This window comes from Nicotiana tomentosiformis, chromosome 12, assembly GCF_000390325.3.
Source record: "Nicotiana tomentosiformis chromosome 12, ASM39032v3, whole genome shotgun sequence".
In the NCBI taxonomy this organism is placed as follows: domain Eukaryota; kingdom Viridiplantae; phylum Streptophyta; class Magnoliopsida; order Solanales; family Solanaceae; genus Nicotiana; species Nicotiana tomentosiformis.
In genome coordinates, this window is record NC_090823.1 from 33275683 (window position 1) to 33340115 (window position 64433).

The 64433-nt window shown below is 37.5% G+C and overlaps 2 protein-coding genes across 2 annotated transcripts; both read left to right on the forward strand.

Moving 5' to 3' along the window:
* Nucleotides 1-22531: 22531 nt before the first annotated feature.
* Nucleotides 22532-29220, forward strand: LOC104087797 (2-alkenal reductase (NADP(+)-dependent)-like). The gene is made up of 5 exons (XM_009592356.4): nucleotides 22532-22875; nucleotides 24222-24402; nucleotides 24552-24718; nucleotides 26237-26319; nucleotides 28587-29220. The coding sequence occupies exons 1-5, from the start codon at nucleotides 22633-22635 to the stop codon at nucleotides 28963-28965; spliced, it is 1053 nt and encodes a 350-aa protein (XP_009590651.1). The 5' UTR covers nucleotides 22532-22632; the 3' UTR covers nucleotides 28966-29220.
* A 5483-nt stretch (nucleotides 29221-34703) lies between these two features.
* Nucleotides 34704-35267, forward strand: LOC138902446 (uncharacterized). Its single transcript, XM_070190315.1, has 2 exons — nucleotides 34704-34814; nucleotides 34986-35267. Exons 1-2 carry the CDS (start codon nucleotides 34704-34706, stop codon nucleotides 35265-35267), a joined length of 393 nt encoding a protein of 130 aa, XP_070046416.1.
* The last annotated feature ends 29166 nt before the right edge of the window (nucleotides 35268-64433 follow it).

A 64433-nucleotide genomic window follows, 5' to 3' on the forward strand; every position in this document is an offset into this window, starting at 1 on the left:
CTTCCATCGTCTTGGATGACTATCAGACGGATTAGCCTGCTTAATCATTTTATTCTGGCAATCAAGCTCAAGCATGTTATCTATCTTGTACACTTTTGTGACAGTAAACTTTTTAAGTCACTCTCGCATATTGTACCTATTAAGTTTGAGTCGGAAGATATATTCCGAATAAAGTTGAGAGGGTAACTTATCGCGTCACCCTGCTGCTTATTCATCAATTTAGAAGCAGGTGAAGTCTATAATCTTTGTGCCTCTAAATTGAACAAATCTAACGACGATGAAGCTACCTTGTCTGTAACAATCAAATGGACCTTATACCTGGATGTAAAATAATTTATAAATATAAATAAAAAAATTCAACTATATAGATGGCATATTATAGTACAAAATTAATTTATTACCTAACAATTGGATATTTACATTCTCGAGTGTAACCTTCGCAAAAGTAGATATTATTGCCTCGATTGATCTTTTTATTACAAATATTGCATGAGACATAACTCCACCTAAAATATGAATCCAAACCTATAACTAATGCACATGCGTAATATGCTTTACTTGAAATTTGATAATGATATTTAAATTAATTACGTTTACCACAACTTGGACTGTAATTAAAACAGATGAAATAGATCAATGTATGGCACACCTTTGTTGTAACAATCCAATAGGTCGTTTTGAGTTCTTGCTTTCCGTTTCGTAATTTGAGGCCTTGATTAACTTCATTTGATATTTTATGACTTGTGTGCATGGTTATTTTTATTTTCGAAAAGTTTAGATGTAGAGAAATTCTAATTCTAGAGCCTTAATGTTTTTGGAGTTGACTATGGTCAATATTCTTGGTAAAAGACCTCGGATCGATATTTTGACGATTTCGGTAGGTTCATATGATAAATTTAAACTTGTAAGCATATTTGGCTAGGGTCCCGAGTGACTCGAGGCTGTTTTGGCGCTTATAGTCGAAAGTTAAAAAAATTGAGTTAATGAACATTAGAATCCTTTTTATGATTCATTCTTGATTTTGGATGTTTTAAAATTTTGAGCTTACGAGCGAATTCATGTAAGGTTTATATACTTGAATGGATATTTGGAATGGGACCCGAGGGGCTCGGGTAAGTTTTTGATTGGTTTCGGACTGATTTGATGAGTTAGTAATTGCTGGTGCTGCCGTCATCGCAATTGTAATGACCAGATCACAAATGCGAGGTTCGCATTTGCAAATGCTAACTCGCATTTGTGAGGTTTGGGGAGGGATGATTGCGAAGCTGAGATTACAATTGTGGTACTCGCAATTGTGAAGTACCTCTCGCAATTACGACTTTAGTGGCTAAGAGACTCCTTCGCATTTGTGACCACTGCTTTGCATATACAAGCTGCACAATTGCAAACAATATTTTTCAATTCTGATATCTGTAACTCGGTAAAAAAGAGAAGGTTTCGAGATTTGCTCATTTTATTTTATTTTTGAGACCTAGAATTTGTTAGGAGGCGATGTTTGAGAGGATTTTCTTTTCAACTTTAAAGGTTAGTGATTTAATTTTGCTTTAGTTAATTTCTATTATTCCTCATAGATTTTTACCCTTAAATGTAGGATTTTAAAGAGTACAAATAAGATATTTGGGGAGTGATTTAATATATAATTTTTTTAAGATTTAGATCTCGACTTGAGGTCGGGTCTCGAAACAAATCACATATTTGGACTCAGGGACGAATGGGTAATCAAGATCCGGTCTTGATTTCAGATTTCGACCAAGTGTGCCCGAATAAACTGTTTTGTTGATTTTTTCAAATATGTTAAAGATCGAACCCTTTTAGTATTAGGAGGGCTTCTTAAGCTTGTTTTGACTTATTTGCATATTATTTGACTAGATTCAGCTTGTTTGGAGGCTTTTTCTTAAGGAAAAGCAATACTGGAGAGGTGATTTATTCTAGAAAGAGGTAAGTATCTTGGTTAACCTTGATTTGGGGGAAATTGGTTGCACTTAGGTCTATTTGCTAAGTGCTACATGTGTTGGGGATGACATATATGCATGGTGACGAGTGTATATGCATTTGTTATGGTTTAAGCATGAGGGTAGAATTAACCTTAATGTCACGACCCAAAACTCAACATGTCGTGATGGCACCTATCATAGAACTAGGCAAGCCGACATTCATAGTAAAACTAGGCATTTTCTATTAAAAAATATGGTGAAGCAAGTTTAACAGTAATAACTCTCATAAATAGACGATATGGACAACTGCGACTCGAATACAAACTTTCCCAAAATTTGGGCGTCACTGAGTACATGAGTATCTATACAATAACATAGCCTGAAACACCGTCTATAAAGGTAGAAAAGCATGAGCAAAACTAAGAGATAGAAGAGGAGGGTCAAGGTCTACGGATGCCAAAGCAACTACCTTGATGATCTCCGAACGAGCAAAAACTCCAAGATCAGCAACCACCGTGCCCGGAAATACCTGAATCTGCACACTAAGTGCAGGGTGTAGCGTGAGTACAACCAACTCAATAAGTAACAAGTCTAATTTTTAGGTTGAAATTACTGACGAGCTCAACCAACATAGTACAAATACAGAGTTTAACACAGAAAATGTAGACATGCCTCCAGGTTTAACAATTAAGTTCAACACAGATAAAATATGCCAAGAGCGACTGATATGAAGAATATGACATCTCTCTCTATATATATATGCCAATATGAAAACCGTATGTGATGCAACACAATGAAAACCTCACGTACTCACACTCTCAGAGCACTCTATCTGAATGTCTCAATTCTCGCTCGTCACACTCAGTCATTCAGCACTGTACGGTGTCTGCTACGTCATGTAGCCCGATCCGCGTATAGCTATAACGCCTATTGCGGCATGTAACCCGATCCACATATAGCCATAAGGCTTGTTGCGGCATGCAATCTGATCCACATATAGTCATAAGGCTTGTTGCGGCGTGCAACTCGATCCACATATAGCCATAAGGCTTGTTGCGGCGTGCAACCCGATCCACAAACCTCACTCATAGCTCAACTCTCAGGCCCCAACTTAGTCATTAATCTCTCCAGTCTCTCGGGCTCACAAATCTCATGCCAATTAGTCCAAACAATGATATATAACACAACAATAATAGTAACAGAGACTGAGATATGATATGCAAATAATGTATGTGACTGAGTACAAAATTGCCATCTAAGCAAATAATTCAATAGAAGAAATGACCACATTGGTTCTCAATAAGATAAACATATAGCCTAACATGATATCTAACATGAATCGGTAGCTCAATTACTCTAACACATAGATATCACATGAATGGTTGCAAGGTATGCTGACTACAAAGTACTACAGAATCAACCGCACCACAATTTCTATGGTGCACGCCCACACGCCCATCACCTAGCATGTGCATCACCTCAATAACAATCACACAACATGTAATTTAGGGATTTGTACTCTCAGAACCAAGTTTAGAAGTGTTACTTACCTCGAATAGTGCAAATCTCTACTCCAATAAGCCATTGCCTCGTGAAACGGCCTCTAAACGCCTCAAATCTAGCCACAAACAATTCGATACAATCAAGACGAGCTATAAGAATCAATTCCATATGAAAATGCTAAGTTCTTAATCTAAAGTCAAAAAGTCAACTCAAAACAGTGTTTTAAAAGGCGTGGGCGTAAGACGTAAGGCGAGGCGTTTTACATATGCCTCAGCAGGGCGTAAGCCCCATAGGTATTTAATTTTTAATATTTTATAAAATAATATAATGACAGTAAATATTTATAAACAGGTAAAATTGCATAAAAATTGAAGAAAACTATATAAATGAGTGCTCCATCCTCACAAAAAACTAATCAAAACAATCTATTATACGTTACTTACAAGCACAAGTAATTTGAGTCTAAAAGAATAAAGTTTTCTATATAGAGGAACAAAAAAGATGATTAACCTGTAATTCTCTTTGTATTTGTAAAAAAAATTAAATATTCGTTGCTTTTGGGATATATTAGTAGACTAGCAGACACGATAAAAAATTGAGAAAACCATGAATTAGGGCTTAAATCAATAAAAACGGTCTTCACTTTCAAATTTAATACTTTTGAGTTCCTTTTTAAACCTTTTGAGTAATTACCAAACTCACTTTTGAGAATTTGAGTATTATATGAAGGACTAATTCAACAAATTTTATTTTAATTTGAAAAAGTCTCCGGAGCTTACTCCTTACTAAACAAATGCGCCTCGAACGCCCGGGCGTACACCCCGAACGCCCGGGCGTACTCCCAGGCGTACGCCCCAAATTGCGAGGCGTACGCCTCTTGAGATTTTCACCCCACACCATCTCCCCTGGACGTTTTTGGTATGCCTCACCCCAGAAACGCCTTTTAAAACATAGCTCAAAACTTCAACCCTGGGTCCACGTCTCAGAACCCAACAAAAGTTACAAAATACGAACATCCATTCATCCACGAGTCCAATCATACCAAATTTACCAAATTCTGATGCCAAATCGCCAATCAAATTCCCAAATTTAACTCTCCAATCCCTAGCCCAAACCTCCCAAAATTCTACCTTAAAAACATATAAACTAGCTGGGAAATTCAATGGGTAATCAATGTTATTGAATAAAAATGACCAAAAGTGGCTTACCTCAAGAAATCACTCGAAACCCCTCTCAAAAATCACCTTGATCATAGCTTGCAAAGTCCAAAATGATTAAAAATCTTGGAACCCTTGACTTTATATTCTGCCTAGTGCTTTCATACATGCGAGCCAAAACTCCACATCTACGGAATCCCTTCTGCGGAAATTCACTTAACTCCAGAAGGTTCGCACCTATGCTCCAAGATCCGCACCTGCGGAAGCGCTTCTGCGACCAGCCGTCTGCTTTTTCGAAGAACGCTTCACTTCCTCATTCTCCGCATTTGCGGAAGACCCCTCGCACCTGAGATACAGCCCAGTCGAGCCCCAACTTCGATTATGCGCCACATCATCCGCACCTGCGGCTAATCCCATTGCAGGTGCGATCACACCAGAAGGCCAAAATTTCAATAATGCTTCAAGTCCAACTTTTGATCCGTTACCATCTGGAATCCACCTGAGGTCCCCCAGACCTCAACCAAACATATCAACAAGTCCTAATACACGATACAAACTTAGTCGAGGCCTTAAAGCACATCAAACAACATCAAAACACGAATCACACCCTAATTCAAGCCTAATAAAAACTAATGAATTCCAACTTCTACAATCGATGTTGAAACCTATTAAATCAACTCCGATTGACCTTAAATTTTGCACACAAGTCATAAATAACACAAACGGACCTATTCTAACTTCTGAAAAAACAATTCGAGCCCGGTAACCACAGATTCAACTCTCGGACAAACCTTTCAACTCTTAAAACTTGTATTTTTTCAACTTTCGCCATTTCAAGCAAAAATTACCTACGGACCTCCATATCACTATCTGAACATACTATTAAGTCTCAAATTTCCATACAGAGCTATCAAAACTATGAAAACTCCATTACGGAGCCGTTTACACTTAAGTCAACACCCGGTCAACTCTTTCAACTTAGGCTTCCAACCTTGGAACTGAGCGTCCCAACTCATTCCGAAATATTCCCGGAACCAAATCAACTACCCCGGCAAGTCACATAATACCAATTGAGTAAATAATAAGTAGTAAATGGGGGAACGGGGCTACAACACTCAAAGCGGCCAGCCGGATTTGTTGATACCCAATTTTGCCCTAATATTGTTACATATATCATATATACTTTCAAAATATTATTTCTGCATCATCACCAATTTATAAGAGTCATATAAGTACTTTATATAATTATTCATAATTTTTAAGGCTTTAAATTTGATTTTCTTACATTTACATTATTTAAATATTTATTAATTACTTCTTCAAATTATTTTATGATGACTTAATCATCCAAATTTATTGTTTACACCTAGCTGCTGCTACTTCATCCCAATATCAACCTAGAGATGGAATCTGCCTATGATATATTTACCTTATTAATCTTCTCTCATCATTGTTCCCCCATTTATGGTGTTAATTAGGTACTTGCCTAAGTATGGCAAGTATCACTTCCGAGATCGGACTAGAATGACTCGAATCATTGATATTGGGCATTATTTCGTCTAATTACACTTAACGAAGAGCAATTTCCACTCTTGGATTGATTTTCAGACGATTGAACCCTAATTAGGGTTTGAGACTCTCCATCTCCTTTACTGATTTTGATTTGAATGTGATATTTTCTTTCCTTATTTGTGCTTAATTGATTGTATTTCGTGATTGTTCTTTCAATGTTTACCACTATATAAACCCCGCTTCCCCCGCTTCCCCTCAAGGTCTTAACGATTAATGCAAAAACAACTAACACTTGACTATTATTATCACTATCACTCTCTCACTTAGTCACTCACTTGATTCAAAATTATTTGGTTCTTGGTCGGCTGAAAGCCAAAGCCACCGAAGTTTGTTTTATCAGCCTTCCCAGTGCGAGCATTGCTTGGGGCTCATCTGAAGCCCTTGTGAACTTTGACGCACTGGGTTCTGGGCTCTGGTGCTCTTTTCTCCTATCTATGATTGGAGTGTTGCTGAAATTATTCCTCTTGTTTACTTGTTCATTAATTTGTAACTGGTAAGTACCTATAACCCTTGAAATTTCATTCTCTTTTCGTTTGAGTTCTGGCTCTGTATATCTATGTCCCTGAGACTTTTGTGAATCAACATGCCATTATCTTCTCTAAAAGTTATTCTTGAGGCTCTATACCTTTCTGGTAATCGAACTTGCCTATTGTTTTTGCCTTGATTCTGTTTTCTTAAGCTTGTTTGCCCTAATTTGTGTTTGAATGCTTATTGGTGTTGCTTATTCTAAGTTTAGCTCTTTTCATTGTTCAGTATTCTTGTGATAAGCTAATTCATGCCCAGAACGTGTTCTAATTCTTGTTGAGTCATTAATGGGCAACTTAATACTTTCCAAGAGTTAATTTATGATCATGCTATTAGCCCAAACATGCTTTCCCTGCTACTTGTAAACTCTAGTGCATGTTCTCTGTTTTGTTTAATCTGGTGTTCTTTAAAACTGCCTAAGAATTCTAGGATGAAATTCAATATCTAGCCTCTTCTCCTATATGTGGTTAAGCCTTAGTGCAGACCTGTCCTGTTAACCTAGATTTGACATATTCTTGCCTATTATGAGTTCTGGTGCTATTTAAACCTTTGTGTATGATTGATAGTTCTCATGCCCAGTTGAGTAAATTGTTATAGACCATGTTCATCAGCCTGTTTGTTATGATCATACTTGCACTAGACCCTCATACTAGAAATTTCCACATGAAAACCGGTATTTTAGTTGCTTCTGTCTGTGATTCTGCAAGATTCTTCTGTTAAAACTTGATTTAAGTTGATCTTAGATCATATTATATTCTGAAACTCTACTTGGGATTGTTTGTTACGTTGTGATGTTCCACCCTGTCTTTTGAACTTATAACGTCTTATGTATATAACTCTTTGTGATCCCGTCTATCTGCTCTGGTTTAAACTACTGTTAGTTGTACTCTTAAGAGCTAAGTGTGTGGACTTCAAGTTGTTTGATGAATTTTATGTACAATTTGTTACTCATATAGTTAAGTTTGGCATTGTTGGGTAAGTTAGTTCCCCCTTCAGACCTGGTATGGGTCTGTGTCTAAGTTCGAGTCATGCATCTAATACACTCTAATGTCCTAGGGTGTACCTAGACCTGAGTTTGCTATTTTATGTGAAGAATGATATTACTGAAGACCTCAAAGTTGTTGGGTTATTCTTTCGTAGGCCTGCTATGCTTATTGGGCATGTACTCATTTTAGTTTATAATATTTGAGCATGTATTATTTATTTTGGGCCTGTAATGATTGTAAACAAACAATTGGGGAGTTAGTGAAATTGGGGAAATATGTATACTCTGTTCTTGCATAAAAGGGGTAGAAAACATGCCTATAGGGTCTAAATATCTTATTTGATATCTCGTTGACAAGCCCTATTTCTATACACTGATAGAAATCATGCCCATAGGAGCCCAAGCACTTCACTTGATCAATAAGATCTTTCCTGTGCACTATTAGAAAATATGTCTATAAGAATCTAAGTGCTTCACTTGTTTACATGTCAATCTGGATGCGCTATTAGATAGCATGCTTATAGGAATCAAATGTCAACAATTATTTTCTCAACTTGTGTGATTGCAGTATGATTATAAGATAGCATGCCTATAGGGTCATATATTCATCCAGATACCATGACTATATGGTTAATTAATTAATCACCTGCTTCTGTTATTTTAATTACACAACCTCACTTACACGACATGCCTATAGGGGATAAAGTGTTATCAGATCAATTTCAATTGTCAACTACTAGAAATCCTGCCTATAGAATGTTGTCACCTGCCTAAAAAGCATATCTATCAAATCAACACTGGTAATTCGGAGTTCTGGGATCGTTTCACTACCCCATTGTGTAAACAATTAGAGATCATGCCTATAAGACTTGCAATGCTTTTGGTCTACCTATGCGTTAGTCTAAAGCTGCAGTATTACATGTATAATACTGGAAACAGAATCACCTAGAAATCATGCCTATAGGACTTAACGACTTTAATACGTCTTAATTATAAAAACTGTCTATTGCTGAATCTGCCACGTGTATTTGATGTTTATGTATGGAGGTTAACTTGAGCCTTTCATTGTCTTTATGTCATGTTCTATATTTTTGAATGCGCGCTAGTTTTGTCATTTTTGAGCATCCTAAGTAGAGTCTAGAACTGCCTAATAGTAGGTCCAAAGCCTTCTGGACCATAGGCATGTGACGGGTAGTGCACGCATATGACACGACCTAGAATTGAATTAGAAAGCTTTTAGGCAAACGACTTTAACATAGTAATCGGATAGCAGGAGATGATAGTCTGTGCCCGGTGAATAATATGAGCAACCCCTACCTCAAGGGAGTTGTGAAGTATTATTTATGTTGCACGGGGTGATCCTTTAGGCTAAAAAACTTAAGACTCCCCCTTTTATATGATTGTTGTTCACACTTAGTTATTAAATATAGACTAATCAAGTTGTATTGTATAACCTCTAAAGACTTGTATTGATTATCTATGTAGTCTAATTATTGTTCGGTTTTGTTTGCACTTGCTCATCATAGAACCTTTAAATTCCATGTCTTCCTTCACTTATATGATCGCTTAGGACAATTATAATCAGCATAAGTGTAAATTTCGGTCGGGACCCATAGTTTTGGACCTTGAAGAGTGCCTAACATCGTTTTTGTAAGGTAATTTGAGCCCTTACCCGATCTTTGGTGACGCAGACTAGTCAAATTAGAGTTATTTGCAAATAGGTTTCCTAACATACCTTAAAACCGTTAGGTGGCGACTCTTCCCTTTTAGCACCCATTTAAAAGAATTGTACATGTCGAAACCTGCTTTCGCAAGAAAATTGGGCACGACAGCATGGCGACTCTACTAGGGATTTATACTTAGGCTATTACCATAACGAAGTTAAATTATGTGAATTAATGAATATATTTGATGACATGTACATACCTTCAGTTATCTTCCTTTATTTGCTTATTTTCTATGACATGTACATCCCTTCTCTTATCTTCCTTTACTTGCTTAATTTGCTATGACATGTACATCCCCTCCCTTATTTCCCTTTATTTGCCACAACATGTTCGTCCTCTTCGCGTTTCCTTCATCTTGTCTAAGACTGCTATATCATGACTCTCACATCCCTATTTCCCTGTATGCTTCATTACGCTCTTGTACATTTTCATGAGTTAAACTGACTTCTCTCTTTTGCCTTTCTTTTCCTTCTCCTTTTCATCTTTACCATATTACTTACTGTTTTATGAAATTTTATCATGCAAATACTTCACCACGTGTTACTATTTTTGCATAAAGCATGCTCCACATCATACTCCACTCGTGCTTATTATCAATATAACGACACTTGATGAGTGTCCGCGCTTTCCTAAAAACACCTTTTTAAACCAGAAATGCTTATTTGCGGTAGACTAGTCGATCAGCGGTGCGGTCGATGGTCCCGTGTCTTTCCCTCTCAAGTTTTCCACTTGAGAGTACTACTCTAGATCTTTCTAGAAACCATATTCTAATTTTAAATGTACATGCATCATAGTAAACATAGTACAGATAGAGACGTCATTGACGTATCAACCCGCTTACATGAACCTTGTCTAAAGTCCGACGATATTTCCATAATCCCAAAGGATGCCATCATATTATGTGCATGACTTGGAGAAAACGTGCCAACATGTAGATCATTATTGCATAAATAGTCGAATCTGGAGGGGGGAAAAGGGCTAACCTTTATTTGTTTGCAAAAAATGAAGCACGAAATCCCTAGGTTTAGTATGTTCCATAATATCCCACCTCTGCTAATTGACTGGTGGAATGATCTTGCACCCTATGCCAGAAATCATGTGAGGAGAATATTGGGTAACCTGATGTCTTTGCTGAATATTCAACCAAACAGAAAACTGATCGAGGATGCTACCATGTTCTAGGATGAGAAGAGAGCTGTTTTTCGATTTGGAAATATAGAAATGTCTCCTCTCCTGGAAGAAATAGGGGGTTTCACCAAGTTACCATGGGCTAGTCTAGGATTATTGGTGCCAGAAAATCGCATTCCACGCAGTTTTATGAAAATGTTTGATATTGAGAAGAATGCTGAGCTGGTCTATCCGAAGAAATCATACATCCCCTTTAAATTTCTCTATGAGCGTTATGGGCATAGCAAATCATATCGCCTTCATCATGAGGGGCTAGCCATTACCTCTTTGGGATGAGTTTACCATCGGGTTTATGTTTTCGTAGTCTATTTCCTGGGTCTGTTGATCTTTCCGATGCAAGGGGGAAGAATTCATACTCACTTAGCCATGGTCACCAAGACCTTAGTGGAGGGTATCTAGGGGAAAAAGTACATTATCATCCCGATGATATTATCTGAGATGTACGGTGCTCTAGATCGGTTCAAGCATGGGTCCAGACACTTTGAGGGTTGTAATCTCCCGCTACAAGTTTGGCTGCTGGAACACTTTCAGAGAGGGGAGTATCGCCAGGAGCTTCTGCGCAAGCCACTGAATGACTACATAGCCAGTCATCATCCAAAGAATATGACGTTCATTCAAGACAGGTTTGCAAAGCCTGTAAATGTTGTAGGCTGGGTGCGTTTCTTCATCAATCTGACAGATGATCAAGTTCATTGGATGTTTGAATGGGTTCCTAGTAGTGAGTTCATTATCAAATCCAAAGGAACTACTCACTTAGTACTGATCAAGCTGCGAGGCATCTACCCTTACGCTCCTATAAGGGTAATGAGGCAAGCTGGAAGGAAACAAGTCATACCTCGGGTTTCCAACATGGTTCAGTATAAGGCAGATTTCAAAGGGGGTGTCATCCCATTCAAGTTCAAAGCGCAACACATGTAGAACCAAAAGATCATCATGGAAGGAGAGACTATTGAGCCAAACATGTATCATGTCGTTCATATGTACTACTATCTCTCATGGTTGGAAGACGACATAGCTGGGGACGTCAAACCGGGAGTCAATTTGAAAGTTAGGATCATAGATGAGGTGGCTGAAGCACAAGTGAAGTATAAGAGGCTATGAAAAAGGGTGTTCAAATTAGAAGCTAAGCATCTGGAATGGCATAAAGTGAACATGGAGGCGATAAGAGAATGAAAAGAGATTTCCACTAGGTCGACAGAGAGGTTAGAATATCTAGAGCAAGGATTGATAGAACTATAAGGGAAGATGAGAAAGAGGCTTTAGGATTGTCAAGGCATGGAGATGATAAGGGAGGGAAGCTGGCCAAGGCATATTTGCTACTGGACATGCGTGACCTGGGGAACATGATTGATGAGGTCAATAGAACCAAGCATGGAGAAGGTCCTTCAGGGACCAAGTAGATTAGGAAATAATGCCATTTACTGCTTTCTAGATTAGATTTCGATGTAATAAGGCTTAATGCCATTAGTGACTTTATTATTATTGTCGATTTAGTGAAAAATTGTTTTGGCTGATTTTCGCACTAATGAATGTGATATGGGCGAGGGAATGAATGTGATAACCCTATCCCGGATCATAGGGGCGAGGGAATGAATGTGATAGAAATTTATGAGGAATGGGATTAGGAGGGATCTATTGGAATTATTCGAGGGGGGATACTCCCAAAACATCTCCTGTCACCCTTTCGCGGATTGTGGTACAAACCCAGACACTATTTGAGGTCTAGGTAGCTACACCTTTCACTGTGATGGTAGCTCCTACACTGTCTTATAAGTCTCATGTCGTCCCATGGGATTATGTCACAGAGGTAAGAAGGAAGGGAAAAGCTAAGATCGAAGAAACAGGTGCTACGCAAGGTATGGCTAGAACTGGCAGAGTTTATACACCTGAGAATCTGGGAGGAACAAGCAAAGAAGCTGCATCTAAGATACCTGTCATTGAGATGAGCATTGATGATCTTTGACGTAAGGTACAAGCGAGATAATACTCTGTTGTTGATCACCTGAACAAGACTCCCGCCTAAATATCCATTTTGTCACTGTTGCAAAATTCAGACGCGCACAAGAATGCCTTGATGAAAGTGTTAAGTGAAGCTTATGTGCCCGCCGGTATCACTAGTGGAGAGATGGATAACATGGTCATAAAAGTGCTGGAGAGTCACAAAATTACTTTCCATGAATATGAATTACCGCCATAAGGGTTGAGCCACAACAAGGCATTGCACATCACTATGCATTTTGAAGATAAGTTCATTGCTAGAGTCCTAATAGATGGAGATTCGATCTTGAACATATGCCTGTTGACCACCCTGAAAAGATTAGGTAAAGGCCTGCATGAGATACGGATGGGAAGCATGAATGTGAAAGCATTAGATGGATCTCAGAGAGCCACTATCGGAGAAATCAACCTTGATCAACAGATGGGCCCAACCTGGTTTGATGTCGAATTTCAAGTGCTAGACTTTTCCGCCACCTATAACCTGTTGTTGGGATGACCATGGATACACACAGCTGGGTAGTCGCTTCTACTCTACACCAGGTTGTGAAGTTCAAGTGGAATCATCAAGAGGTTATCATTCACGGAGATGGAAGCAATTATATTTACACCAACTATACCGTGCCAGTCATCGAAAACATGAGGAAATTGGGAGGAGAAACATACTACCGCATTGAGAGAGTAAACACAATCGAGAAAGATCGATGGGGGAGCAATACGATAGAGAGAATATTGATGTGGTTGGGATATGAACCGAGCAATGGTCTTGGCCGAAAGTTTCAGGGGATCACAGAACCAATACGACCACAGTATCATGGAACGACCTTTGGGCTCGGATATGAACATACCGTGCAAGAGTACCAGGACTGGAACCGCCTTGGCGCACCGATTACTATCCGTTGGAATAACCCATACCCCCGATGCACCAAACATTCCGCCAGACTAATATGATTTAGGGATCTGAGGAAGACGAGATGCTGGTTGGCATAAGGAAGCTATTTTTGGACAAGGAAGATATGGACTGCAGTGCAATTATAGATAAGGAGGAGGAAGACCATACTATTCAGACAGTGGGAGAAGGAGTTGTTCTCAAGAACTGGACCACTGTACCGTCCCGGGCTCGCAGAGTAACTGGGTAGCCTAGCAGAATCCGCATGACTTATTTTTAAATTGTTTTTGAGCATTTAAGACATTTTTAGTGTTTTGTTTTGAAATAATTACTCGAGCCATCGAGTCGTACTTGTTGAAAATTTTAAGTTTTATTATTGCATTATTACTTTTCGTATTTATTATTATCTTTCTACATTATTTTCAGCATAATTATTACATATCCTGATAAACTTATGACTGCGACATGTAATGAGACAACGCAACATAAGTACAGTGATTCGGAAGATTTGGAAGATGATACAATACCTAAGGAAATTCTCCAAGAAGTAGAGAATTTTGAGAACAACCCAATGTTCAACTTGGAGGAAACTGAGGCAGTTAACTTAGGGGATTCTGAAACAGTCAAAGAAACTCGCATAAGAATTCATCTATCACCATCAGAGAAGGAAGAGTATATCAGGTTTCTAAAGGAATATGAGAATACTTTTGCATGGTCCTATGACGGCATGACTGGTTAAGCACATCCATAGTAGCTCACAAGATACCTACGAATCCATGTGTCCGCTGGTAAAGAAGAAGCTTAGAAAATTCAAGCCAAATATGAGTCTGAAGACAAAAGAGGAGGTTACCAAGCAGATCAAAGCCCAGGTCCTTCGAGTTGTCGAATACCCGACCTGGTTAGCCAATATTGTGCCGGTTCCGAAGAAAGATGGGAAAGTTGGAGTGTGTGTTGACTATCGAGACCTGAACAGAGCAAGTCCTAAGGATGATTTCACGTTACCCAACGTACACATATTGATCAACAATTGCGCCAAGCATGAACTCCAAACTTTTGTGGATTGCTTCGCGTAGATTTGGATGGATGATGAGGACATCGAAAAGATAGCCTTTATCACGCCATATATTGTTACAAAATGATGTCATTTGGTTTGAAGAATGCTGGGGCCACCTGCACGAGGGCCATGATGGCTTTTTTCCACGACATGATACACAAGTAAATAAAGGTATACGTGGATGTTATTATCATCAAATCTAAAAAAAGTTCAGATCACATAGCAGACCTGAAGAAGGTTTTCGATCGACTTCGAAAATACAATTTGAAGTTGAACCCTCCAAAAATGCGCCTTTGGAGTCCCTGTTGGGAAGCTACTGTGGTATTGAGCTAGAACCGTCAAAAAGAAAAGCTATTCACGATTTTCCACCATCAAAGAGTAAGAAAGATGTGATGGTTTTCTAGGACACCTCAACTATATCAGCCGTTTTATAGCAAAATCAACAGTGATATATGAGCCGATTTTCAAGATGCTGAGGAAATATGTTGCGACAAACTGGACCGAAGAATGTCAAAAGGCTTTTGATAAAATCAAGGGATACTTGTCTAAACTGCCCGTGTTGGCCTCGCCAGAACCAGGAAGACTTCTACTGCTATATTTGCCCATGTTGGATGGAGCCTTCGGCTACGTTCTTAGGCAACATGATGAAACCAGAAGGAACGAGCAGGCGATATATTATCTGGGCAAGAAGTTCAAACCTTATGAGTCCCGGTATTCTTTACTGGAACGCACCTACTGTACTTTGACATGGATAGCCCAGAAGTTGAGACATTACTTCTGTGCATACACTACATATCTCATATCAAGGATGGATCCGCTGAAATACTTCTTTCAGAAACCCATACATACATGAAAGTTAGCAAAGTGATCGATATTGCAAAGTGAGTTCGAAATCATTTATGTGACTCAAAAGGCAGTCAAGGGGCAAGCATTGGCCAATCCCTAGTCTCCTTCTGATAAGGGCATACTTGGTTTTGAATTTAAACTGAGGGTAAATTTATTCTATTTCCTATAATTGAGGCGCAAATCTGAACCTATCCACTAATGATAAGAATATGTTTGAGACCAAATTCAAAACAAGATTAAATTTGCTCTATTTATCATAGTTCAATGGTATTTTTGGCCCTCTTCTGTTACCGGAAACATATATCTATCCTCACAGAGATATTGCATATACACTATTGTTATAGTTATTACTCCTATATAATAATTTTATTCATATTTTTTCTTGAGAGGTTATATTCTTTTAGCATGCGAATACGATCCATGTTTTAAACGATAAAGGTTTTTTACCCACTGATGCAAGATAGACTCAAATAATAATAAATAAATAAATAAAAAAGATACACTCAATCACCCTAGATAATCATAAGGCAAAAGTCCAAGCTAATGCTACAACGAGGGTCCCGTTATGATTTAGCACACGTCATTCACCCAAGGGTGTTTACCTCGTGCGCGAGCAATTCTCTTTTTATATATTTTGGATAGATTTCATTTCAGCTTATGTACTAATAGTTCATATATGTTCAATGATTTAGGATTCGTGACTTAGCACACCTTTCATACAAATTTTTAATCTAGCTTTGAATTTCTTATTCATTTTTTTACGTGTTAATTTAACATACAACACTAGACTTCATCTGTTATACCAGTAAAGTCATAAAATTAGTTTGTCTCGCTAGAATTACTAAACTATAATTTGTTTTTCAAAAAAATACAATTCACTGGAAAGTCAAATTTCTGGCCCTGAAAAATGACACGACAACAATTTTAACAGCGTATAGATGTCAAGTCAGAAAATTTAAAAAATAATTGTAAAGGTATCAAATCATTACTGTTTTCTTTAATGATAAAAAAGAATCAATACAAAGAAGTTAAAATAAGGAAGGTAAACAAAATATCGTAAACTAAAAGAAAAACTACTGTTACAAATTCCAAATTAAAGTTAAACTTGAGAGAGGTAATATTATACTTATATCTATTTATTTACATTGGAGGTAATTTTTCTATATAATCTATAACTAGAGTAATGACTGAAGAGCCAACTCCTTATGCAAAAACTCGGGACAAATGAACAACGAAGTGTTTGGACTAACTTTTGGTTATGGGTTCATTTGAATCGAGAGCTTGAAATATAAGTATATATATAAAAATCTATTAAAATTTAAATAAATATTAAATCTGAACTTATAATTTTAACATTACAATAGTACAATGAATATCACTACCTAGAGTTTGCAGGACAGACATAAATCTGCTGTTTTGCTGTCTCATAACTTTAAGCAATAGCATAATCTTCAAATTGAGGTGTATGATATGACGTGTGTGGGGACCCTAAAGGCAGCAGACATTCTTAAATGCAAACTAAGTAAGGATATACAAAAAGTTTTAGTCCTCACTCGTATTCATTTACAGATCTAGAATTTGAAGTTTGTAATTTGTATAACATATTCAAGTTAATATATAGTAATTAAAATTGGTTCATAGATGAATATTTATATATATATTTAGTAAATTTTATAATATGTATATAGAGTTTTGACAAAAACTAGAGCTAGTCACGTGAATCCACAAGTTACAAGCTAAGATAAGCCTCTAAATACACCCTCAAATTTAGTTTTCTAATGTATAGTACTAAGTTACAAGCTATAAGATAAGCCTCTAAATACACCCTCAAACTTAATTTTCTAATGTATAGTACTAAGTTACAAGCTATCTAAGTTATAGGCTAACATAAGCCTCTAAATACACCCTCAAACTAACTTAGTTTTCTAATGTATAGTACTTTGTTAAGAGTACGCATCATCTTGGATTACATCCTCTTTGTTATAAGAAAAATCAAATTATGGTGGATGTCTACTCTTCCTCCATGATCTTCTCAAATGCTTAATGACATATTCAATGACATATTTCTATGCTTAATGACATATTCAATGATATATTTTTCTTCACTTTTCATGCCTATATAAAGGCCTTGTAATAGATAGGAAAATACACACAATTGAAGAAGAAAATCTCTTTTTTTCTCACTATCTCCATTTCTTGTTCATGTTTTACTAAATTGCTTTTATTTCATTACAACATGTCTTGTTCATATTTTACTAAGTTGCTTTTATTTTATAACACGTTATCAGCACGAATTGCTTATTTCATGATCTTCTACGTCAAGACTATATAAATTATAAGCAGGCAATGAGATCAAGTACAATGAAAAATGTCTTGGATGATAATACAAAGATAAGTTTTACATCCATCTAAACTCATTCATACTTTCATATCTTTGCATTAACTTTATGTGCAGTGTTTAGTAAAAATATTTTTTTTCAATTGTATCTAGTGAAATAAAGAAGTGGAAAGGTATGTCTTTATTTGCCACATCTCTTATAAGATAAAGATAATATTCCAACGTATATATATGTTCTGACCTTTTACATTCTATGATAGATAATTATTAAGGTAATTTAGTAATAATATTTTTACCATAACATGATGTATTTCATTGAAAGCAAAATTGGCATATATCCTAACTAGCATTTTTGTTGCAGAGGAACTGTTTCAAGATTGAAATAGTTATATGTCTTCTTGAAAGTTAATTTACTTATGCCTATAATTATGAAGTAATAATATTTAAAGGCTCAAGTGCGAGTCCTAGTGAATTTTGGCCTATTATGCCAAAGATTGAGGGTAAGACGATGGGTTCAAGTCCCAACGCACTATGTTGATGAAAAGACGTTGGATTCAAGTTCCAATGCATTATGGCCTAGCATGCCTTTATATGGGTAAGACACTGGGTTTGAGTCCTAATGCATCATATTGATAATAATAATAATAACTAAAGAAAAAATAATATAATTTTCATGAAAAAGCATCAAGCTTGTTCCACTTGATTTGCTCCATTCTTGAAGTGAATGTGATAGCAGTGCATGATAAGTCTAAATAAAGACAAGTGGTTGACCAATGAATATGGGCGTGCGAAAGGCCAAAATAATAATAGTTATCACTATGGTAATTATAAAAAGGGAGAAATTCTTTGAAGAGAATGTGACTTGTGATAAACATTGAGATTGCATACTCATTCCTGAAAGTGAATGTAAAAATATATATATATGATAAAGATTATGCATAATAATGTACTTGTGCATAGTTGGATAAATACTACAACTCACCTCTAAGGGAGGTTTGAGACAAAGAAAGATAATGAATATTATTGTATAGTTACATGAATATATCATTGGTCGCATGCATATGATACGCCAAAATATATTTTGTCATGCCTTATGAAAGTTATTAAAAGCAAAATTAAAGCAAGAAATTATTTTGCTTATGATGATTTTGAACATTACAATTATTATGATATGATTCTCTTTGTGAAGGAGACATTCATTATATGGATGGTGTGATAAAAGATCTTGTAGTACAAAAATAATTAAGAGCTCTGAAAGAACTAATTTGTTACTACCCAGATGAATGAAATTGTTCATAACATTAATATTGTAGTAAGTCTCAAAAGAAATATTTTGATTTACAAGTATATTAGCCAAAGTGGTTGGCATATTGAGACTATAAATGAAAAGAAGATTGAATATCTTTATATTACTATAATCATACCGGGTAAATATGAAAGGTTATCTGACTTTTCTTTTATTTGTACTACACAAGTATAAGAATCATGATGTAATCACAAGCCACAAGTAAACTAGAGGTTTACTGAAATAAATATTAGTTGGCATGACCGGTTGACCATCTCAGTTCAATTATGATGCGAAAAAATTAATTGAGAATTACATTGGCATATATTGAAGAAATATAAGATTCTTCAAGAATTCTCTTGTGCTGCTTATTCTCATGATATACCAGTTAAGGTTAGGGATTGAATCCCTTGATTTCTGGAACGAATAAAAGGTGATAAATATATGGGCCCAGTCACCTTCCATGTAGATCGTTTACTATTATATGATTTTAATAGATGCATCTATTTTATGGTCACATGTGCATTTGTTATCAACGTGTAGTTTGGCTTTTGCAAGATTGATTGCTCAAATTATTAGAGCACAGTTCCAAAATATAAATTATGATGATTTATCTTGATAATACTGGTTTAAATCCAAGTTGGTTTAGTAGAAATTGTATGCCTCCAATTATATCTAAACCATTGGTTATGAGAACAAAATTGCCACAATAAAATTTGGTATTTGATGTATTATTTAATATACAACAGCACTTGTAAGCATCTAGCCAAGTTATGATAAATTCTCCCTATCACAATCGGTTCAGGGTCAGGAACCAAATAATTTTCATCTAGAAATATGAATGTGCTTCCACCACAGTGCACAAAAATGGATCCCCAAATAAGGCTAGGGATATGTGTTGGTGATCCAACAATAGGGGAAGAAAATGGACAGCTGAAAAAGTAATGCATGTAATAAATTATTATGAGTACATCGAGATCCTTGTACGAGAAAATGTGAACTTGAAGTTCAAGTGATAATTCATTTGCAAAATATTGCCGGGCGTATTTGCTGACCCAAAACTAAATGTCATATTCAGCTGCTAATGCTCCAAATAAAATAAAGTCCATAATGAATAGAGTCCATGGCATGCATAAAGTATAATAGACTAATCGGTTCTAAAGATAAAACTCCTTGAAGAAGGAGAGGAGCAAATGTTCAAGATGGTCATAATAAGGAGGCAAGTACTCTAGAAGAGCACCACGACATAGCACTTCATAAGACCTCATGGGAGAGGCTCAGGTACCTGAAAATAATAAGATAAAGAGATCTCAATAAGTTATGTCTTTATTGAATAATAGTAGAACCGATATAAAATGATCGTCGACGATATTGTTAATATAATGTAGCGCTCAATATTATTAATATTGCCGAGGATCTTGAGCTCAAATCTGTCATGAAATTTGGACAGATAAATGATTGGCCAAATGAAAAATACGCAATGAAAATTGATTTCACATGAAAAATATGAAGTTGGAGGGATAGTCCCAACACCTGAAAGTATAAAGCCAGTTGAGGTATAAATGTGTTCTTGTGCGAAAAAAAAAAAGTCAAGTCGATAGACATAAAGATGACTTTTTGCAAATATCCTGGCATTGATTATATAGAGACATGTTCTCTTGTGGTGGATGTCGCCATTTCAGGTTTTAATCTGGCAATACAAGAAAAACGTGATATGCGTATAATGGAAATCATTGAAGGATTTAAATTGTTCTGAAGCATATTAAGGTTTCCAAGTAATTTATTAAATAAAGCTTCAAAAATTCTTATACGGATTGAAACAATTAGGGCACATGTGGTATAATCGCCTGAGTGAGTACCTGTTGAAAGAAGGGTACAAGAATGATTCAATTTGTCCTTGTGTCTTTATAAAAAGATCTGGATCTAAATTTGTTATAATCACCGTGTATGTTGATGATTTAAATATCATTGGAACCCCTAGGGAGCTTCCTAAAGCAGTAGAGCTTCCTAAAGTAGTAGACTATCTAAAGAAAGAATTTGTAATGAAAGATCTTGGAAATACAAAATTTTGTCTTGGTCTACAAATTGAGTATATGAAAGATGGAATTTTTGTCCATCAATCAACATACACTAAAATGATTTTAAAGTGATTTTATATGGATAAATCACATCCATTCCGACCTCATGAAAATAATAAAGAGCTTCTTGGTCCCGACATACCATATCTTAATGCAATTGGTGCACTAATGTATCTTTCTAACATTACAAGGTCTGACATAACTTTTTCAGTTAATGTCTTAATAAGATATAGCTCTGCTCCTACGAGGAGACATTGGAATGGAATCAAACATATATTGCGGTATCTAAAAGGGACTACCGGTATGGGATTATTTTATGAAAATGATTGCAGTCCCGATCTTGTTGGTTATGCTGATGCTGGGTATTTATATGACCCACAAAAGGTTCGATCTCAAACATGCTATGTATTTACATATGGAGGCACTGCCATATCTTGGAGATCGACTAAGCAATCAATCGTGACTACTTCATCTAATCATGCTGAGATAATTGCTATTCATGAAGCAAGTCGAGAATGTGTATGGTTGAGGTCTATAATACACCTTATTCGAGACAAATGTGGTTTGAAGTGTGACAAACTACCCACAATTTTGTATGAAGGCAATGTAGCATGCATATCCCAGTTGAATGGAGGATTCATAAAAGGGGATAGGACAAAGCACATTTCACCAAAGTTATTTTTTACACATCATCTTCAAAAAAATGGTGATATCAATGTGCAACAGATCCGTTCTAGTGATAATATGGCTGATTTGTTCACCAAATTTCTACCGACGTCAACCTTCAAGAAACTAGTGTACAAGATTGGGATGCGAAGGCTCAAGGATGTGAATTGATGCTCTCATCAGGGGGAGTTAATACGCGTTATACTCTTTTTTCTTACAAGGTTTTGTCCCACTGGGTTTTCCTTGCAAGGGTTTTAACGAGGCAACCAAAAGGTGTATTTCTAAATATGTGTACTCTTTTTCCCTCATTAGGATTTTTTTTCCATAGGGTTTTTTTTTCTAATAAGGTTTTAACGAGGTACATTATCTATGGACATCCAAGGGGGAGTGTTATAAGAAAAATTAAATTATGGTGGATGTCTACTCTTCCTCCATGATCTTCTCAAATGCTTAATGACATATTCAATGACATATTTTTATGCTTAATAACATATTCAATGACATATTTTTCTTCACTTTTCATGCCTATATAAAGGTCTTGTAATAGATAGGAAAATACACACAATTGAAGAAGAAAATCTCTTTTTTCTCTCTATCTCCATTTCTTGTTCATGTTTTACTAAATTGCTTTTATTTCATTACAACATGTCTTGTTCATATTTTACTAAGTTGTTTTTATTTTATAACACTCTTCTATTTTTCCATTTTATAGTGAGGAAATTGTTTAATCAGATTTGTTCGACAAAGTCGGGCCCAAGAATCAATTTAACTTTGGCCTATTACAATTGCTCTTTATAACTTTGCCGTGTAATGCATATAAATAGCCATAGCCATAGCCATAATCATAAACAGAGAAAATATTGTAAGTTTTAGTGGTAATTTAACTGGAAATGGCAGCCGAGAGAGTTGTAGAGGTTAAGAACAAGCAGGTGTTGTTTAAAGATTACGTGAGAGGTTTCCCTAAAGAATCAGATATGTGTATAACTACAGAGAAAACAATAAGTTTAAAAGTCCCAGAAGGAACAAAGGGAGTTGTTGTTAAGAATCTCTACTTATCTTGTGATCCTTACATGCGTAACCTCATGAACAAATCTGAGATTGATGGCTTCTTCAGTTCTTACTCCCCTGGTTCTGTATGTATTCACATTTCCTTCTATTTTTATGTGCTTTTTTAATCTTAATTCTTTAGTAGGAGTATTACTTATGTATTTGAGAGGACACGAAGTGTAAAGAGAAAGAAAAGACTTCTAAAATATGTGATCTTAAACATATCATGTCATGAGATTTAATTACTATAAAAGTATGCATGAATACCATTAAGCGAAAATAGAAAATTTAAAATTAAATTATTTTCAAATATATAAATATATTATTCATTTTGGAATAAACTAATAAGAAATTAGTGGTACATAAAATGGAATAGAGGGAGTAAATAAAAGACCTCCGAGGAGTTCGATGTACTCATGTTTTATTATTAATCTTTAGCTTATCCTTTGAAGTGTGTGACCGTATCATATAGTAAAAATTGTATGGGCTAGTCAGTTTTCGGATTGGTAATTCAAAAATAGTCAACGTTTGCAACGTCATTGAAAAATAGCCACTATTTTGCTGAAACACGGACCGGTCCAGTATAATATACTGGAGATTAGTGCACCTGTGTATGAACTTTCAGCATATTATGCTGGAGCCCCAACACGCGAAAAGTTGAAGCATAATATACTGGAGATTGGAGCATCTGTGTATGAACTTCCAGCATATTATGCTGGACCGGTATATTATACTGGAACTCCGATATATTATGATGGAGTTAATATTTTCCGGATTTTGAACAGTATTTTCGTTAAGATTTATCTTTACATGAAAATGACTAAATTTCGATTATTTTTTAAACTGTGACTATTTTTCACTTACCACTTGTAAATTTAGTTATTTTTTAATTTCTCCATGTCATATAAGCTTTTCGATGGGATATATAATGAGAGCAAATAAAAGTTCTTGGGATCATTGAGCATTATCAATCAAGAACCATAAAATTATTTTCACGTGAAAAATCAGACCCACACACGAGGGGACATGTGAAACATTATAGTAGTAATATAATCAAAATCGTCTTCTCTTTAACAACTGAAGTTTTATCCAACAGTCACCCTTAGTCTATTTAAAAAGGATTTACCATACATGCAAATTTTTGTATGATTGTTGATTTTGCCATCAACATTTATTGGCGGATGTTGATGATAGTGGCGCTTAGATATATACACAAATTAAAGGAAAAACAGTAAATATTTAACGTGCATGTGCATAGAAGGGCAATCCGGTATACGAAGCATTATGTGTCTAATGCAAGCATCAGTGGCTCATTCCATAACTCGAACCCGTGGAATTTCTTTAGCAAATTTCTTTTATTGAAAAGTTTGCAGTGTGTTTGTTTGTTCTGTTATTTTAAAAAAAATTGTGAACAAGTTTTTTCTGGAAACAGCCAATTACAGGATTTGGAGTAGCTAAAGTGATTGACTCAAGGGATCCAAACTTAAAGAATGGTGACTTAGTATGGGGAACAACTGGCTGGGAAGAATACACTTTCATAAAAGAACCTGCTAGTGCTCTTTTCAAAATTGAACATACTGATGTACCTCTTTCCTACTATACAGGAATCCTTGGTAAAGTTGCAACTTTTTCTATTGAAGGAATAATTTTTATATTAATAGTTTGTGAAATTCTCTCTTCATCTGCCAGAATTGCTTAGTTGAGAATCCAAGATTTTGAAATAATGAATTGTGAAAGTTTGATTTTTGTGTACCTTAATTAGGGATGAGTGGTATAACGGCTTATGCTGGATTTCATGAAGTTGCTAAAGCAAAGAAAGGAGAGAAAGTATTTGTATCGGCGGCATCGGGTGCAGTTGGGCAGCTTGTTGGTCAATTTGCTAAATTGATGGGTTGCTATGTTGTTGGATGTGCTGGGAGTACTCACAAAGTAAGTCATTGTTGATTATTTTATCTAGCTTTTATTTTATAGCACCAAATTCATAAAATTGATTTTTGCAACGAACAATAAGTCAACTCTATATGCTTGGCGGTGTAAATATTTTTCACACTATCAATGCATAAAATTTAGATATCGCACTTAATACTCAGACATATTTCACCGTCATATTGTGGTGGTATTTTGTGTGAATTGGGAAATGCGCTTTTAATTTTTTTTAGAAAAATATGGTGCAACGTGGATATTATATAAGAGAATTCATTACTCATATGGTCACTCAATTATCCGCAATTATCTAGTAAAGTCCTTTTAATAGAGAAAAGTCACATAATCATGCTTATAGCACTTAGTTGGTCGCTCAACTAGATTTCTCAAACTTTTTGATGGCCAAATACTTATTTTATCCTTTAAATTGTCAAACTTTTATCATTATTTATTTTTTAAATATCATGATATGTTTTTCTCTTTTTAATCTATATTATGAACTTACATATAGAACAAATAAATCTTATTTATAAAGTACAACAACAACAACAACAACAACAACAACAACCCAGTGAAACCCCACAAGTGGAGTTTGAATGATCTTCTATATATTATAGGCATAGTTAATTGACTTTTCTGTTACAAATTAAAAAAATATGATTTCACTAAATAATTTCGGATAATTAGTAGGGGCGGCTCAAGGAGGAGGCTAGTAAAGCCTTTGCTTCAGGCCCCTAAATTTTGGGGTCCCAAAAATATTTTTAGTTGTGGATTTTTTATCTTATTTTCGCTTAGACAATATTGAAGCTTATAGAAAAAAATAAAAAAATCCTTATATAAGTAAAAAAGAAAAACTGTCTATTTTTTAACAATAGAAATATTTTAGAAATTTGAATTAAGATACTCAAATCATCATATTGGTAAATAATATTTTTTACAGTAAGATTTAAGGTACGCATTGTAAATTTGTTCTAATATCTTACTAACGTAAATTTTCTTACCAACGTGAATATAATTATATTTTATAAGATAACTACACTATAGACATAAAGAACGAAGAAAAGAAAGCAACGTAAATATTAATACTATATTTTGTAAGATAACTACACTATAGATAAAAGAAATAAAGTCTTCTTATTAAAATTTGGCTTTAAGTCACGAGTTTTGTTGAGACGTCCTTGATAATTAGTGAACATTTAAATAACGGACTCTTCCATGAAGTGTGGCAGCCTACTTGTGTTTCTGCGAGTGGATTCAACATTTTCGAGCATTTTTTATTTTATATGATAAATAGGCACAATTGAGTTAGTCTGCATTTGAAAAGTAAGTATTATGATTCTTGTACAATAAAGTAAAAATTGGATGATCGAAATTAACCCTTGAATGTCTTATTCTTGGTAACATTATCATAGAAGATGAACCCTTCTGCAATCACTTTTTTTTTTTTGGCTTTATCACAAATGAAATGTACATAAGTCTTTTGTGTTCATCTCGACTCATTTTGTTTACATGTTTCTTGACAAGGTTGATCTATTAAAGCACAAGTTTGGATATGATAATGCTTTCAATTACAAAGAAGAGCATGATCTAGATGCTGCATTGAAGAGGTATCGTAAATGGGACGCACTAAAATTTTATTGTATTAGTTCGTAACACTAATACTGAGTAATTAATTAGTCAAGCCAAGATTTTGATATTTCTTTTTATTATCAACCGAAAAGGATTGGAACTGCTTTTATACTATACAAAATAAATTAATTTTCTCCTCCATTAAAATTTGGTATCAAATGTACCCCTGTCATGACCAGAATGGCTCACTCATTTTTTAGAAATTTTAAATCCCAATTTCTTTCTTCATCGTGTTTAAAATGTCCTAATCACCCTCCGCCCCCTTTTTTTACAGGCCCTCCTACCCCTTACTTTTATACCCCACCCAGCCCCTTATTTTATTTTGTTTTTATTTCTTATTTCTCTTCTTATTACAAGAAACATAGTAAAAAATATAAAAATCAAAATTTTATATTAAAAATAACATAGAAGAAAAGTCTAATTACTTATTCCATATATGTAAAAATAAATTCTACAAATATTGATACATTTTATACAAAATAATAAAAGGACATATATTTTGGACGAAGTAAAATATATAAAAACCAAAACATTATATTGAAAATAAAATAGAAAAAATCAAATTGCTTATTTATAATGTAGAAAAAAATCAAAAATATTAATACATTTTATACAAAACTATAAATGAACATAAAATTTTGATGAAGTAAGAAATCTATATTATCTATGTTATATTAAAGGAGCTATATATATATATATATATATATATATATATATATATATATATATATATATATATATATAATATTCATACATGATAAAAGGAGAGGCAAAGACACAATATTAAGCCAACAAAAGCATATTCAAAAGCCACTTGGTAATTTTATGACTAAAAAATATTGTTCATAAGATTAAGCCAAGTGTTAAGTTACTACAAAGCAACTTATAAATTTTATAGTTATTCATGAACAAATTTAAAACACCCAAAAAAAATAATCAAGATACAATTATAAAGTCAGTAAATAATATATAGAAGCATTATTTATAAATTTAGAAAAATTGAAGAATATGAATAATAGAAGGTTTCTCTCTTTAGACTTTTGAACAAAATAATAAAAGGATTCTCTCTTTGACTTTTGAACAAAATAATAAAAGGATTCTCTCTTTATAATATTAAGGATTCAAAATTATAATTTAATAAAAAATAAAGATATTTAAAAAATTATAAGTAAATTACTAAATGGAAAAACTAATCAAATATAGCAATAGAAAAAACTATAATGTTAGGCTATTTATAATTTGAATTAATTGAAAAACTAATTTAAATAATATCACTCAAAACATTTATTGATAAATTTAGACAAATCCTAGAAAACACCTATGCATTTACAAAAATAAAAAAGCCTTAACTCCATCACCAATATCTTCTTAATTAAAAATTTATTATTCTCAAAATTTCTATTTGATCCAACTATGCCCAGCAGATTTCAGCATTTTCACAAACGGTGACAAATGTTACGAACAATATATAAATAAAATTGTGTACCATAGCAAGGTTTTTTAGTCGGCCAAAATATTCTCCAAGGGATATATATCTATCAAATCAGACAACTTTTCAACCTATTAATTATATTGCTACTCATTTATTTTTATATTATTGCACCAATATTAATCAGTTGACGGATTTATATAATAATTATATCTACTATTTCATGAAGAAAACAAAGATGATAAAAATTTTTAAATACAAATTTACCTTGAATTGTTTTTAATTTCTTCAAATACTTAAATAACAAAATTATAAAGCAAGAAAAATAGTGGAATTTGGATAGGCTTGAATGTATAAATATCCGGTGTATTTACATGTTCATAAAATAATATTATTTACATGCTCATAAAATAATATTATTTACATGTTTCTTTGCATCGTATTTTTCAAGTAAGTAATATTTTTTTCTATGAAAAAATATATTTAATATATTCTTCGCGCAACGTGCGAGTATAAATACTAGTTAAAATAACAACCCGGGTGGGGTATAAAAGTAAGTGCGGGTAAGGGGTCTAGTAAGAAATGGAAGGCAGAGGGGGAGGGTGATTAGGACATGCAGCATTTTAAATAGGATTAAGAATATGATTGGAATTTAACAATTCTGAAAAAATGAGTCTGTTAGTCGAAAAGGGCATAAGCTACCTATTTTGGCCACGCCAGGGGCAATATACCAACTGTTAATGCAGAGTAAAATTGTTCTATTTCATGCAGTACAAGAACACTTTTGACCCTTTTCCGTATTATTAATTGTCACAGATACTTTCCTGAAGGGATTGATATCTACTTTGAAAATATTGGGGGAAAGATGCTGGATGCTGTGCTTCTAAACATGAGAAATTTTGGTCGAATTGCTGTGTGTGGAATGATCTCCCAATACAATCTAGAAAATCCAGAAGGGGTTAAAAATTTGATGGAAATTATTTATAAGCGTGTCCGAATTAAAGGATTCCTTTACTTTGACTACTTACCTCAATACTCAAAGGTTTTAGAAATTATATTGCCTCTTATCAGAGAAGGGAAAATGAAATATATTGAAGACATAGTTGAAGGTCTCGAAAATGGCCCTGCTGCACTTGTGGCAATTTTCAGTGGTCGCAACATTGGAAAACAAGTGATTAAAGTTGCTCAAGAGTGATCTTCCCCTCTGTTTATTTAATTTGCACTTTTCCATCGCTTCCAATGAGTTAGTTTTGGCTTTGTTTGTCGTAGCTTCACTGAGCTTTAATAAGCTAAAGCATTTGTATCAGTGTTAAGGAGTGCATGTATTGGAATAAGATCATAGCGATAAGAATTCTGTTAAATGTAAGATAAGAAGCTTATTTTCTTTTTATGTTGTTAAAACATGAAAAGACACTACTAAACAACAAAATTTTCCTGCCGGAAAAAACCGACCGACAATACCGGCTGCTTTTAGTTAGTTTTTTGAAAATATATTTTAAATCTTTTTAATGAAACCGATCGACCTGCGCCAAAATGCGAAAAATCCTTTTTTCAACCATTCGGCCGAAACTGTGAAGTTTATTTTTCAAAAAATCGATCAACTTCGATCGATTTTTTATTTAAAATAAATTAAAATTAATATTTATAAAACCGACCGAAATCAATCGATTTTTTGGCCAAACTCACTTAAAAAAATCGACAGATTTCGGTCGGTAATTTATTTTTTCACGCAAAATGCGATTAAGGAGTATAAATAAAAAAACACAAGTTTTAAACCAACAAGCACAAATGGTCTAGTGGTAGAATAATATTTTACCACCGTATAGACCTCGATATTTCTGTCTCTGATTTTTGTCGAGTTAAGAGTTTAATTGACCGACCGAAATCAACCGATTTTCGCTACCGACAAGTACTTTTCTAAAGACATGGTAATATAATTTGCAATCCGATCCATAAAGTAGATACTCATCTTAAGAAAAGGTTATTTTGAAGCTTTTACTCCTAATTCTTCTTCTTCTTCATCATCATCTTAAAATTGGTATTCCATGTATTCAGAAGCAAGATGAATGCAAAAAATATATTTGGTTATATATTGTTTTGCATGCAAACATAAAATGCCACTTTTATGCATCTACACGATACAATAGGGGTTGAAGTGAATTGGGTCGTATCAAATTTTTGCAATCTCCTAAAATTTGTCTAACTTTAGGTTGTATAAACTTGGTTCTTTATGTGTTTCTTGTGAAGTTAATAAAGTGAAGAACACGAGAACTTTTTCGTGAAAAATCTCCCATGTTAAAGGTGTAACATCCACGATCTATTCTTGTCGGATTTAATATAACTTTACTAAAATAATAAATCGATATTTAGATTACAACTTTTGTAACCAAAAATTTAATTCTAAGCCTCAACTCCAGCAATCACTCGTGATTACAACTTTTGTAACCAAAAATTTAATTCTAAGCCTCAACTCCAGCAATCACTCGTGCACCCCGTTAAGCCTACTCTTACTTGAAGCCAGTACTTTCGCAAAGTAAAAGTAACCTATTGTTTAACCAAAAATAGATTTTTCGGTCAAAGCCAATATTTAAAAGAAAACAGGTTACTGATAACTAAAATTTACTTCAATTTCCCAATAACCTTAGGAAAAATTATAAGAAAATAATGAAGATGGTTAACAAAGAAAAATAAGGAATGAACTGATAGTCACTTCCTAAAATCAAGGCTGAAAATTTGAAGAGTAAAGCAAGGAATTATAGTATGTATTTCAGTAATAATCGAAATTGGTCCTTAAAAATGAAATTCTTATCCTTATATAGTAGCATATAATTATAACGGTTCTCATACTTAATTTGGACAAATTAAGGGCATTAATTGTATTGATTGCCCATTACCATAGATAACCGTAACTGGCATATTTATGACTAAAGATTCCTTATAACTGCTCTGATTCATCTTCCTTATTTACTTCTGGTTCGTGTATCTTCCCTTCTTTGTAGCTTTCATTCATTTCGTTCATGTTTCTCCTTTGACAACTGTCAGACCCAATTCGTTTCTCTTATGCTACCCCGTGGATGTTTCTCCCGTACCTTTCTTGCATTCTTAATTTAGTTAATTGAGAGTGCCATTTGTCGCTATATCGATGCTTCATGCGTCATGCCTTGTCAGCTTACTGATGTTCCACGTGTCATGTCTTTTTCCATCAATACAGATAGTCCCCTCACTTTCTGAATATTCTCAACTGAATATTCGGGAAACAGTAAGTTTTTATGGCGGAAATTCCTTGCCACCGTTTCTCGAGTATCATCGTGTCTCTTTCACAATCGATGTAACATTTGTCACATCTATTTAATGCACATTCCATGTGACTTCTTACGATTGGCTATGCAGTTTCTCATCGCCTTTTAGGGTTTTTTTTCTGCTGCTGTGTCAGTCGCGAAGTGACGGTTCCATTATGACGCTTCATAATGATCAATTTTAACGACGGTTGTATCTTCTTATAAATACTTCATTATTTGTTATTTCTTGGAGTCGTCTTTCTCCAGTATCCATTACATTACTCCTTTTATTTTTGTATCCTTTCTTTTGTATATTCTTAGATAATCATGTCTTCAGCAATGCCAGATCCTCGCAAAGTTGTGATTATTGATGACTTGCTCCTTCTACTACCCATACTAGAAGTAGGAGAGGTGGTAGACTTCGTAGACTTCGTTCATTATCTAATCGTGGTTCCTCTTCTTAAAGTAGTTCTGCTAGGCCATCTTTTTCTAGACCTAGGGCTCCTCTAACCCCAAGATCTTCTTCTAGGATTAAAGATTTAAATGAACCTGTGTGTGAACCTACAATTGCATAGATGTTCCTCAAGAATTTGCTTTTGTAACTAACCGTGAAACCATGAGAAACCAAGTCTCTTCTATAGCTTCCCCCAACCCTGCTGAACTTTACCCGAGTTTAATGACTATCGGTCTTCTTTCCTTGGTTAGACGAGAGTGTCATGGAAACCAGATTTCCCAGTTTTAGTTACTGGTGCCAACCAGAGAATCACCTCTTATCATACCGGTTACTCTTTTGTTTATACCTACCCTTTTACTTTAGGGTTCAAGCCTCATATTGATCCGGTAATCATTGAGTTTTATCGTTACTTCAACGTATGTCTTGGCCAGATTGGCCCCATTGTGTGGAGGGTTATTCCATGCCTTCGTTATTTGTTGGATCTGGTCTTCGTCCCTTTTTACCTTTTGGCACTTGCTTCATCTTTATTCCCCCAAGTTGTTTCGTGAAGGCATTTTTTCTCTCGTGGCTAGAAGTAAGAGAGTGTTGATTAGCCCCTAAGATGATCGAGATCGTGGCTGGTATGTACGTATAGTTGCTTCCCCCACTAGTGGATTAGTGGGTGAAGAAAACATGCCATTCGTAGAAAAATAGAACTTTGCACGTAAGTTTTTTTGTTTTATTTTATATATCTTGAATAATTTCATGTAATCACACACCCATATTTTAGCAACCATGGAAGTCTTTGATGAGATTCCCGACTTCCGTGCTTCGGTAGAAAAGATATTAACTGATGCCCCTATGGACAAAAGAGCTTGGAAATTCCTTTCTCAAAACTTTGGTTGGAAAGTGGAAACTCACGGTACTCTTACTTGTTTATACAAATATTTCTTATCCTTCATTTTTTTGTTAGAGTTTTCTATTCATGACATTAGTCCCGCATTTGTTCCATCAACCAGGCTTTCTGTGAGTCTAGCCCAGGAATGGAATTTGAGTGCTTCTTCCTCCAAAAGGAAAACTTACAAAGCCCATGGCTCTGATGATGAAGAGGAAACAGAAGAAGGATCTTTGGTGAGAAGGCCGCGTGTCAGGAGATGCGTGGTTTCTAATGATGAAACTCCTCCCTCTCATGACCTTCCATTAAGTTCAATTCCTTTCAGACTTAAAGATGAGCCAGAGAACGCTCTTTTAATGATTCCCGATGAAGAAGTTGTTAATCCACCAAGTCCCGTTGATATATTGTTCGCTCAAGGCTTCGAGAGTGAAGAAGCTTTCGGGTCTATTTTTGAAGAATTTCCTCTTGCTTCCCTTCCAGTTTCAGCTACCATTAACTCCCCAGTTACCCCGGTTGTTCCTCCCGTGGCTGCTTCTCATGTAGAAGCCGAACCTTCTAGCAGCAGAAAGGAGATGAAAAGAGTTGTAATTGAGGTCCATGAAGGTGGGAACTTATTGAGAAAATTTGGTCAAGCTGATGTGTGGTTGAAGCCACTGCTGGGCTCCATAGAGAAGAAGAAGTTAGGAGGCCATAGCTCACTGACTTTAATAAATGACATTGTTCATTCTTCTTTGAAGGTACAAGTTTAATTATATTTCCTTCCTTCTTTCTTCATCATTCATAACTCTTCCTCCTTTACCTTTTTGCAGATTAATTTGATTGGCACTGAGCTTATGAAAAGGGTTACTCAGACGGACTAGCAAGATATGGAATTGCGCACCGAGGCTAACAACTGGAAGTAACAATTCGAAGGTCTTCAACTAGAAAAGAAAGTTCTTGCAGAAGAGAATAATGCTTTGGAGCAACAAATGAGGATGGTTTCTTCTGAGTTAGCAGTTGAAAAAGCCTCTTCCAGTCAGGTTGGGAAGGATAAGGATGTACTGGAATTCTCTTTTGCTGAACAACTTTCCAAGGTAAAGCTCAGAAAGATCTCCACACCTCTACAAATATAATTCAGTTCTTGAAAAGTTTTCTTGCTCCTTTGAGGACATTCTATGATGCCTTAAAAGAAGAAAAAGAAGCATCGAGAGCTGTGATTAATCAGTGGGGGAAGGATTATGAGGCTCTAGAGGATAAGTTATCGTTGGATGTGAGATGGGTTTTCTTGAACACTCACCTCGAGACTCTAATTGAAGCCAACTAGGAGGGTTTTGACCTTAATGCTGAGATTGCTAGGGCTAAAGAAGAAATTGATAAAACTCAGCAACGTTAAAGATTTTCCTCACCTGAAGACGAAGGTTCCAAGGGTGATGGAGATGGACTTGTTCCTGGCAGGGCTGATGTTCAAGCCTCTTCTTCTCAAGTTAATTCTTCTTCTCCCGTTGATGATGCTCCTTAGATTTTTCCTTTCCCTTTTCTTTTTGTTGGCTTTTATTTGGAACTTTCTTATGCTGGTTTTAACAACTTTTTGGAAGGTTTGTTTTTGGCTACCCTTGTCTTCTTTTGGGGGTTTAATGAAAAATTAGCACCCTTGTTCTCAAGGTTAATATATATCAATGTTTCGGTTGCTTTTGCCGCATAATAAGGTTGAGGAGTTCGTGCGTGCGATGGGTAAGATGAGTCGGGTAAAAGCGACCGGACCAGACGAGACTCCAGTAGAGTTTTGGAGATATACGGGTAGAGCATGCTTGGAGTGGTTGACTGGGTTGTTTAATGTTATCTTCAGGACGAAGAGGATGCCTGATGAGTGGCAGTGGAGTACAATGGTTCTAGTGTATAAGAACAAAAGTAATATCCAGAATTGTAACAACTATAGGGGTATCAAGTTACTAAGTCATACCATGAAAGTTTGGGAGAGGGTGGTGGAAGGGAGGATAAGAAGGGCAGTGTCTATATTGGAAAACCAGTTCGGTTTCATGCCAGGTCGTTCTACTACGGAAGCTATCCACCTTATCAGGAGGTTGGTGGAACAATACAAGGATAGGAAGAGGAATTTGCATATGGTGTTTATTGACCTAGAGAAGGCATATGACAAGGTCCCCAGGGACGTCCTTTGGAGGTGTCTGGAGGTGAAAGGTGTGTCGGTGGCTTATATTAGGGTGATAAAGGATATGTATGATGGAGCTATGACTTAGGTTAGGACTGTGAGAGGTGACTTAGAGCCTTTTTCGGTGGTTATGGAGTTACACCAAGGATCTGCGCTCAGTCCGTTCTTATTTGCCCTGGTGATGGACGCACTGACACACCATATTCAAGGAGAGGTGCCATGGTGTATGTTGTTTGTTGATGATATAGTTCTGATTGATAAGACGCAAGGCAACGTTAATGGGAGACTGGAGGTATGGAGGTAGGCCCTAGAGTCTAAAGGTTTAAAGTTGAGTAGGACTAAGACGGAATATGAGGAATGTAAGTTCAGTGACGTGACAGGGGAAGCGGATGTGGAAGTCATGCTTCACTCACAGGTCATCCTCAAGAGAGAAAGTTTTAAGTACTTATGGTTAATTATCCAGGGAGATGGGGAGATCGACGGGGATGTTATGCACCGTATTGGGGTGGGGTGGATGAAATGGAGGTTAGCGTCTGGAGTTGTGTGTGACAAGAATATGCCACCGAATCTCAAAGGCAAGTTCTATAGAGCGGTGGTTAGACCTGCCATGTTGTACGTGGCTGAGTGCTGGCCAGTCAAAAATTCACATATCCAGAAGATGAAAGTAGAAGAAATAAGGATGTTGAGATGGATGTGTGGGAACACTAGGCTGGATAAGTTTAGGAATGAAGATATTCGGGAGTGAGTGGGCATGGATCCGGTGGACGACAAGATGCGAGAAGCACGACTTAGATGGTTCGTACACGTGCAGAGAAGAAGCCTAGATGCCCTGGTAAGGAGGTGTGAGCGGTTGGCTTTGATAGGTACGAGAAGAGGTAGAGGGCGACCCAAGAAGTATTGGGGCGAGGTGATTAGACAGGACATGGCGCGACTCCAGATTTTCGAGGACATGGCTCTTGATAGGAAGGTGTGGAGATCGAGCATTAGGGTTGTAGGTTAAAGGGTAGTCGAGTGGTTTTCCTCTTTATCCAGTTTTCCCTCTTTGTACTGACGAGTATGATAGTGTTTTGTCTAGCACTGCTAGTGATTTATGTTGTGTTTCATACTTTTGCATAATATTTGTGTTACTGCTTTTCCATTTATTTGTTGTCTCTTACGTTGCTGATTAGTTTTTGGGTTTTGTTGTCACAGATCTATTATCTCTAATCCGGGAGTCTCCCGGAAATAGCCTTTATACCCCCTCTGGGGTAGGGGTAAGGTCTGCATACACTCTACCCTCCCCAGACCCCACTGGTGGAATTTTACTGGGTTGGTGTTGTTGTTGATATTTGAGTTTTTTCTTGCATTTAAAATGCCTTAACAATCTGTGACTTTGATAAACACTGGTTTTTATAAAAGAGGGCCCTTTTATATTAACGACACTGATGAAGATGACGTCGCATCTTCATATTAGTGCAAATATATGAAACATGAAGTAAAAATGAAAAAAGAAATAATTTGAGGAAGTTTTATATTTTGAACTTTCAAATAAATTTCGTACATCACTTTCATAATTGTTCAAACAACATTTTCATAACTGCTTTCATTGTAGCAAATTTTAAAATACAAAATTGGGTCTATTATCCCGTGACTAAATTTTGTCCTTAACCTAAAACTCGTAGGAATATGGAATATCTTGCATCCTTTTCGCGAGTTCACACTCCTTTGAAAAATTCAAGGTTTCTTCAAGGTTTCTAATTCAGGATGAACTGAACTATGCCTTTTTGGTTCTTTTACTTCCTTCTGTATGCATAGTCCCTCCAGTGTTGGAGCTTTGAAGTATGAAATCTCGAACATTGGATTACTCCTTCCTTTTGGTCCATTCCTTGAATAGGAAAATAAAAATAGGACTCGGATATAAATATTTAGATGATGACTGCATAACCCTTTTCCCATCAGAAAGGTTGCAACCTAGACCGAGAATAATTCAGTATTCCGCGTGCCTTTCGGGTTTAATATCATCATTTGGTACGGGCTAGCTTATTGCCTATCATCTAAAATGGTTAGTAAAATTCAAAATAACAAAATAAAATTGAACCTGCGGATACCTTGTTGCACCCTGTTTTCTCGCAAAAGTGGGTTTCAACATGGGATAATCTTTTAAAGGAGGTATTAAAAGAGAAGAGTCGCCACCTAACAATTTTAAGGTGCATTAGGGCACCTATTTGCAAATAACTCTATTTGACTAGTCAACGCCACCAAAGATCGGGTACGGGCTCGAATTACCTCAAAGAGAAGGCGTTAGGCACTCTTTGAGGTCCACAACTGTGGATCCCGTCCAAACTTTAAACTATGTAGATTATGTAATTAGGCTAGGTGATCAAATAAATAAAGGAAAATTTAGAAGTCGAAGAGTCTTGTTACAAGGATATAACCACATTGATCTATGTTAAAAGACTAAGTGTAAATAACAAGTACATAAAGAAAGGGGGGTCCTAAGTTTTTTAGCCTAAAGTATCACCCCGTGCAACATAAATAATATTTCGCAACTCCCTTAAGGTAGGGGTTGCTCATATTATTCAGCGGACACGGACTATCATCTCTTGCTACCCAATTACTATGTTGAGGTTATTACTTAAAGGCACTCCAATTCAATTCTAAATCGTACCCTATGCGTGCACTACCTATCCCATACCTATGGTCCAGGAGGATTTAGACCTATTAGGTGGTTCTATACTCAGCTTAGGTTGCTCAAAATGATAAAACTATGCGACATTCAAAACAGATAGGACTTCACGTAAAGAGAATTAAAGGCCTAAGTTAGCCTCCATACATAAACAACAAACACACGCGAGCAGTTCAGGCAATATATAATTTTAGAATCAAAATTTTAATTTCTATAGGCATGGTTTCTAGGTGATTCTGGATTCCAGTAGTATATAAGCAGCGTATATGTGGGTTAAAACATCGCAAGTCCTATAGGCATGATTTATAATTGTTGTTGAGGTAATAAAGCGATACGAGTTACCAGATTACTGGTGTTGATTTTATAAGCATGCTCCTTAGACAGACGTTAATGTCCTATAGCCATGGTTTCTAATATTTACATAATTAGGCAGTGAGACAACTTTGAGAGTCTAGTACTAACAACGTTGATCTCATAAACAAGTTCTTATGCGTGCAATAACATCCTATAGGCAGGATTTCTAAAAATTGACAATTATACTTGATTTTATAATACATTATTCCTATAGACATGTCATCTAGGCGGGGCAACATAATGAAAACAATGGAAATAGTCGATTAAAGATTAGAATCTTATAGTCATGATATCTAGATGGGAAATACACTAAAGTAATATAAGCAATTGACCAATTGATTATTTGAAGTTCTATAGGAATGGTATCTAGGTTAACAAAGCATATGTTATACATCCCTATAGGCATGCTTTCTATTAGTGTGTAACGTACCAAATAGAACGACAAACAAGGCATGCTGAACGAAATAGCAAATATAACACAGAGACCCTATAGGCATGTTTCTACCCTCTCATGTAAATATTATAATGTCTCGGGCCCTCCTTTCATTAATCTCCCCATCATTTGTTATACAAATTATTACAGACCATATTGAATGATTACATGCTCAAATATAAATAAAGAACAACTCAATAACGCATCTGGGCCTTCAAATATGCTTAGAACTTCATGCGGACAGCGGGCCCAAACTCCAGGGGCACACAATTTATTTTAGACCCCCCCCCCCCCAAATACTAAAGGCATGCCCAATATACCAAGCCAAACAATCTCAGTAATTAAGCTAATGGATACCAGATTAGTCATACATGCAATATAACTACGTATCAGAGTAATTTAAACACTTAATTTTCACAACTGAAAGAACTGCAGTTTCAGCCAATATACAAGGCCATGCCAAGTTGACAGGCACCAAAAACACACACGGGCAAGTACTTCCAAAAAAACAAGATTAACAAGGGCAAGATAAGGTTTAGTGGATGGTCAACCGATTGAGGAGGCAACTTGGCACACCGATCATGATATGCGAAGCAGATACCTTCATCTATTTGTGCCCCAAGTATGATGCTAAACTCATTTGAGGATGAACATTTGTTTAAGAGTGGGAGAATGTAATGATCTGGCCAGTTATTTTGTGTATTTGAACCCCATTTTCTCCTTTGATGCTTCGTATAGGTGTGATTGTTGAATTATGACTTGCGGGGATGGTTGGTTCGGGGAGGTTTTGGATTGATTTGGAATACATAATTTCATTTTTGGAATCTAAAGATGGAAGAGTTGATCAAGGTTTGACTTCTGTATAAACGGTCTGGGATTCATATTTTGCTGGTTCCAATAGGTTCGTATGATGATTTTGGACTTGGTCGTATGCCCGGATTCGGATATGGAGGTCCCTAGGTTGATTTGGGTTTTATTTGCCGAAAGTGGGTAATTTAAAGATTTAAAAATTTTCTAAGTTTGACCGAGAGTTGACTCTGTGGCTATCAAGTTTGAATTTTGGTTTCCTAACTTGGAATAAGTCCATTTAATTTGTTATTTAGAACTTGTGTATAAATTTTGATCTCATTCCGAGTTGGATAGGAATCAGACACTTGGTTTTGATTTTAAAAGTTATTGAGTTTATTGTGATTTTGATGCATTTTAGTATTCGATTCGCCGTTCTAGATGTTATTTTGGTATTTTGAGCTCGCGAGCGAGTTCATAAGAGATTTATAGACTTGTGTTGATATTTGGTATGGAGCTCCGGGGGCTCGAGTGAGTTTGGACATGTTTCATATCATTTTTGGGTTGAGGTCCGGTTTTGCTGGAGTTGTAGGTCTCGTAAATGCGAGAACCAGTTTGCATTTGCGAGGACCGAGTTGCATTTGTGAAAATGGGGAGGGGGTGGCAGGCTTTGCATTTGTAAAGCCAGTCTCGCAATTGCGAAGGGGGCCTGGGCAGATTAAATTTGCGATCATCTTGTCGCATTTTCAACTTTGTGTTGTGGCAAAGGGGTTTTCTCATTTACGAAATTGCTGGTCACAATTGCAACTTATCCCTTGTCGGTCAGGCATCGCATTTGTGAGACATGGATTGCAAATGCGGTGGTCACAATTGCGAACCCTTGGTCGCAGCGACAACCGCAACTGACCATATAGCTGGGATTCAGGACTTAGAATCATTATTTCATATTTTGAGATTGGGAGCTCGGTTTGAGACAATTTTTGAGGCAATTTTGACCCACTTGGATTGGGTAAATATTGTTTGCTCGAATTTAATTATTACTTCTTGATGTAATCTTTGATTTAGCATTTAATTGATGATTCTATGAGTGAAAATTGGGTTTTTTGGCAATACTTTTCTAAAAATGAAATTTGAATATTTGAGAGTCGATTTGGACTCAGATTTGAAATCTAATCACATATTTGGACTTGTGGGACTATGAATAGTCGGGATCTACCATTTAACTCGGGTTTTGCCCAGGTGGTCCTGGGGTTGACTTTTGTTGATTTTTTAGAATTGGGTAAAGATTTTAACTCTATTAATTGAAATTGATTCCTCTTGTATTATTTGATGTTATCGAGTCGTTTTGGATATATTTGAGATGTGCAAAGGTGATTTATAATGGAAAGGCTATTTTTAGGGTTGAATTGGGACTATTTGAGGTAAGTATCTTGCCTAACTTTATGTGGGTGAATAACCCCTAGGATTGGACTTTAATTTCTTGATTTTGATGAAATTAATGCAATGCATATGTGAGGTGACGAGTACATATGCGAGTGCAATGTATGAAATGACCGGACTTGACTTGAGGTTGCGTTTATCGCATAGTTTTGATTGTGAGATCTTTGTGATACACGTATTCGACTTGGATGGCTACTTAAGTTATTTTTTCCATGTTAGAGATCATGTTTTAGGATTGTTATTTCCTAAATTAGCCAAGTTAGGAATTTGTGGAGTTGTTGCTAAATTAAGTTAGATGTATTCATGTCTATATGTTGAACACCCATCAACACTCCCTATTGTTATGTACTTGTACGTTGTATGGGCCATTTATGAGTTTATGTTTGATGACAACTACATCCATGTTGTATTATTGTGATTATCGCACATGTGGATGTGTTAGGCGGATTGTTGGGTGGTATCACAAGGTTTCTATCGTGCGTTTGTCATTGATGTTGTTATAGTTGTGATGAGAATATTACTAAATCGGAGTGACAAGGCGGGATATTATTATTTTGTCAGGCAGGAGCGACAAGGCGGGATATTATTATTGTTAGGGCGGAGTGATACAAGTGGAAACTGTTATTATGATAGAATTGTGGGCACAAAGTTCCATATGTTTGTGTTTCTATTTGATGACGTGTTTCCAAGTCGAACTTTAACTTGTTTGAGTTATTATAACATGTTCGGAAGAATTTGTTGATAATGTATATGTTATATATTCCGTTGTCAAATTTCTTTTGATATATATTGCACAGGTTTCCTTGAGCCAAGGGTCTATCATAAATAATCTCTCTACCTTGATAAGGTAGGGGTAAGATCTACGTACACACATCCCTCCCCAAACCTCACTTATGAGATTATACTAGAATTGTTGTTGTTATTGTTTATATATTGCACAAGTTATTTTACTAGTGAGTATCACATGACTTGAACCTCATCACTACTTTACCTAGGTTAGTCTTGATACTTAATGGGTACTGACTATGGTCTGATCGGGCGGATCGCTAGAGAGGTGTGCTTGTGCTTATTGAAGATTTCAAGGTATCCATGTTGTTCCTGTATCCATGTTGTTCCGTTTGTAGGCCTCGGAGTCAACATCTTTACTTTATTTCTACTATTTATGTATTTCAAATAGTATTGTACTCTTCGAGAGTTGATATATATTCCATTTAGAGTTATGACTTAGTACTATCGGGTTTTGGGAAGTTGATTATTATATCCACGTTTGGAAGTATTATCGCATTCCATTTTGATTGATATTATTATGTGACAGGCTTACCTAGTCTTAGAGATTAAGTGTCATCATGACCTATGCGATGGGAGTTTGGGCCGTTATAGCTATAGTGAGTTTCAGATTGGTTTCGGGCTGATTTGATGGGTTTGTCATTGTTGGTATTGCAGTTATTGCAATTGCGATGACTAGCTCGCAAATGCTGGGTTCACATTTTGAAATGCTAACCCACATTCACAAAGTTTGGGAAGGGATGTAAGTGTCACAATTGTGAAGCTGAGATCGTATTTGCGATGCTCGCAATTGCGAAGTACCTATTGCAATTGGGACTTTAGTGGCTAAGGGACTCCTTCAGATTTGCGATCAGTGGTTTGCATTTGCAAGCTGCATAATTACAAAAAATAGTTTGCAATTGTATTATTTGCAGTTGGGTAAAAGGGGAGGGTTCCGAGAATAGCTTATTTTATTCCATTTTTGAGACCTAGACTTCGTTAGGAGGCGATTTTTGAGAGAACTTTCTTCTTACTTCAAAGGTTAGTGATTTCGGCTTTGCTTTGATTAATTTCAATTATTTTCCATACATTTTACCCCTAAATCTTTTAAAGAGTAGAACTGGGGGTTTTGGATAGTAACTTAATATATGACTTTTTGGAGATTTAGACCTCGGGTTGAGGTTCGATCTTGAAACAAATCACATATTTTGATTTAGGGATGAATGGGTAATCAGAATTTGGTTTTGATTTTAGATTTTGACCAAGTGGGCCTAGGTTGGCTTTTTGTTGACTTTTCCAAATATGTTAAAGATCGAACCTTTTTAGTATTAGGAGAGTTTCTTAAGCTTGTTTTGACTTATATGAGTATTGTTTGATTAGATTCAAATTGTTTGGAGGCTTATTCTTAAGGAAACACGGTATTGGAGATTTAATTTGTTCCAAAGAATTAAGTGTCTTGGTTAACTTTGATTTAAAGGAAATAGGTTGTACTTAGGTATATTTGCTACGTTCTAAATATGTTGGGTATGGTATATATGCATGGTGACGAGAGTATATGCATTTGTCATGATTTAAGCATATGGGTAGAAATAGCTTTATTCATATTTTATTTGCTTCATGTATTATTTCTGCTATGCTTTAAATAGTTTACCAAATTACTTATTTATTTAAATATATTCTAGTAACTATATTTAAGTTTTGTTGAGATAGTTTGGTACTATGGTTCCTGAGATGCTGGATCCCTTATCGTTGCAAAAGTTATGATTATTCTCCCACATGGTGTATTATGCTTAACCCTCTCTTTGATATTATTTATGCTCCTTAGCTTGCTTGGTACTAATTTACACATGCTTCGTGAGGACGAGTGATTATGCATGACGGGTGTTTTTGCACTACGAGGATGATTAGTTGTGCAAGATGGGTGTTTCCGTGCTGTGAGGATGAAAGGCATAGCATGACGGGTATTTTTGTGCAGTAAGGATGAGCGATATATGCATGACGGGTATTTTCATGCTATTTGATATGATATATTTTACTTATTTCTTCATTTATAAGGATTTGTGGACTCGTCTATGTTGTGTCGTGGTTATAATTTTATTCTTTTGAATTTGAGTTGTGGAGACTAGATTGGTTGTGCTAGTTGAGAAAACTTGATGGTTAATTCCTTTAGTTGATCATTTTACTATTTCTCATATTTACTCTTATTATTTCTCTTACTATTTCTCTTGTTATTTTGCTTGTTTGTTCTCTTGCTTATTAACTGCACAAGTTTATAAAGTAGGTGTCTTGTCATAACCTCGTTACTACCTCGTCGAAGTTAGACTCGACACTTAATAAGTACATGGGTTGGTTGTACTCATACTAAATTTTTACATTTCTTGTACATATTCTAGCATTGGTCCTAGTGGTATTCCGAAGGGTGATTAGCTTGGACATTTGGTGAGACTCAAGGTAGTGCTGCATACCCGTTCGCAAACTCTGGAGTCACCTTCCTTATCCTTGTTACTATTTAATTGTATCACACATTAGTGTACTTTATTTTAAATCTTGTATTTAGTGTTGTTAGATGCTCATGTACTTAGTGATAACATCTTTGGATGTTGTTACATAATATGTGTTTGTTTAAGACTTATGATGTTTCTATAGGAACTTTTACACTTTATGTTTATGATATTATGTTGTTTAATGTTTAGTTTTACTTCTTTATTTACCATTATCCTTTGGCATGCCTAGCAAGTAGGGTTAGGCGCTATCACGATCCCTTGGTTGGAATTTTTGGGTCATGATAAGTTGGTATCAGAGTCCTAGGTTGCAAAGGTTTTACGAGTCATGAGCAAGTTTGGTAGAGTCTCGAGGATTAATATAGAGACTTCCGTAATTATCTTCGAGAGGCTATAAGGCTTTTAGGAAACTCCACTTTCTTTCTTTCTGTATCGTGTGATTTTGTTCTATCCTAAAGTTTGAGTCTTTACTCTCTTATTCTCTCATAGATGATAAGAACACATACTTCAGTCGTAGTTGAGTAGGAGTCGGAGCCCCAGGTTATAGCCAATACCAAGGAAAGAGGACGGGGTAGGGGCATACCTAGAGCCCAGCCTAGAGCATGTGTAGAGGCACCTACAACTACTCACACTCGTGATAGAGCAGAGTCAGTCGAGCCCCGGATAGCTTCAGATATTGTATAGATTCCAATTCAGAATGAGCTGGTAGGGACAGCTCAGGTCCATATGACATGTGTACTTCCTATAGCACCATCCATTTCTCCAGTCGGGCGAGGAGCTCAAACTCTTGCTACTCGTACTCCAGAGCAGATGGATCATAGATATTAAACCCTAGGAGTATTACTAATTATGTTTGTTCAGCCTATCTTTACACCACAACTTGAGGTTAAGCCTCATATGTCAGTTGATGAGGTGATGAAGATGGATAGGTTTCAGAAGTTACACCCTCCAAGTTTGTCCAGGAGTTCTTGGACCGATGCTATGAGATCTTGCACAATTTGGGACTGGTTGAGTCTAATGGAGTTATTCACTATCTTTAAAATTCATGGTTGAGCCAAGAGGTGGTGGAACACTTATGAAATGGGCAGATTAGCAGGATCAACTTCTCTTACTTGGGAACAACTTTCAAAGCTTTTCTTGGAGAAGTTCATTTCGCATATTGAGATAGATAAGCTACGCAATCAGTTTGAGTGTCTTCATCAAGGTGGTATGCCAGTCACCAGTATGAGACAATGTGTATTTATTTGTCTCGTCATGCATCTATCTTGATCCCTACTGAGAGGGAGAAGGCGCAGAGGTTCATAGAAGGGCTTGCTTATGGTATTAGACTCCAGATGGCTAGAGTGTCATAGACTAGTACTTTATTCACTAGGGCAGTTGAGATTTCTAGGAGGATCGAGCACATTCATAGCCAGGGGAGAGAGGAGATGTCATATAAGAGGCCTCATAATTTTGGAGGTTTTAGTGGTGCCTTATCTAGAAGCATGTGTTATTTTGGTAGAGGTCATGCTATTCGACTAGTTTAGTAAGCACTTTAGGTTTCTCATAGTACTTCAGGCAACTATGGTACTTATGGTTCTCGACTAGGGCAATCATCATATAGTGTATCTCTAGCTTAGGGTCATATAAGTGTACCTCCAGTAGAGAGTTTATATTGTATTTATTCGGGTTGTCAGGGATAACTTCAGATTCAGCAACCATATTAGTATGCAAGTTATTACGAGTGTGGTGATATGGGGAACATCAAGAGGGTTTTCACCAGGTTGTAGAGTGGTATACCACAACAGAGTACTCATGCTATAATTCTGGCACCAATTGTTGCACCATCTACCCAGCCAACTAAGGGTAGGCGTCAGCTCGTTAGCGGTTGAGGTCAGTTAGAGGTCGTCCTAAAGGAAGAGGACATACTGGAGGCCCTTAACCTCATTCGTATGCATTCTCACATAGGCCTGAGGCGGAGTGGTCTAATGTAGTCATCACATGTATTATCTCAATCTATTATAGATATGCTTTGGCGTTGTTTGATTCGGGTCCTACTTGTTTATATGTGTCTTCATATTTTGCATCACACTTATTTATGCCTCGTGATTCTCTTGATATTCCTATTTTATATCTACACAAGTTGGAGATTCTATAGTAGTTTATCAGGTGTACCGGTCTTGTCTTGTTACTATTAATGGTTATGATACCGTAATGGATCTCTTGTTGTTGAATATGATAAATTTTGATATTATTCTTGGTATGGATTGGTTGTCCTCATATTATTCTATCTTGGATTGCCACGCCAAGACTGTGACTTTAGCTATGTTAGGGTTGTCGAGACTAGAGTAAAGGGGGACCCTTGGCCATTCTACGAGTAGGGTGATTTTATTTTCGAAGGCTCAACACAAGATTGAGAAAGGGTGTATAGCATATTTGGCTTATATTCGAGATTCTAGTACGAATGTTTCTTCTATGGATTCAATACTAGTCGTAAGGGAGTTCCTAATAGTATTTCCTGGAAATTTACCGGGTATGCCACTCTATAGGAATATTGACTTTTGTAATGCCTTGGTGTCGGGCATTTAACCCATTTCTATTCTACCATACCGTATGGCTCCAACTGAGTTGAAGGAATTGAAGGAGCACTTGCAGGATTTGCTTGATAATGGGTTTATTAGACCTAGTGGTTCTCCTTGGAGTGTGACAGTATTGTTTGTGAAGAAGAAGGATGGTTTTATGAGGATGTGCATTGATTATCGATAGTTGAATAAGGTTACCATCAAGAACAAGTATGTGTTACCTCGTATTGATGTTTGTTTTACAAGCTTCAGGGTGACAAGGTGTTCTCCAAGATTGATTTGATATTTAGCTATCATTAGGTGAAGATTAGGGCAGTGAATGTCCCTAAGATAGCTTTTCGGAATTGTTATGGTCATTATGAGTTACTAGTGATGTCATTTGGTTTAACTAATACTCCAGCAACTTTTATGAATTTAATAAACTGAGTGTTCAAGCCTTATATGGATTCTTTTGTGATTGAATTTATTGATGATATTTTGGTTTACTCTTGTAGTAGAGAGGAGCATGATTAACACTTGCGAATTGTACTTTAGACTTTGAAGGATCATCAGCTCTATGTCAAATTTTCAAAGTGTGAGTTCTGATTGGACTCAGTTGCATTCTTGGTTCATATTATATCTAGTGATGGTATCAAGGTTGATCCTAAGACGATTGAGGCGGTCCATAATTGTCTTAGACCTACTTCAGCTACAAAGATTCAGGGTTTCTTGGGTTTGTCAAGATACTATTGATGCTTTGTTGAGGGATTTTCATCTATTGCAACTCCATTAACCAAGTTGACTCAGAAAGGTGCTCCTCGTAGGTGGTGTGATGAGTGAGAAGAGAGCTATCGAAAGATCAAGGTTTGTTTGACTACGACCCTAGTATTGGTGTTTCTCACAGGTTCGAGGCATTATAGTGTGTATTGTGATACTTCACGCATTAGTCTTGGTACAGTGTTGATGCAAGATGTGATTGCCTACATATCTCGACAGTTGAAGACCCATGAACTATCATGTTCATGATTTAGAGTTAGCAGCTATTATACATATACTCAAAAATTTAGATGCACTACTTGTATGGTGTGTTGTGTGAGGTCTACACTAATCATTGAAGTCTATATAACATGTTCAAGCAGAAGGATTTGAATTTGATTCAGCGGATGTGGTTGTAATTTTTGGACTATGATATCACTATCTTGTATCATCTGTGTAAAACAAATATGGTAGTTGATGCCTTTAGTAGAAAGGCGGAGAGTATGGGTAGTTTGGCATTTTATTCCAGACGACGAGAGGCCATTGTCTATGGATGTTCAGGCCTTGGCTAACAGATTTTTTAGATTGGAATTTTTTTTAGCCGAATAGGGTTCTTGCTTGTGTTGTGGTGCATCCTTCTTTGTTGGAGCTCAGTATGGTGCAGCGATGTGGCGCAAAGAAAGTGGTGATTGGAGATGATGGGGTTATGCGGCTTCAAAGTCGAATTTGTGTTCTAGATGTTTATGGTTTGAGGGAGTTGATTCTCCAAGAGGCTCATAGTTTGCAGCATTTCACTCATCCAGGTGTCACAAAGATGTACAATGATTTGAAGCAATATTATTAGTGGCAGAGGATGAAGAAGGACATTGTTGGGCATCTTTTATGGTATTTGAATTGCCAGCAGGTGAAGTATAAATGTAAAAAATCAGGCGGTTTGACTTAGAGTGGAAGTGAAAGCGCATTACTATGGACTTAGTGGTAGGACTACCACGAACTTTGAAGAAGTCTGATGTTGTATGGGTCATTGTGGACAGACTGACCAAGTCTATGCATTTCATTCCGGTGATGATTTCTTACACTTAATAGAAGTTTGCTCAAATCTACATCAGAGAGATTGTTCATTTTCACGGTGTGCCCATTTCTATCATCTCAAACCGTGGCACTCAGTTCACATCGCACTTTTGGTGAGTTGTTCAGCTAAAGTTGGGAACACATGTGGATTTGAGCATTACATTTCACCCACAAATAGATGGATAGTCTGAGCGAACTATTCATGTCCTTGAGGATATGTTGAGGGTATGTGTTATTGATTTCGAAGGCCATTGGGATCAGTTTCTACTATTTGCAGAGTTTTCCTACAATAACAGTTATCAGCCCCACATTCAAATGGTGTCGTGTGGGGCTTTATATGGCAAGTTGTGCCGTTCTCCTATCGGTTGGTTTTAGCCTGGTGAGGCTAGGATGTTTGGTATGGATTTGGTTCGTGATGCCTTAGATAATGGAAATTTGATTCAAAGCATCTTTGTATAGTGTAGAGTAGGCATAAGAGATATGCAGACAGGAAGGTCCGTGATGTGTCCTTTATAGATGGCGAGAAGGTAATTTTAACAGTTCTGCATATGAAGGGTGTAATGAGATTTGGAAAGAAGGAAAAGTTGAGCCCTAGGTTCATTGGCCCATTTGAGATCTTAGAGAGAGTTGGGGAGATGGCATACAGGCTTGCTTTGCCACCCAGTCCATCGGGAGTTCATCCGGTATTTCACGTTTTAATGCTTCAGAAGTATCATGAAGATAAGTTGCATGTTCTAAACTTCAGCACGGTTCATCTTGATGAGGATTTGATTTATGAAAAAAAGTAGTTAGTTATTGTAGATTGGTATGTTCAAAAGTTGAGATTTAGGATATTTCTTTTGTGAAAGTGGTTTGAAAAGGGCAGACGAATGAGGAGGCTACTTGGGAGTCTGAGTTCAATCTAAGGAGTAGATATCTGCATCTCTTTACTAATTCAAGTATATTTCTATATCCAATCGAAGATGAACATTTTTATTAGAGGTGGAGAATGTAACGACCCGACATGTTGTTTTGAGTTCTAACTTTCCGTTTCATGATTTGACACCTTCAGTAGCTTCATTTAATGTATTATGACTTATGTGCATGGTTTATTTTGATTTTCGAAAAGTTTGGATGTGTTTCAAAAGAGAAATTTAAATTCATGATTCTTAATGTTGTTGGAGTTGACCACGGTATATGTTCTTGGAACGACCTCAGATAGATGTTTTAACAATTTTGGTAGGTTCGTATGATGATTTTGGACTTGTACATATGTTTGATTTGGGTCCCGGGTGTCCCGAAGCTATTTCGACTCTTATAGCCGAAACTTGGAAATTTGAGTTCATGAACATTTGAATCTTGAGTTTTGATGCTTGATTCTTGATTTTTGATGTTGATTTGATGTTTTGAGACTATGAACGAGTTTGTGTAAGGTTTATATAAATTGTATGGATATTTGGAATGGGACAAAGGGACTCGGGTGAGTTTCGAATTGATTTTGGGCTGATTTGATAAGTTTGTAATTGCTAGTGTTGTAGTCATCGCAATTGCAATGACCAACTCGCAAATGCGAGGTTCGCATTTGCAAATTCTAACTCACGTTTGCTAGGCTTGGGCAGGGGAGGTCAGCGAAGTTGAGATCGCAATTGCGACTTTAATGGCTAGGGGACTCCATTACATTTGCGACCATTGGTTCGCATTTGCGACTTTCATAATTGCGAATAATAGTTCGCAACTACGATATATGCGCTGGGTAAAAAGGGGAGCATTCCAAGATTATCTCATTTTATTTTATTTTTGAGACCTAAACTTTATTAGGGACGATTCTTTAGAGGATTTTCTTCCCAACTTCAAAAGTTAGTGACTTTAACATTATTTTGATTAATGTCCATTATTCCCCATCAATTTTAATCCCTAAATCTAGGATTTTAAAGAGTGAAAAAAAGTATTTTTGGGTAGTAACTTAAGATAATGAATTTTTGAAGATTTAGACCTTGGTTTGAGATCGGATCTCAAAACAAATCACATATTTGGACCCGGGTATGAATGGATAATCGGGATTTGATCTTGATTTCGGATTTCAATCAAGTGGGCCCAAATGGGCTTTTGTTAATTTTTAAAAATATGTTATAGATCGAACCTTTTTAGTATTATGAGAGTTTCTTAAACTTGTTTTGAGTATTATTTGACTAGATTTGAGTTGTTTGGAGGCTTGTTCTTAAGGTAAAGAGGTATTGGAGAGTTGATTTATTCTGAAACGTGATAAGTGTCTTGGTTAACCTTTATTTGAGAGAAATATATTGTACTTTCTATTTGCTACGTACTAAATGTGTTGGTGACGACGTATATGCATGGTAACAAATATATATGTGTTTGTCATGGTTTAAGCAAGTAGGTAGAATTATCCTTATTCATGTCTTATTTGCTTCATATATTATTTCTCTTACGCGTTAAGTAGTTCGCCAAATTACTTGTTTATTCACGTTCATGCTAGTAACTACATTTAAGTTTTGTTGAAAAAGTTGGACATCATGGTTCCTGAGATGTTGACTCGCTTATTATTGAAAAAGTTATGATTATTTTCTCACATATTGTATTATGCTTAACCACTCTCTTTGATGTTATTTATGTTTTTTACCTTGCTTGGTACTGATTTACACATGCTTGGTAAGGATGGGTTATTATGCACGACAGGTGTTTCTGTGCTGCGAGGATGAGTGGTTATACATGAGGAGTGTTTCCGTGCTATGAGGATAAAATATATGACATGATGGATGTTTTCGTATGGTGAGGATGAGTCGTATATGAACGGAGGATTTTTTCGTGCTATTTGATATGATGTATTTCACTCATTTCTTCATTTATGCGGATTTGTGGGCTCGGCTATGTTGTGTCGTCGTTATCATTTTATTCATTTGGATTTGAGTTGTTGAGATAAGTCTAGTTGTGATAGTTGAGAAAACATGATGGTTAATTTCTTTATGGATCATTTTTCTATTTTTTGTATTTACTCTTATTATTTCTCTTACTATTTATCTTGTTATTTTCCTATTCGTTCTCTTGCTTATTAACTGCACATGTTTATATAGTAGGCGTCTTGTTATAGTCTCGTCACTATCTCGTCGAGGTTAGGTTTGACGCTTAATAAGTACATTGATTCGGTTGTTCCCATACTACTTCTATACTTTTTGTGTTGATTCTGGTATTGGTCGTAGCGGTGTTCCGAGATGCGACTATCTTGAATATTCGGGGAGACATGAGGTAGTGCTCCATACCCGTTCGAAGGCTCTGGAGTCAACTTCTTTAACTTTATTACTATTTAATTATATCACACTATATTGTACTTCATTTCTAACTTTGTATTTAGTACTCTTAGAAGCTCACGTACTCAGTGATACTAGTCTGGGATGTTGTTATGTCAGCTGTGTTGGTTTTAGACTTACGGTCTTTCTATAGGAGTTTTGCTCTTTATTTATGCTTTATATTGTTTAATGTTTAGTTTTGCTTCTTTATTTACTGTTCTGTGTTGGTTTACTTAGCGACTAGGGTTAGGCATCATCAAGACCTCTTGATTGGGATTTTTGGTCATGATATCATCATATATCATACGGTTTGTAAATATGTTAATAAGGAGAATAAAAGGATAAACACGTCTAATGAAAAATTAAAAAATATATATTAAGATGAACCTTACAGTCAAAATTTGCACATTTGATATTTTGAATTTGTGTATATCTTAGTAGTGTTGGTACTTGATTTTTAGCAGATTTGTAAATATGTTCCCCTATTAAAAACTTATTTACGCTCATGGTTTTTAAAAATAATTAAAAGAACACCAATGCTAGAAAACTAATTATTTTTTCATAGGAAAAAAAATAATTTTCAAGAACCAACATATTATTATAATTGATTAGACAAGAGAGTATTCATCTTCACAAAGACAAAAATTAAAAGAAAAAAGACTTATTAGTTATCTTTTGAGTAAAACAGAATGTTTTGTGAATTTCTGCTTTTGATATGTATTTCTTGAAAAACAAATCTACATGTTATTTTTTTTCCCCTCTTTAATTCATTCTCTCGTTGTTTTAGAAATAGAAGTCAAATAAATTTGATGACCCTAAAATAAAAGGGTTAATAAAAAATAAATTATGCTAGTTTTAAGGGCAAATATGGGCTAGACCCCTTCTGATATCTGGGTTTGAATTTAAACTGAGGGCAAATTTATTCTATTTTTTATAGCTGAGGGGCAAATTTGAACCAATCCACTAATGATAAAGATATGTTTGGGACCAAACTCAAAATAAGAGTAAATTTGAGCTATTTCTCATAGTTGGATGTCATTTTCGGCCCGAAAACATATTCCTCCTACGTGTCACATAGATACTGCATATATACTATTGTTATAGTTATTACTCCTATATAGTGATGTTATTCATTTTTGTTTTCCAGAGGTTATATTCTTTTAGCAATACGATCAATGTGTTAAACGATAAAGTTTTTCTCCACTAATGCAAGATAGACTCAAATAATAATAATAATAATAATAATAATAAAGATACACTCAATCACCCTAGATAATCATGAGGCAAAAGTTCAAGCTAATGCTACAACGAGGGTCCCATTATGATTTAGCGCACGTCATTCAGCAAAGAGTGTTTACCTCGTGCGCGAGCAATTCTCTTTTTATATATTTTGGATAGAATTCGTTTCTGCTATGTACCACTTCATATATTTGTTCTATGATTTAGGATTCGTGACTTAGCACTCCTTTCATACAAATTTTTAATCTCGCTTTGAATTCTTATTCATTTTTTCCGTTTTACTTTAACATACAACACTAAACTTTATTTGTCCCGGGCCGGTCTCGGTCCTAAATTAAACGGGTTAAATTGTCTTTTTGTAGGAACCAGGCCGGGACCAGGACCACGAATTCATGATACCGAGTTAAACGGGCCGGACCTGTGGGCTAAGTGGGCCCAACGACTAAGTAGTGATTTTAAAAAAATATTAAATAAAAACTAGAGACAAAAAGATGTTACAAAAATATCTAAGGCAATGCCTTATAAATTTATTATAGAATTGTGATATAATTTTTTAATTCAAATTTAAAGACAAAAAAATTATAAAAATATATTCAAAGCAACACCTACCATGGCGAGCTGCTGGGACACGAGCTCCAGAATAATAACCAGTCTCTCGAGACCTCTTGGCCTCCCTCTCTTCTCTATCCCGGGCAAGCATGCCCTCCAATCTCCTGGCAATACTCACAACCTGCTGATAAGAAATATCCATCTCCAACTCCCTGGCCATACTAATCTGGATGCTGGGGTTGAGTCCCTCAATAAACAGTCGAACCCTCTCTCGGACTGTGGCAACTGAGGTCGGTGCATGTCGGGCCAAATCAATGAAACGGACTGCATACTCTGACACAGTCATAGCACCCTGGCGCAGCTACTCAAACTCTGCGCGCCATGAGTCCTTGAGGCTTTGAGGGACATACTATCTCAAAAACATGTCCGAGAATTGAGTCCATGTAAGTGAAGATCCCTCAGCCGGACTACTCAACTCATAAGAACGCCAGCACTGATAGGTTGCTCCTATAAGGTGGAACGTAGTAAAAGAAACCCCACTCGACTTCGCTACGCCCATAGTACATAGAATACGACGACACTCCTCCAGAAAACCCTGAGCATCATCTGTAGCCAATCCGCTTAAGGTAGATGGGTGGCACTTCTTGTACCTCTCAAGTCTGAGCTGCTCCACCTCAGAAGTTGCTGCCCTAAGCTCGGGCTGAGCTGGAGATTACCGGTTGCATTGGTACAATCTCTAGAACCTGGTCGACCTGAACCCGCTGCTATGGAGTACCGGCGACGGGAGTCTGTGCTCCTCCCCCGGCCTGAGATGTGGCACGAGCAAGTGGAATCAATCCAGCTTGAGCTAAAGTGCAGAACATGCTCAGAAACTGGGCTAGAGTCTCCTGGAGGGCTGGTGCAGAAACAGGTACCTTAGGTGTTTGCCCTCCAGCTGGAGCTACTGGGGGCTCCTCTGTAGCAGCTCGTACGGGTGCTCTGGCTACACCACGTGGACGTCCTCGGCCTCTACCCCGGCCCCGGCCTCTCGCGGATCTAGTAGGGGGCGTGGGTGCCTGTTCATCAGATCCGCTTGTACATGTCCTCACCATCTGTGAGAGAATAGAATACAGAAGTTTAGAATTTTTTTGAAGTCAACAAATTTTCGCACGACAAGGAATTAAAGTAGTGATATTTTCCTTATAGTTTCATAGCCTCCCGAAGATAAGTACAGACGTCTCTGTACCGATCCGCAAGACTCTAATAAACCGGCTTGTGACTCACGACACCTATGAACCTAGAGCTCTGATACCAACTTGTCACGACCCAATTTTCCCTCCTTATGACGTCGTGACGGCACCTAGTCTCTACGACTAGGTAAGCCTAATATATGCGGAATAATGAAATGAAAACATAAATTAAACAACTAACTGTTCATAAATACACAACAATCCCAAAATCACAAACATCGTGAATCACAAACTACAGAAGGAAAATCTAGTGTCTCTATACATCAGAGTCTAACAAAGGAAAAATACAAAAGATAATGGACATGAGAAAGAGTAGAAGGGGACTCCGAGGTCTGCGGACGTGGCAGATATACCTTGAAATCTCCAAAAATGTCCTGGCTCACTGGTAGTACGGCTGATAAGGAGCCCCTGAATCTGCACACGAAAAACATGTGCAGAAGAGTAGCATGAGTACACCATAATCGGTACCCAGTAAGTGTCAAGCCTAACCTCGGTAGAGTAGTGACGAGGTCAGGTCCGGCCCATACTGAAATATGATAATAAATCAAGGTAAGAATGAAATATCGCAGTAAAATAAAGACTGAAATTTAACAAGAAAGAATTCATAGAAGGTAACAGCTCAATACATAAAAAAATACAATAGGGGATCTCCCGAGATACCGTCTCGTAGTCCCAAACGTAAATGTGCTGGGGGATCTCCCAAAATACCGTTTTGTAATTCCAAAGTAAATATGCAAGATAGTGGGATCTCCCAGAATACCGTTCCGTAGTCCCAAAGTAAATATGCAATACAGGGGGATCTCCCGAAATACCATTCCGTAGTCCCAAAGTAGATATGCAAGACAAGGGGATCTCCTGAAATACCGTTCTGTAGTCCCAAAGTAAATATTCAAGACATGGGGATCTCCCGGAATACCGTTCCGTAGTCCCAAAATAAATATGCAAGACAGGGGGGATCTTCCGGAAGACCATTCCGTAGTCCCAAAGTAAATATGCAAGACAAAGGGATCTCCTAGAATACTGTTCCGCAGTCCCAAAGTAAATATGCAAAACAGGGGGATATCCCGGGATACCGTTCCGTAGTTTCAAAGTAAATATGCATATCAAAACGACAAATACAATAGTAAGATTTCTACGGCTATACTGATAAAGAGCAAGGAAAAAGTAGGAAATCAACTAGGCATACTTCATAGAGTTCAGCAAGTAAGCAGTTAAAGCACGTAGGCATGAAATATTAGACTAAACAAGATAGCTACACATATTGGAATAACTCAATTAAGAATGAAAACAGATTAATACTCATTAAAATGGTATAACTCAAAATAAAAGGAAAACAAGTTGCTGCTCGGTAAAAAGATCGGGTTTTACAACAACTAGCCTGTGTACATACTCGTCACCACATGTACACGTCGCTCACATATGACAATAGTTCCAAATTCTAAGGGGATTTTCCCCACACAAAGTTAGGCAAGCCACTTACCTCGAGTCAAGCTCAATCAATCTGTAAGAAGGCCCTTTCCTCGATTATCCGACTCTGAATGGCCCAAATCTAGCCAAACACAATTGCATATCATAAATACAACCATAATAGACTCATCTAATTAATGAAATCAATATTTTAACAAAAGTTCCAAAATTCGCCCTAAAAGGTTGACCCGGGCCCACACCTTGGAATCGAGTAAAAGTCACTAAATACGAATACACATTCACTCACGAGTTCACTCGTACCAAAATTATCCAAATCCGATGTCTAAATCCAAATCAAAACTCAAAAATTCAGTTAGGGACCTTTTCCCCCATTTTCCCAACTTTTCAATCCAAATCCGAAATTAAATGGAGAAAACAACTATAGATTAATGAAATACAACAAAAAACAAGTAAGGAATCGTTACCCCAAAGCTCTCTTTGAAAATCCCTCAAATAATCGCCAATTTCCGAGCTCCCAAGTCCAAAAATGGAGAAATAAATCAAACAATCAAAATTCTCTCTTTTCTGCCCAGCAAACCAGTTCCTGCGACCTCATCATCGCACCTGCGGTGCCGCTTCTGCGGCTAGGACTCCGCACCTATGAGTTTTCATTAAAACTCCAGAGTCCTCACCTGCGCGCCTAAGTCCGCATTTGCAGATGCACTTCTGCGTCTACTCGTCTGCTTTTGCAGAACCTTGGGTCCTTCTCTTCTTCGCATCTGCGACTATCCTTCCGCAGATGCGGCTCCGCTCCTGTGGTTCACTCATTGCATTAGCGACCACTGACTCCCAAACCTAAAGGCGTACCTACGATCCCAGCCTCGCTTCTGTTGGGCCGCACCTGCAGACTCCCCACCGCAGGTGCGTAAACACCAGAAACCAGCATGTCAGAAATTCTTCTAAGTTCAAGCTTTCACCCGTTAAACACCAGAAACTCACCCGAGGCCACCTGAACCTCAACCAAATATACCAACCAATCCTAAAATACCATATGAACTTAGTCGAATCCTCAAACCACCTCAAATACCATCAAAAATACCAATTACACCCGGATTCAAGCCTAAAGAACTTGAAATTTCAAATTCGACAACCAATGCAGAAACCCATCAAATCACGTCCGATTGACCTCAAATTTTGCACATAAGTCATAATTAACATTACGAACCTACTCCATCTTCCGAAATCAGAATCCAGCCCCGATATCAAAATTTCCATTGCCACTCCAAATCTCCAAAAATTCAACTTACGCCATTTCAAGCTTAAATGAGCTACAGACCTACAAAACACAATCTGGACACGCCCCTAAGTCCAAAATTACCCAACAGAGCTAACAGAACCGACAAAACTCCATTCTGGAGTCGTCTTCACACAGTTCCGACTACGGTCAAAATCCTAAGACTTAAGCTCCCGTTTTAGGGATAGTGTCCCAAAACACTCCAAAACCCAAAAACAAACTTCCCGGCAAGTCACATAAACAGAAAAAGGTACGGGGGAAATAGTGAATAGGGGATCAGGGCTAATAGACTCAAAACAATCGACCGGGTCATTATATTCTCCCCCTTTTAAAACAATCGTTCGCCCTCGAACGAGCATAGCGACATACCTGAAGTGGTGAAAAGACGAGGATAACGACTGCGCATATCCTGCTCGGTCTCCCAAGTTGCCTCCTCGACCGATTGTCCCCTCCATTGAACCTTCACAGAAGCAATGTTCTTTGACCTTAGTTTTCTGATCTGCCTGTCTAAAATAGCCACTGGCTTCTCAACATAAGATAGATCCTTGTCCAATTGGACTGAGCTGAAATCCAATACATGAGCCGGATCACCGTGATACTTCCGGAGCATAGAAACGTGGAATACTGGATGAATTCTTGCTAGAATGGGAGGTAAGGCAATCTCATAAGCAACCTCCCCAATTCGCCGCAACACCTCAAAGGGACCAATAAACCTTGGGCTTAACTTGCCCTTCTTTCCGAACCTTATAATGCCCTTCATAGGCAAAACTTGGAGCAAGACCCGCTCTCCAACCATGAATGCAACATCGTGAACCTTCCGGTCCGCATAACTCTTCTGTATGGACTGGGCTGTGCGAAGTCTATCCTGAATCAACTTAACCTTCTCCAAGGCATCTTGAACTAAGTCTGTACCCAATAATCTAGCCTCGCCTGGCTCAAACCATCCCACTAGGGACCGACACCACCTGCCATACAGAGCCTCATACGGTGCTATTTGAATGCTGGACTGATAACTATTATTGTAAGCAAACTCTACAAGTGGAAAGAACGGGTCCCAAGCACCCTTAAAATCTATCATACATGCACATAGCATATCCTCCAGTATCTGAATAGTGTACTCAGATTGTCCGTCCGTCTGAGGGTAAAATGGTATGCTCAGCTCCACTCTAGTACCCAACTCTTGATGTACGACTCTCCAGAATCATGATGTAAAGTGCATACCCCAGTCAGAGATAATAGATATCGTGATGTAGATTCGAGCTAGCTGCTCGAAAGAATAGGTAGTCATCACATGAATGAAATGAGCCGATTTGGTCAGCCTATCCACAAATCACCCACACTGGATCAAAACTCTGCTAAGTCTATGGGAGTCCAACAACGAAATCCATAATGATCCGCTCCCATTTCCACTCCGGAATCTCCAACTTCTGAAGCAACCCACCTGGCCATTGATGCTCATACTTCACCTGCTGGCAATTCAGGCACCGAGCCACATACTCCATAATGTCCTTCTTCATCCTCCTCCATAAGTAATACTGCATCAAGTCCTGATACATCTTCGTGGCACCCGGATGAATAGAGTAGCGCGCTCTATGAGCTTCCTAAAGAATCAACTCACGTAAACCATCTACATTCGGCACACATAGCCTACCCTGAATCCTCAATATGCCATCATCCCCAATAGTGACCTCCTTAGCATCACCGTGTTGAACCATGTCCTTAAGGACAAGCAGATGGGGGTCATCATACTGACGCTCCCTGATACGATCATAAAGAGAAGAGAGAGAGACCACACAAGCCAATACTCGACTCGGCTCAGAAATATCCAATTTCACAAACTGGCTGGCTAAGGCCTGAACATCTAATGCCATGGGCCTCTCCGCTGCTGGTAGATATGCTAAACTCCCCAAACTCTCTGCCCAGCGATTCAAAGCATCAGCCACCACATTGGCCTTCCCCGAGTGGTACAAAATGGTGATATCATAATCCTTAAGTAGCTCCAACCACCTCCTATGACGCAAATTAAGATCCTTCTGCTCGAACAGATGCTGCAAACTCCAGTGATCGGTGTAAATCTCACAAGGAACACCGTATAAATAATGCCACCAAATTTTTAAGGCATGAATAATAGTTGATAACTCAAGGTCATGGACAAGACAGTTATTTTCATGTACCTTCAGTTGTCTGCATGCGTGGGCAATCACCCTACCGCCATGCATCAACACCGCGTTGAGACCAATCCGCGATGCATCATAATATATAATATAAGACCCTGAACTTGTAGGCAATACCAATACTGGGGTTGTAGTCAAAGCTATCTTGAGCTTCTGAAAGCTCGCCTCCCATTCCTCTGACCACCTGAACGGAGCACCCTTCAGGGTCAGCCTGGTCATAGGTGCTGCAATAGATGAGAATCCCTCTACAAAGCGACGGTAATACCCCGCCAAATCAAGAAAACTCCGGATCTCTGTAGCTGAGGATGGTCTGGGCCAACTCTGCACTGCTTCAATCTTCTTCGGATCTACCTGGATCCCATCACTCGATACTATATGACCCAAGAATCCCACTGAATTAAGCCAGAATTCAAACTTTAAATTTTTTGCATATAACTTCTTTTCTCTCAAAGTCTGAAGAGCAGTCCTCAGGTGCTGCTCGTGATCCTCCCGTGTCCGGGAGTACACCAGAATGTCGTCAATAAACACAATGACGAATGAGTCAAGATAAAGCCGGAACACACTGTGCATCAAGTGCATAAAAGTTGTTGGGGGCATTGGTCAGCCCAAAAGACATCACAAGGAACTCGTAATGACCATACCGAGTCCTGAAGGCATCCTTCGGGATATCTGGCTCCCGAATCTTCAACCGATGATATCCTGAATGTAAGTCAATCTTGGAGAACACTCTGGCACCCTGTAATTGATCAAATAAGTCATCAATATGAGGCAATGGATACCTTTTCTTCACCGTGACTTTGTTCAACTGGCGGTAATCAATACACATCCGCATAGAACCATCCTTCTTCTTCACTAATAAGACAGGAGCACCCCAAGGTGACACATTGAGCCGAATGAAGCCCTTATCAAGCAATTCTTGTAACTGCTCCTTCAACTCCTTTAACTCAGGAGGAGCCATACGATATGGAGGAATAGAGATGGGTTGACTGCCCGACAACAAATCAATGCCAAAATCAATATCTCTGTCGGGCGGCATGCCCGGAAGATCAGCTGGAAACATATCTGAAAAGTCCCTCACTACTAGAACTGACTCAATTGTAGGGGTATCAATACTAACATCTCTCACATAAGCTAGATACGTGTCACATCCCTTCTCAACCATTCGTTGAGCTTTAAGAAATGAAATAACTCTGTTGGGAGTATACTCTAAGGTATCTCTCCACTCTAATCGTGGCAAACCTGGCATAACCAGCGTCACAGTCTTAGCATGACAATCAAGAATAGAATAATGGGGCGACAACCAGTCCATTCCCAAAATAATATCAAAGACCACCATGCTGAGCAACAATAAATCGGCTCTGGTCTCAAAACCACTAAGAGCAATCAAACACAATCGATGTACACGGTCCACAACAAGAGAATCTCCCACATGAGTAGACGCATAAACAGGAAAACTCAAAGAATCCTGAGATACGCCCAAATACGTGGCAAAATAAGAGGACACATAAGAATATGTAGAGACTGAGTCAAATAATACCGGCGCATCTATATGACAGACCGGGACAATACGTGTAATGACAAAATCAGAAGCGACTACCTCTGTACGAGTAGGAAGGGCATAATATCTGGCCTAGCCTCCCCCTCTAGGGCGACCTCTACTTCCCCGACCTCTACCTCGGGCTGGCTAAGTAGGTGGGGTAGCATTTAGTGCTGTAATCATAGCCTGAGGACCCGGTGGAGCACGATGTGGCTGAGAAGCTTGTGGAGGTACACCCCTTCTAAATCTGGGGTAGTCTCTCACCATATGGCGAGTGTCGCCACACTCAAAATAAGCTCCGGGAGGGCGTGGCTGATGTGACTGGATCGGGCTAGGTCTGCTGGACTGGCCTCTAGGAACACCCTGTGCAGGAGGCACACTAGATACTGGTGGTGAATATTAAGGCTCATAGGGCCTAGGAGGAGCTGGAACACCACTAGCGACTGGAAGAGCTGAATGAACGGGGCGACTCACATAACCCCTATAATGGCGAGCTGCTGGGATACGAGCTCCAGAATAATAACCAGTCTCTCAAGACCTATTGGCCTCCCTATCTTCTCTATCCCGGGAAAGCATGCCCTCCAATCTCCTGGCAATACTCACAACCTGCTGATAAGATATATCCATCTCCAACTCCCTGGCCATACTAATCCGGATGTTGGGATAGAGTCCCTCAATAAACCATCAAACCCTCTCTCGGACTGTGGAAACTGAGGTTGGCGCATGTCGGGCTAAATCACTGAAACAGACTGCATACTCTGACACAGTTATAGCACCCTGGCGCAGCTTCTTAAACTCCGTGTGCCACGAGTCCTCGAGGCTCTGAGGGACATACTCTCCCAAAAACATGTCAGAGAACTAAGTCCATATAAGTGAAGCTGCCTAAGTCGAACTACTCAACTCATAAGCATGCCACCACTGATAGGCTGCTCTTCTAAGCTGGAATATAGTAAAAAAAAACTTCACTCGACTCTGCTACGCCCATAGAACGAAGAATACGATGACACTCCTCCAGAAAACCCTGAACATCATCTGTAGCCAATCCGCTGAAGGTAGGTGGGTGGTACTTCTTGTACCTCTCAAGTCTGAGCTGCTCCACCTAAGAAGTTGATGCCCTAACCTCGGGCTGAGCTGGAGCTACCGGCTGCATTGGTACAATCTCTGGAACATGGTCGACCTGAACCCGCTGCTCTGGAGTACCGACGACGGGAGTCTGTGCTCCTCCCCCGGCCTGAGATATGGCAGAAGCAAGTGGATTCAATCCATCCTGATCTAAGGTACTAAACATGCACAGAAACTGGGCTAGAATCTCCTGGAGGGCTGGTGTAGAAACAGGTACCTCAGGTGTCTGCCCTCCAGCTGGAGCTACTAGGGGCTCCTATGTAGCAGCTCATGCGGGTTCTCTAGCTGCACCACGTGGACGTCCTCGGCCTCTACCTCGGCCCGGCCTCTCGCAGCTCTAGAAGGGGGCGCGGGTTCCTGTTAATCAAATCCGCTTGTACGTGTCCTCACCACTTGTGAGAGAATAGAATACAGAAGTATAGAATTTTTTTGAAGTCAACAAATTTTCGCACTAAAAGGAATCAAAGTAGTGAAATTTTCCTAACAGTTCCATAGCCTCTTGAAGATAAGTACAGACGTCTCCGTACCGATCCGCGAGACTCTAATAAACCGGCTTATGACTCACGACACCTATGAACCTAGAGCTCTGATACCAACTTGTCGGGACCCAATTTCTCCCTCTTTATGATGTCTTGATGGCACCTAGTCTCTATGACTAGGTAAGCCTAACATTTGCGGAATAACAAAATAAAAACATAAATTTAACAACTAACTGTTCAAAAACATTGGAGTTTAACAAAGAAAAAATACATAAGATAATGGACATGAGAAAGAGTAGAAGGGGACTGTGAGGTCTGCGGACGCGGCAGATATACCTTGAAGTCTCAAAAACTATCCCGGCTCACTGGTAGTGCGGCTAATAAAGAGCACCTAGATCTACACACGGAAAACATGTGCAAAAGAGTAGCATGTGTACCCCACAATCGGTACCTAGTAACTGCCAAGCCTAACCTCGGTAGAGTAGTGACGAGGTCAGGTCCGGGCCATACTGGAATATGATAATAAAGCAAGGCAAGAATGAAATATCGCAGTAAAATAAAGAGTGAAATTTAACAAGAAAGAATTCATAGAAGGTAAGAACTCAATACATAGAAATACAACAGGGGATCTCCCGAGATACCGTATCGTAGTCCTAAACGTAAATGTGCAGGGGGATCTCTCGGAATACCGTTCTGTAGTCCCAAAGTAAATATGCAAGACAGAAGGATCTCCCGAAATACCGTTCCGTAGTCCCAAAGTAAATATGCAAGACGGGAGGATCTCCCAGAATATCATTCCGTAGTTCCAAAGTAAATATGCAAGACATGGGGGATCTCCCGGAATACCGTTCTGTAATTCCAAAGTAAATATGCAAGACAGGAGGATCTCCCGGAATACCGTTCCATAGTTCCAAAGTAAATATGCAGATCAAACGACAAATACAACAGTAAGATTTTTATGGCTATACCGATAAAGAATAAGGAAAAAGCAGGAAATCTAGGCATGTTTCACAGAGTTCAAGTAAGCAGTTAAAGCACGTAGACATATGATATTACACTAAAGACGATAGCTACACATATTGGAATAACTCAATTAAGAATGAAAACAGATTAATACTCATTAAAATGGTATAACTCAAAATAAAAGGAAAACAAGTTGTTGTTCAGTAAAAAGATCGGGTTTTACAACAACTAGCCCGTGTACGTACTCGTCACCACAAGTACACGGCGCTCACATATCACAATAGTTTCAAATCCTAAGGGGATTTCCCACACACAAAGTTAGGCAAGCCACTTACCATGAGTCAAGCTCAATCAATTCGTAAGAATGCCCTTTCCTCAATTATCCGACTCTAAATGATCCAAATCTAGCCAAACACAATTGCATATCATGAATACAACCATAATAGACTCATCTAATTAATAAAATCAATATTTTAACAAAATTTCCGAAATTCGCCCTAAAAGGTCGACCTAGGCCCACGTCTCGGAATCGGGTTAAAGTCACAAAATACGAACACCCATTCACTCACGAGTTCACTCGTACCAAAATTATCCAAATCCGATGTCTAAATCCCAATTGAAACTCAAAAATTCGGTTAGGGAACTTTTCCCCCATTTCCCCAACATTTCAATCCACATCCGAAATTAAATGGAGAAAATAACTATAATTTAATGAAATACAACAAAAACGAGTAAGGAATTGTTACCCCAAAACTCTCTCTGCAAATCTCTCAAAGAATCGCCAATTTCCGAGCTCCCAAGTCCAAAAATGGAGAAATTAATCAAATACTCGAAATTCTCTCTTTTCTGCCCATCGAACCCGTTGTTGCGACCTCATCATCGCACCTGTGGTGCCGCTTCTGCGGCTAGGACTCCGCACATGCGAGTTTTTATTAAAACTCCAGAGTCCGCAGCTGCGCGCCTAAGTCCGCATTGCGGATGCGCTTCTGCGTCTACTCGTCCGCTTTTGCGGAACCTTGGGTCCTTCTCATCTCCGCATCTGCGACTACCCTTCAGCAGATGCGGTTCACTCATCGCATCTGCGACCACTGACTCCCAGGCCTAAAGGCGCACATGCGATCCCAGCCTCGCTTCTGCGGGGCCGCACCTACGGACTCCCCACCGCAGGTGCGAAAACACCAGAAACCAGCATGTCAGAAATTTTTCTAAGTCCAAGCTTTCACCCCGTTGAGCACTCGAAACTCACCCGAGGCCTCCGGGATCTCAACCAAACACACCAACCAATCCTAAAATACCATACGAACTTAGTCGAATCCTCAAACCACC

What these genes read in the sequence shown, in the direction of transcription:
- LOC104087797 (XM_009592356.4), top strand. Translation starts at nt 22,633, where the DNA reads ATGGCAGCCGAGAGAGTTGTAGAGGTTAAGAACAAGCAGGTGTTGTTT. An exon ending in GTTCTTACTCCCCTGGTTCT is followed by an intron (nt 22,876 to 24,221) that starts GTATGTATTCAC and finishes TTCTGGAAACAG; the next exon opens with CCAATTACAGGATTTGGAGT. An exon ending in CTAGATGCTGCATTGAAGAG is followed by an intron (nt 26,320 to 28,586) that starts GTATCGTAAATG and finishes TAATTGTCACAG; the next exon opens with ATACTTTCCTGAAGGGATTG.
- LOC138902446 (XM_070190315.1), top strand. Translation starts at nt 34,704, where the DNA reads ATGGACGCACTGACACACCATATTCAAGGAGAGGTGCCATGGTGTATG. An exon ending in ACGTTAATGGGAGACTGGAG is followed by an intron (nt 34,815 to 34,985) that starts GTATGGAGGTAG and finishes TTAATTATCCAG; the next exon opens with GGAGATGGGGAGATCGACGG.